The 72089-nt window shown below is 37.7% G+C and overlaps 1 long non-coding RNA gene across 1 annotated transcript; it reads left to right on the forward strand.

Annotated features, from left to right (window-relative positions):
• Window positions 1–7161: 7161 nt before the first annotated feature.
• LOC136790535 (uncharacterized) lies at window positions 7162–58915 on the forward strand. The gene is made up of 6 exons (XR_010830648.1): window positions 7162–7288; window positions 33675–33787; window positions 37043–37182; window positions 40744–40890; window positions 53991–54259; window positions 55749–58915. It is a non-coding gene; the product is annotated as an uncharacterized lncRNA (long non-coding RNA).
• The last annotated feature ends 13174 nt before the right edge of the window (window positions 58916–72089 follow it).

Genomic DNA, 72089 nt, shown 5'->3' on the forward strand with positions numbered 1-72089 from the left:
GGAATTGAAAAGGGAACATTTCCCAAAAATTCATCTCAATTTAAAGATGTGGAGCCTCCTTGACATATGAATAGCATCAGGAATGAAGTGCTATTTTAGCAAATTCCGGATGGTGAAGTCTGTCATAATGGTCAGTGATATTTTCTAAGCTGAATTTCTCAAAAGTGCCCAGCACTGAACACGTGTCCATACTCCTGTACAAAGCAACAAGAATATTTGGCCAACTGAACTGTGTGATTGGCAAAACATTCAGACATTTCATTTTGGAAAACAAATGTCACTTTGTGGAATGGAACTTCCAACAGATTATTCCACTGCCACAGCTGAAAGGGAAAGAATCTCTAATTTTTCCTTTATTTAAAAAAAGAATAAATTATTTTTAAAACATAAGCATATGAATACAGGCTTCTGATATCTAAAATATTATCTTGTTGTCAGATTACAGGAAAAACAATGAAACAACCAAACCAAACCAAAACAAAACAAAACAAAAACACTTTCTGTGGGTCTATGGAGTTTTCCAGATTGTTCCAATGACATCACTATGGTATTTAGGACAATTAATTTTATATCAACAACTGCTGGTTAATACTTAAAATATTCTTATTGTTTTACCACTTGTAGATTGAAAAATGCTTTCACTAAAGTTGCTAAGGAAAATTGCCTTAATTTTATATGAAGTGTCTTCAAAGCACAGGATTTAATACATTTAGATGGCCATCAATATGATTCAGCACAAAACTACAAGATAAAACAAAAGTAGGCTTGTCTACTTGTGTTTTAAAGGAAACACTGTTATTAGGTTGTGCTGTGAAAAAGAAGCAGCAGCAATAGGTACATGTTCCATCTCTTTCACATTGTAAGTTGCAAAAAGTGATAGGAACAGAGGAAGAGAAAGCATACAGGAGCAAATTTTCTTTTTCAAAAAAGAGGAACCAAGAATAAGTTGTCCAGAGCTACTGATCCTCTCTTTTACCTGTCAAAGTGCTGCCGGATTGTTTAGAGAATTTGTGTTTCTTGGTGAATACTCTTAACAAACTATTTGACTAAAGGAAACAGATACTGGTACAGACAGAAAGTGGAGGAGAAGGGGTGTCTACAAGAAAACCATCAGGCGTTTTTGTTGTTGTTGTTTGTTTGTTTTTGGTCACAAGACTAGCTCAGGTTCTAACCATAATCCTGTCATATTCCAGAAAACTGAAAGACAGGACAAGATCAGTTTTGCTCAGTGACAACCTGGAATATTTTAGTTGAAAGTATAGAATGTTTTACATTTTGTGGACTGAGTAAATCAAAACAACAACAAAAAAGTAAAAAAGTTTACTTCATGGGAAAGTAAAGACTCAGTTGCCCTAATCTTAGTCTTCTCTTGGTACAAGAGGGAATGAAGAGGAAAGTTGGAAGACTATGCTTCTCTTCCTGAAAAAGTGCCCTCTGACAATTCTATTCTAGGCGAGAATTTCTTGACATGCAGCCATCTAGAAATGTATGAGCTGTTTAAGGGGCAGCTTTTGGACAATCACCAGTGTATTATCTATGGAATTCATCCAGGATAGGAGCACAAATGAAAAACTCTTGTAAGAGACCTCCTTTCAGCTTATGGCTGGACTTATATGCTCCTTTAGTTAATTAGTAAATCGGTTAAAAATAAAGCAGAATGTTACATCAAAGGGCTTAACTCATCAAAATTCTGAGCATTTTAAATATAAACACAGGCTGAACTTTTCATTTCTTTGAAGTCTTCCAAGGTTTCAAATGAACTTGAATAAATTAGTGATAATTAACCTGTGCATCTCTTCCCACACCTATCTGAGATTAAGTTCAACCTTTTCTTCACAGAATGTCTTGGCAATTTCTGTAAACTCAATTTTCTTCTTACAGTGTAAACACTCAATAAGATAAGAGAAAATGTTCCTAGTATTTCCCCATTAAAATTTCTCATTGTTAACTTTCTGGATTGAGCAAACACAGACCTTAAAGAGGATGTCCAAAAACTTTTTTGGTGTGTTTTAGGTTCTTTATCACTGATCCATCAGAAATCCCTGTGGCTTTACTGAATGCATACCATCTGTAGATGTCCTTCAGGCAACAGCTTCTTCAATGAAAAAAAAAAAAATCTATTCTCTCCAGGTCTCCATTCCAGACCTGTTTGCCCTTAACATCACCTTCAGAACCACTTTGGTCTCTTTGGCTGATACAGCTCCTCTTCAGCTTTTCTCTTTTGTGCATGTGCAGGAGCTTGTATTTATGAATCCAATGAGGTGTTCCAAGGAAGTGTGACTGGACACATTAACACGTCTTGCAGTACATTCAAAGGCATAGCACGTTGCACTGTCAGTGGCAAAGGAGAACAGTTCATCACTCAGCATGACACAATGTTCTTCACTTATGTGAAGTGGGAAACACTTCATTCTTCACAAATAGACTAGCTGTGTATGAAAATCTCTTTATTCACCTCTGAAATAATGTTTTTTAAATTGTGATGAAGAAATGGAAAGAAGGGAAGGTAAGACATTGTCTCCATGTTAATTCAGATATATCTATTTTATTTATTTATTTATTTTTATTGCACTGAAATACTTGGTTCATTCCCAATGATACAGCTGGTATGAATATTGTTTATAACTTGTTTTCTACATTAAAAGTCTGAAAATATCCCATTAGAGTTATCATATGACTAAAAGCTGGATTAAAGTATGAAAGGAATCTGGCAGTAACAAGATATATATATTGTTTTAATTTTAAAATGTATAGAATTACCTTATTGTTCCAAATATTCACTTGCTTTAACTAAAACATATATTTTTAAGCAGCATAACAAATATGTAACATTACACATGCATTCATGTTATAACCTCCTGAGAAATTATGACCCCATATAAATGCATACATTTCCTTAATTTTCCTACTTTCCTTTCCAGTTTAAAACTGAGCTCTGTCCAATTAAAAATAAAAAATTAAAAAATAGCCATATACTTGAAAAAATTTCACAAATTATTTTTTACTGGAATTTTATACAGCAAATTACTTATCAAATGGTTGTGAAATAATATTTATATTTTATAGAGATCAGAAAAATCAATACATAGAAAAGAAATATAATTTACAGCAGAGAAACAGGTGAAAAGAAAAGGAACGTTTTTGCCAACATCCCTTTGCAAATGAGAGGAAAAGCTATAAATAGAACTCTGGTTTTGCTTCCAGTCTAATATTCTGTTTATTAAAATATGCTGTTCATAATAACAATAAACATTAAAACATTGAAGATCTTTTGCTGATCTCTTTTTTTCAGTTGATTTCAATGGTCTTTATATACAACCTTTAGTAACTGAATCCTGCAAGTGGCAGATAGTAGAGCACTGAGCAATCTTGGAAGATGGAGGTTGAAGTTCCATTTTTGTGATCTGTGGATGGAGAGCACATTCTGTTTCACAACAAAGAACACAGACACAGTCATAATTATATCTGCTCCTTTCCTGGAGGAGTATTAGATGTGTTCAGGACTCTGACAATAGTCAATAGATGAGACGTATTGTATGGAAGAGAAAATGAGGCAGGAAAGACAGTTGCACATTGTCATTATTTTAGCTTGAACAAAGTACCCTAGAAGTGCTAACAATTTTTATATATTCCTATTTCTTCTGTGAGGAAGATTTCAGTGGGAGAGTATTTCAGTGGGAGAAGGGTGTTCATGGTGAGAAGTAGTGCTGCTTCTAGAAAACAACTGGTTGGGCATGGTTGTAGAGCGGCATATCAATTTTTCATGTCTCATAGTTTACCTTTCCCTCAGTTAGGACTTTCTAGTCACAGCTCACATTGTTAACCTTTCCCTAAGAATTTCTTATTCTATGTGGCCAAGGAGAAAAGCATGCAGGGGTCTCTTTGTGAATAGAAATAAGTCTTGTGATCAAGACGGGAACAATGTTTTGCTGAGAGAAAAAAAAAATGCTTTGTCTCTATAGATGCATTTGTACTCTTGGCCCACTGTGGAAAAGACTTCTTTTTCTTACACTAAGGGGAGGTGTTTCTATTGTAACTGTGATAATTCTGAAAGAGTTGAGTCTATAATGCCTAGGCATTTCTCAGCCTCACTCTCACCATCCCAGTCATAGACAATTAGTTTCTGTTCACCGGTATTGGACTGGTATCTTGCAAGGGATATGTCAGATACCTGTGCAGTAGCAAGCTTCAACTAAGGCACAAGCTCTGGTGGCAACATTTTGTTTGTTTGTTTTCTTTGGTTTATTTAGGCTAAGAGTTTGTGACAATGATGGCCATACCGGACACTCAAAGTTTTAGGCTAATATTTCAGTCACTGAGTATACAGAGTCTACAGAGACTCTACGCTTTGAATCTACATCACATCTCAAAATCCAAGGACTACATGTGATCTGTGCTGTTTTTGCAGAAGTTGTGTCACATCCTCCTCCACATTCAATCACCCCTCCATCCACCTTATCAACAGATTTCATGGATCTTTCCTTAAAGACTCTCTCTTAATCAATGAAATGACCCTAGGGACAGAACTGGAGCTTGTGTGCTGTCTTTATGTGTGAAAGGGGAGAGAAGTATTCAAGCAGAGATTTGGGGGCCAAGTATCTGAACTCGCTACCTGCTTTTAACTACCACAGCTGGAGAGGTCAAAATCATGTACTTTTCTCACTTCTTTCATGGGTCCATCATCTATTGTTGTTGAAAACATATAAAGAATTTTGTATTATGATGTAATTTATGTAACTTGTCCAAAACAATATTAGATTTATTCCATTTGCTATATATGAAAGATATCGTTAGAATGCAGCCCATTTGGCAAAACTTGTCTCATAGTTCCGGGCAAGGATTCAATCACCTGTTGCTAAGATACTTAAAAATATTGTCTGTTTTTAAATGTTCCTTTTTAATTGAATAAACTGTTAGTTTGAAATATTGCTGCTGAGGTTAAAAAGGTTTATAAAATCATATAACTTTTTTTTTTTTTTACTGGAAATCAAGTTTTAGAATGGCTTAAATGCAACAGCTGCAGCTTGTATTTATTCTATTCTTTAGTCAGACATTAAAAGTGCATTGAAATAATGACTGCTTGAATATTTTGGAACTGAGTTATTAGAACAATGTCACAGACCAGCTTAAAATTTTGAGTACCAATACATTAGATCTGCACTATCCACGTCAGCTCTGTAAAAATTTCCAGGAAATAAACTGTTCTTAGGGGCTCTGAGAATGCACAGGAATGTTACACTGATACTGGTACATCTTACCTCTATGTAATGGGGCTGAAAGCATAAAGCCGTATATTTCCTATAACTATATATTTAGAATTATGTAACACGGTCATCAAAGACTTTTTTTTTTTCAAAAAAAAAATTCTAACTAATATATCCCTCTTTTGTCAGAGGGAGATTCCCAAGAATTGGAATTACTTTGACATAATTGATCGCTAAAGTATGAATCTTTTGTATGTGAAATTCAGACAACACAGAACAGTAGAGTTCAGTTTCTGACTGGATTAATTTTTATCTCATTGCAGTAGAATTCACAAGCAGAAGGAGTATTTTGCTTGCCTAATAAAATTGCACTTAGTATATTAACACTTCTGAGCCCTGACACCCATAGGTAAATACTGAACAGGATTTTGGAGTCTTAAAAGGATTAAAGATCTCTCCTTTGAGAGACTACAGACTACAGAACACATCTTATGTAGTCTATAAAGAGCAGGGAGTGTTTTATACCACCAACCTGACTGCTGAGCTGGTGAACTGAGTGATACATAACACTTTAAGAATCTAATTTTTTTTTCACAATTCACTGAAGAACTGTGCCACAGAACAGTTTTGATGCAAGCAGGAGAGTGTAAAACTATGCTTTTAGATAAGTGAAATAAGGCAAATAATATTCCCAATATTTGACAAGTGTGAAATAATAATAATAATAATAATAATAATAAATGAATAGATCAGAACTAGTTGTTGTTATCTAGATTTTATTTATCACTCTATAGGGAAAAGAACTGGTGTAGAACTTGAATCTTAATCTTGGTTAAGCTGTCTCTCAGATACGATGCTTTTAAAGCATAATTTCAAACAAAGAGTAGATGAAATCCTTTTGATTTTTCTTCCTTCTTTTGTCTGGAATCTAAAGTAAATCAGGTAAAGAAAAGCTACAAAACAAGCATTCTAAGTGCTTGTTTTTTATTTTATTTCATTTTATTTATTTATTTATTTCCAGGGGGTTTATCCTTTGACTTTTTATTAGCTTCATGAGTAATGGCCTCATTAAGCCTGGAAGATACTGCTGGTGGGTCACAGAGTCCATCTCCCTGAATCACAGCAGGATTTATGGCTTTACTCCTGAGTCATTCCCAAAGAGATGGGTGGCCCAGCCCTCAATACTGAAGTGATGGTGGTTCCATGCCCCCTCTTGGCAGTGTCTACCACTTCCTGACTGCCCTTAGAGTTTATCTATATTTTTTCTAACATTTAACCTAAGTTTTCTCAACGGGGTTTCAGTTTCATCACATCGTGTTATCTCTTTGATGATGAATGTGAGCAATTGGTCTTCATCTGTTTTATCAAACAGATCTGTACAAAATAATTTATAAATTTAGGAATTCAATTTAGGGTTTTTAAAATGTTTACTAAGCTTTGCAAGACTTACAGACATGGACAGTGTATAAGTTGTAGATATACTTAAGTTTATTATCTAAATTTTAAGAGAGATATTTCATTCACTGAAAACTTACAGCTCTTACAGCTTAGAAATTTTTAAATTGCTAGAAGGATGATTCAAGAATTGAAACGTTACAAGTACTAAATTCTGAAAATTTGCAGGCCCATGAAATACGGGTAATGCAAAAAAAAAAAAAAAATCAAAACAGTAGAAAGACTTTCCTAGTAAAAGGTAGATAAATATATGTACTTTAAAAGCTGAGCAGCCTCATCTGAAAATCTCATCTGGACAAACTAATCTATGCAGTGAATCTGTTCCCTAACAATAACCTGTCTCGTGTCCAGAGGAAAAGGTTATTCTAACAAAACCTTGATGCCTTTATATGAGCTACTTGCCTGCACTTACTTTTCAGTGATTAAACAACATAGCTTCTTCCTCGCTGTGATTTGTCTCATCTTAAATTACCCATCTGAGATGGATCACATGAATCATGCCTTAAAAGTCCTTATTTTTCTTCCCTTGTTGTTAAAGTCTGGAGCAAGCAATCACCTTATCTGACAGTCGCAGCTGTAGACAACTTGGGTTAGATGAGATGAATGCCTTCTTGCTGTCACTTTAACTGGTGAGTACCTGCAAGTGAACTTTTCTTTCTTTTTAGATTAAGATGTGTCTAATAGACAATCTGATGAAGCTGATGAAGTTGATCATTGTACAGAAGCATACTCCAGACCTTAGCTGGAAGTTGTCATAAAATCTAATGCTTCCACTCATTTAGAAATTTATTATGTTTCAAATTGAAATCTCTCTTTCTCTGTTCTCATATGAAAGCTGTTTAGCGTCTCTTATCAGCTAAGAAGACGAGGCCACTCCAGCAGCCAGGAAGCTATTTCCAAGCACTATCCCTAGTCCATGAAGGAGTTAAGTTTCTCTTGATTCCTGGGGATGTGGAGGCTTTAAGCATGTTAGCTAAATTTATTCAGAGGGACTGACTCTGACAAAATCTGTGGAATGGAGGCTGTACAGGCTGTAGATGTATTTAAATGTGTTCTCCACCTGCACACATGCACGCAGTGTTGTCCAACTCTGATGCATTTCAAATTGCTTGAAACTATAAATAGTGCTGCTGGCAAAACTGCAAACAGTAACTTCTGGACTAAACTTCAGACTTTGCACAGTAAAGTCAGTCAGCTCAGTGAATAGTACAGTTTGCTGGGTATAAGGTATGTTGTTGAGTCCTCTACTTCTCATTATCATTGTCAGATGTACTTCTGCTTAATCTCACGCTAGCAGAGTTTAAATAAAAAATAAAAAAAAATATAAAAAATCCCAGTATTAAAAGCAAAAGTGATTATCCTGCAATCCCCAAAGGCCCAGCTATTGCCAGCAGTTAACCATTGATGTGTGAAGGTGACCTGGAGGTCAAAAGAGATTCCTCTAGCTAACAAGCTTGGTTTGTTCATGGGTCAGAGTTATGACTCATCAATTTCTACTTCTGGTAGGTGAGGGGTTATGACACTGGCAAAGTTTTGAGATTAAAAAGAAGGAAAAAGGAAGACAACAGCATTTTCTGCTGTGTAGCATTTGCCTTATGCCTAAAATCAGCTCTGTATAACCTGTCTATATTACCGTTATCAGAAAATTCATAGAAACTAGTCCTCACAAGATAGGTCCCTTAGTTTTACAACTATAGCTGAAGTTTTCATCCTGAATATGATTTTTCAATTAGAAAAGCATGACTAAGGCTCATGTTTTCCAGCCAGCTGTCCCAAAATTTCTAATCTTACATCAGCCACTGCCCTGCTGTGTGACTGCAGGCAATTTCTCAACTCATTTATTTTCATTTATGGTTATTTGTATTGCTGTATATCTAGGAGCCAGAGCCCTCTGTGCCAGGTGCTGTAAAAGAGAACAGAGAAAAAATCCTGCTGGAGAAAGCTGAGAATCTACAGCTAAGGGACTGGGATGAACACAGTCTAACAGTTGAAGAATATAAAAAATGAGTGACGTATCTCTAAGCATAACAAGCAGTTATCTTAACATGCTAGCAAGGTGACGGTGTTTTCTGTATCCACCATCCTAGAAAAGTGTCTTAAAGAAGGGGGGAAAAAATACAGTAATTTGGCTCCTATGGGAATCTCTTTCAAAAAGTAAGCGGTAGCATGTGAGCAAGAACAAAGGTGTTTAGAAGCCCACACGAGTCAGATACATGCAGACCAGCCGGGAACTGCCTTGCTGGTGAAGGTCTGTGGTTGTCCTGCTGATATGAGACAGGAGGAGGAGTGATGCCATGGGATGAGCTGTGTGGTCAGGGTGATGGCCTACAAAAACAGGCCATGTGGCAGGACTGCATTTGTCAAGGCCATGGAAGGACACAACGGTACTCAACACAAAATGTAATGATAGCTTCCTTGAGTAGCAGGCATGAGGGCTGAAGGAAAATGTATTTTAGAAACACTATGATGAAATAATACGTTTGAGATGCAGCCTGGATATGAATACCCACAGAAAAATGGTTCAGTGATTGCATGTAAATTATGAACTTAAATGGCAGGAATGATGGTAGCCTGGTGATGCTATTCTTTGACTTGTCAGTGCTATAATCTCTTTAGGGAAGGCACTGCATTTTCTATAACACTTAGCAGGATGTGTCCCCTCCTGCATCGTGGCAAATAGCTAATAGAAAATACAGTATGTAAATAGGTCCCTCAGCTCTGTTTAAAATCATTTTATGGATCTAGGTGTTGAAAAGCTCAATTTGAAGACTTAATTAAGAAAATAACAAACAAGGAAAAGGACCAAATAAATCCACAACACCTGCATATACTATGAATTCATTTTCCTTGGCAAAACAAACAAACAAACAAACAAACAGAAACCCTCATCTTCACATTTAAACTAACCCAACTGTTAAGCTGACCATCCAGATTTCATGTGATTAAATTTTATTGCTGCCACGTCCATACTCCTCCAGGATTTAATTCAAAATGTGAATCTTTCCTAAATCACAGCACTTAAACTTCTAATCTTGTTTGTTTGTTTTGATTAAACAAAGATGTTCTGCTTTTTTTGTAGAAGTGATGTCACCTAATTGACTGCATGTTGGTTTAGCCTCTAAAGCCATAAAATGTGATTCTGTTCTTTGTAGCTTTTAAGCTTGATTAAAGCAAGCTCCTCAAGTTGTTCTCTAATAGCAGGGCTCCCCAGAAATGGAGAGAGATTCTCAAGTGGTTTAATGTTTAGAAAATGAAGAAACATCTCCACCCCCTCATGTAACCACAGGAAACAAAGTATTAAAGTTGGGGAGGGGGAAAGAAGGGGGAGAAAGAAAAGTTCGTTCTCTGTCTTCCCCCCCAAAATGTGAACCACAAAGGACTGTCTTCCTTTCATGTTAAGAGATTTTCAGCATTTCATTTCCTTAGCTTTCTATATAGTATGAGCAAAACTCTTAAATCACTAGTTAGCGGTTTCGATCTAAATCTCATCATCTAATTATTTTTACAACGCATTCTTGGAAGGGTAGGAATGGTTCTGCCAGAAGATGTTTCACAATAATTAGAAGCCCCAATGGGTCTCTTAAGAATGTTTAAAGGGTTCCATATGCAGACTGCTATGGGGAACCATGCTGTACACAGCTCTTCATTTGAAGCAATAAGTCTTGACAGCCCTTGTTGTATTTTATTATAGCAAACAAAATCCATGCCAACCAATCAGGTTCCTGGATGCTTTGCCACTCTTTACTGGGAAAAATAACAACAGAGATCAGTTAACTACAAAGCTTTTCATGTTCATGCAAATATGGGCTGCTTGAAAGGCATTTCTCTCAAAGACAGTTCTTTGTGGCATAGAGATGGCACTGAAAGGTGATTCCTAGCAAATAAAACTGATTGAAAACTAATGCAAAAGTTTTTAGTTTCCATGTTTTCAATGAACATAGATAATTGCATTCTGATTTTAAAATGTATACACTGAAATATAATTTGATGATGTATGTAAGTGGCCAATTTGAGCATCATAGACCTCCTCCTATTGTATGTGTTAGCCAATGAATAGCTGCTATATGCTTTTAGGAGTATGTCTTGCTGGCATAGTCTCTTTGCATATGGTAAGAAGTACCTGAAGAACTGGGGCAAGACAAGAAGGATTATACCACATACTGTATGAATTTCTTTGTACATGCTAAATACATTTAAACAATGTGTAACTTCAGGGACAGAAAGCTAGAGTTCTTCCACAATGAGGGATTAATTTATAACAAGCACATAGAAAAAGTAGGTAATTGAGGCAGACAAGAAAAAATAAAACTATCAATTCAAATAATTGTTATTACTACGAGGGCTTAGAAAGAGAACACAACTTTCCAAAACATCCTTTTAGAAGTTCTCAGTCTCACATGTTGCTCTGACTTCTCAACTAGCTGTTGGGAAAACAGCTGAAGTTAACTCTTGGTCCCTGGGAGTAACAGAGCATTTTTGTAGATAAATAATAAAGTATGTTTTCAAAAAAGTGATTTGCCTGCATATGTTAAATATTTGTGGCTATATTAGGCGTGCTCAAATGTATGCACGCAACTGCATATGCCTACACTTTCAAACCTAGTCCATAATGTCTTGGTGTTAGGATACAAACACGTCTCCTGCGTCAACTCTAAAGTCAGTCATTGGCTTCACCCCTGCTTTTATTTTAAGTGAATGCTTTGGCAAAGACGCAGTTTGAGACATTATAGTATTGAACAGATATCTGCATTTTGTAACACCCTTCATTAGGAAGGTCAATTTTAAATATCATAGAATCATGGAGTCATAGAATGATTTGGGTTAAAGAGACCTTAAAGATCATCTAATTCCAACCCCCCTGACAAGTGCAGGGACACCTCCCACCAGAACAGGTTGCTCAAAGTCCCATTCGACCTGGCCTTAAACACTTCCAGGGACGGTGCATCCACAACTTCTCTGGGCAACCTGTTCCTCTGCCTCACCATCCTCAGAGTAAATAATTTCTTCCTTAGATCTAATCTAAACCTACCCTCTTTTAATCTAAAGCCATTACTCCTTGTCCTATCATTACCTCCTCTGACAAAGAGTCCCGCCGCAGCTTTCCTTTAGGTATTGGAAGGTCCCTGTAAGATCTCCCCGGAGCCTTTTCTTCTCCATGCTGAACAACCCCAACTCCCTCAGCCTGTCTTCATAGGAGAGGTGCTCCAGCCCCTTGATCATTTCATGGCCCTCCTCTAGACTCACTCTAATAAGTCCGTGTCCTTCTTGTGAGCTGAACACAGTACTCCACATGAGGTCTCATGAGAGCAGAGCTGAGAGGGAGAATTACCTCCCTTGACCTGCTGGCCACCCTTCTTTTCATGAAGCTCAGGTTGGCTTTCTGGGATGCAAGCACACATTGCTGGCTCTTGTTGATGTTCTTGTCCACCAACACCCCCAAGTTCTTCTCATCAGGGCTGCTCTCAATCTATTCTCTGCCTAACCTGTATTTGTACTTGGAATTGCCCTGGTCCAGATGCAGGACCTTGCACTTGGCCTTATTGAACCTCATGAGATAATATATATAATAAATTATGTTAAATAATAAAGTAGTTACTTCATTAATCACCTGGTAACCCCTACCTGTTGTTTCCTTTTAAATGATTTTTATATGAATGATCAGAAATATATCCTTTAAATGAGACCTTACCATTCTGTATTGATAACAATTCTCCCCTTCCCTATAAGTTCTCCTTATTTGTCTCCACTCTTACTTGTGATACAGTTTCAGATAGAGCTTTTTATTTTGTTAAATTCCTTAATCTTATCAATGTAATAAACTTTCTTGACTTGATCCCCCAGTTCCTTATTTTGTCTCTTAAAAATCCCAAACATTATTTGTTTCTATCTTATTCTAAAATCAGATTAATCAGCTCATGATCACTTAATTCAAGAATAATTTTTATATCCATCTCTTCTATGAAAACCTTACTCCTCCCACCTTATTCGCAACCCTTCTGTTACATTCCTAGGCTCAGGGATTCCTGAGGAGAGGGCTAGTCATCCCAGGCCCAAACTGTTCCAGCTGGAATTGGTAGAATCACTCAAGTGATTGTATCAACCGGCATTTTTTTATTAGTGTATGTAGTCCTTTTTTCCATCCCAAGCCAAGACACTCCACCTTCCCACTGTCATTGTACATTTTAACTTAACTATTTTCAAATTGACTGTTTGTTTATACTCAGACAATTCCAGGTACTCGTGAGATAGCACCTCTGTTTTGAGGAAGTCTAATCTATAAACATCCTAAAATTCCCTGAGAATTTATATTCAAAGGCTGTTTTTTGACCTCTGATATTTTGTCATGCATTCACTCTTCTTGTTTAAGGACTTGGAGGGTCTTTGTCTTTTCAGATCTTCCATAAGTTATCAGTCAGTTTTTATTTATTTCATCTAAAGACTGGTCGAGACATTCATTCCAGAAAAAAAAAAAAAAAGGCTAGTTTCCAACTCCCATCTAGATCCTCTTGAAACTCAGACATACATAAAATCCTGGAATAATTTTGTATTCTTTCTGAATCCTCACCCTTGAAGGCCTGTTGGGTGATGAATACCGGCTATCTTGAACAGTGTCTTATTAGTAACGATCCAGGTCTCTTGTCATGTCTTTTCCATTCTTCCACGTCTCAGAGAACACTTTAAAAGAAAATAAATTTTATTGGGAACACCCTCCAGAATATTCCACAACATCATATGTTCAATCAACTTCATAGAGGAGTGATCAATAAGCTGTATACAAACCATCACTTTGAAGTTGAAACATGAAACAGAAAAGCATAATACTTTAAAGCATACCTCTATGAAAATAAAAGACATCTCTTGAACTATAAGAATGTTAAATAATGTAGGTTGGAAAGAACTTTGGGAAACTGAACCCAAGCAAGCAAGGCTAGATTACAAATTAACTCAGGTTGCCTTTAAGATTAGGGTCTTGTCATCTCAGGTTCTGGGTAACTCCAAGGATGGAGATTCCATGGCATCTTTATGAAATCTATTGCACATGTAATTGTCATAGCTGTGATTCTTTTTTTCTGTTAAGCCAAAATCTAATTTTTTGCAATTTTGCGTATGTTGCCAGTTTTTCTTTCAGTGTCAACCTGTCAAAAGCATCTATCTTCTCCACATCTGCCCAATGTTTGGAGAGAGCACTTAGATTCCTCTTAAGTCTTCCCTTCTCCAGATTAAGCAAACCCAACTCCCTCAGCTTTTCTTCATGTCATGTGCTGCAGACCCCTTACAATCCTGTAAGTTCTCCACTGAGCTTGCTCCAATTTGCCAATGCCTTTTTTTTTGTTTGGAGGACCCAAACTGGACACTGTGTTCCAGCTGTAGCCTCATGAATGTAGAAACAAAGGAAATAATTATTTCCTTTGATCTATTAGCCATGCTCTTGCTGATATAGACCGGTATGCAGTTACGCTTTACTTCTGGAAGGGTGCAGAGTTCAGTCATCTGCAGCTGAGAAGGTAAAGAGCTCTTTCCAGTAATGGAGTAGGAGTTTTACACTGACCACTCTCATGATATTTTGTACCTGGGAGGTCTCTCAAATAGCTGGCTTGCACAGCTAACCAAGGTGTCACACAGAGATTCCATGAAGTTGTCATTTGTGGAATGAATTCTTTGCCCTAGAGATAGGGATAACATGCTGATTTGTTGGTGTCTGTTAAAAAAAAAAAAAGTCTCCCCACCACCAAAAAAATATTTTTTTTTATAAGAACCAAACTGTTTAAAAATATGTCTTGTTGTTCTTGAGAGTTTAATGACATTATTTTAAAATGGTGTGATTTTAAATTAAAATACCAAATATTTTATTTTAGAAAACATCAAAATAAAACATCAGTTTTACTTGTGGTTTTTCTTCTCTTTTCTTTGCTAAAATAGATACAAAAATTGATGCTTGCATGTATGATATTTTAGCTCACTTAGATATTCCTGTTCTGGGTGAAACGAGCTTAAAGTTAAGATCCATCTTGAGATCCATCAGTCAGTCTGCTATAAGTTTTATTCTTATGCTTTTTGTTAGATGTTGATTTGTCTAATAGAACCACGCAAATTTTGACACTCCTCAAATGCAGCTCGAAGTGAAAGTATGTGGAATAATGATCAGAATTTTTCTACACAGAAAAAATAAACTGTTTTATGGGTGGGTGTGATTTGCAGTTTTGACCAAATTTAGTTACAATCAAAATTGTTAAACTGAGTGGGATACAGGTTTGTGGCAGAGTTTGCTTGTGTCTTTCAGGGCAAAGCGGACAGACTCATTGCCCCATTATTCTGGAAATCAGTCTGGAGTCTCTAATAGCTCACTGAACCAAGCAACCCTCTGCTTGTTTCAGTACTAAGCTCTCAAGGACCAGTTTAGGACTGCCGTGATTATTTATGTGGAATGAACCTGTAGCATGGTCAGCCTTTGTTATGTTTACAGGGTTCAAGGTCTGATTTAATCCCTCATGGAGCTCTTCTGTGCTACCTGATTGTTTGTACTGACAGGAAGGAAGGAAGGAAGGAAGGAAGGAAGGAAGGAAGGAAGGAAGGAAGGATTGCGAGCAACTGGTAACATTGATTAGAATAAACAAGATTTTGTTTTCTTTATTTCATAAGAGGTTTGGATACATGAGAATATAATTCCCATTCTTTATACAGTGATCTCACATTGTCAGCAACAGTCCTCAGCTCCTCAGTGGAAAAAATCATCTCATTTTTAGGAGCAGCAGAGAAAGAACAGTATAGTAAAGGATAAAGGGAGTGTAAGAAAACATTGTACATCAGCAAAAACAACTAGAAGTGGGGACTGACAGACCCATTTCCATGACTTTTGTGTGGGAGCTAGACTAACAAAAATATAGTCTAATGGACTAACTCATGGCATCACACTAGTGTAAAAACTCAATAGTCTCCTTGCCACACATAGTACCTGATGATTTAATCATAATTAACTCCACAACCTTTACATCAAAGAGAATCTTGTTTTCATTGGTGTGTAATATTTCCAGTAAATACTAAAAGCAACATGCTGCTTGTAAAATTTGCATCACGTTTGGCCCTAGCTAAAGTATATACTCCAGACTGCTGTAACTGAAGATAATCTGAGCTACTTTAGAAAGCCCACCATAGTGACAACAAGTTCTAGGTGACTGTTTCACTCATTACCACATAAATCAGAACTTTTGGCCTCAAATTGGAGACCCCAGTGACTGCCATATCCCTGCATGTACCATTGCTGTTTTTTCAATTTTCATTTAAGGCAAGAAATTCAAATGATGGAAGTTACCTGAATTTATTTAACACAATAAAAATCTCGATGATTAACAAAATGCCACTGGGAGCAGCTTTTGTAACCAATTAATTGGCTTCCTGCCTGCAACTCTTGGGTAACTATTTGCAGATTAGAAGAGGGAACTAAATATGAATGGTGTCTTGAAAGTAAAAACGTGACCTTTCCCAAACAACATGACGCAAAAATACTAAGCGGGAGATAGCCCTGCAGTGTAACTTGAAAGAAAACCACAAGTTGTGTTTGCTTTTCAACATCCACAAACTATTATTCTGTAATAACAGAGGGAAAAGTTTTCTCCAGGCAACCCTTCCAGTGGTTGCAAACTGGAAATAACTTCCAACCACTAAATGATGTGTATTTTTTTTTAAATTTTATTTTATTCTTTTTTTTTTTTTTAATGCATATCCATGTTTGCACAGCAGAGCAAATGTACTTCGTACTTCTAAGGATGTATCACTCTGACTGCTGAGCAAACTACCTGACGAACAGAAATATGCCATGAGCTGCACCCCAACCCCTAAGGAAAAAAATCTCTAAATGTAATTCTTGTTAGACCAGAGACTTTATATGATTTTTCTGTTACTTGCTGTGTTATCACAGGCAAGTCACTTGTAGTATTTCTATATGCCAGCACTTTAAAATGTAATCCAACAAAGCTGGGAAAGATGGTGCAATGATTAGGGCTTGAGTTAGGTTTTATTTTCCACTTTCCCCAATCAGTGGATCTTATTATTGCATGAAAACAAGCAGGACAGTCAGAAGAAGGGAAAACCTGTTGCAATACTAAAATCTTCTTTAAAAGAGAATTTTAATATCAACGTTTATATTTTAATTTTATGAACCTAATCCTATATTTATTTATTTTTTTTCCTGAGAATAATATTTCTAATGAACTAGCTATTTTGGGTATTGGTTACTTACTTTTTCCTTCAGCTATATTACAGAAAAGGAGGTAATTAGGACCAAATCTTGGGATTTAGAAAGGAATTACCAGCTGTACCAATGTGCACTACCAACAGAAAATCATCCTTGAATAAAGGAGGATTAATTCTTTCTATCAGCAATATAGCAGACTTGCTGATTCAAAGGGTTTAGGGACAGAAAGGACTCTCTTATTATCTAGCCTGAACTTCCATAAAATACAGAATCATAAAGTCATAGAATATTCAAGTTGGAAGGGACCCACAAGGATCATCAAGTCCAACTCCTGGGTCTCCAGAGGACCACACAAAAAATCAGACCCTATGTCTGAGAGACCCTATGTCTGAGAGAGTTGTCCAAACGCTTCTTGAACTCGGGCAGACTCAGTGCTGTGACCACTGCCCTGGGAAGCCTGTTACAGTGCCCAACCACTGTCTATGGTGGTTTAACCCAGCTGGGCAGCTGAGCTCCACCACAATCACTCTCTCACTGTCCCTCTTCAAAGGGAGGTCCCCTCTGTCCCTCTTCAAAGGGACAGAGGGGCAAAAATAAGATGGAAAGGGCTCAAGGGCTGAGATAAGGATGGGGAGATCACTCAACAATTATTCTCACAGGCAAAACAGACTCAGAGTAAGGAAATTAATAAAATTTATTGCCTATTACTAACAAGCTAGAGCTGTGAGAAACAGAAAAACAAACTAAAAACCACCTTCCCCCCCATCCACCCTTTTCCACCTCCTCGCCCCGAGCGGCACAGGCGAACGGGAAATGGGGATAGCAGTCATTCCTTGATGCTTTGTCTCTGCCGCTCCTTCATGGTCACTCCCTGCCCCTGCTCCACTGTGGGTCCCTCCCACGGGATGCCGTCCTTCCTGAACTGAGCCTGCAGGGGCTGCCCACAGGCAGCAGCTCTTCAAGAACTGCTCCCACACGGCTCCGTACCACGGGGTCCATCCCCCAGGAGCAAACTGCTCCAGCACAGGTCCCCCACGGGCAGCAGCTCCCCCCAGACCCCTGCTCCTGAGTGGGCTCCTCTCCACGGGCTGCAGCTCCGGCCCGGGGCCTGCTCCTGCGGGGGCTCTCCATGGGCTGCAGCCTCCTCCAGGCCACATCCACCTGCTCCACCGGAGGCTCCTCCACGGGCTGCAGCATGGAGATCTGCTCCATGTGGGACCCGTGGGCTGCAGGGGGACAGCCTGCTCCACCAGGGGCCTCTCCACAGGCCGCAGGGGAACTGCTGCTCCGTGCCTGGAGCACCTCCTGCTGCACTGAGCTTGGGGGCTGCAGGGCTGTTTCTCACTCCTTGCTCTTCCAGCTGCTGTTGTGCAGCATTTTCCTCCCCTTAAATCTACTCTCACAGAGGTGCAAACAACATCTCTTAATGGCTCAGCTCTGGGCAGTGGTGGGTCCCTTTGAAGCAGGCTGAAACTGGCCCTTATCTAACATGGGACAGCTTCCGGATTCTTCACACAGAAGCCACCCCTTCAGCCCCCTGCTACCCAAACATTTCTATGTAAACCCACTACACCCTCTCGGTGAAGAACCATTTCCAAACACCCAGCCTGACCCTCCCCTGTCCCAGCTCCATGCTGTTCCCTCGGGTCCTGTTGCTGTCCCCAGAGAGCAGAGCTCAGCACCTGCTCCTCCGCATCCCTCGTGAGGAGGCTGCAGGCTGCCATGAGGCCTCCCTATAGCCTTCTCTTCTCTCAGCTTAACAATCCAAGTGACTTCAGCTGCTCCTCACATGCCTTGCCCTCCAGACCCTTCACCATCTCTGTAGCCCTCCTTTGGACGCTCTCTAACAGTTTGATATCTTTCTTTTACTGTGGTACCTGAAACTGCACATGGTTCTCGAGCAAAAGCAACTACATTTTGTACATTAAAAGCCTTGCATTTTGGTTTTTGACTTAAGTATCCAGTCTTGATTTGAAGTTACTGCAAGCTGGAGAAAACAACACTTCCCTTGCATAGAAGTATCGCATTTTACCCTTCTTTCCATCTTGTACCCTCCACCTTACTATTTATTTATTTATTTATTTATTTTTAATTTCAAGGATTGTATTAGATGCATGAAAGATAAAACCTCACATTGAGTTGGCTATCCTTACTATAGTAACAGCTTCTATCAGCTCGAGAAGAACCCAGAAAAAAAATAAAAATAAAAAATAAAAATACCCATAATACCCATAAGATCTGATTATGGTTCAGGCAGATTAATCATAGAATCATAGTCTCATAATCATAGAATGTCTTGGTTTGAAAGGGACCTTAGAGATCATCTAATTCCAACCCCCCTGACAAGTGCAGGGACACCTTCCACCAGAACAGGTTGCTCAAAGCCCCATTCGACCTGGCCTTAAACACTTCCAGGGACGGTGCATCCACAGCTTCTCTGGGCAACCTGTTCCTCTGCCTCACCATCCTCAGAGTAAATAATTTCTTCCTTAGATCTAATCTAAACCTACCCTCTTTTAATCTAAAGCCATTACTCCTTGTCCTATCGTTACCTCCTCTGACAAAGAGTCCCTCCCCAGTTTTCCTGTATGCCCACTTTAGGTATTAGAAGGCTGCTGTAAGGTCTCCCCAGAGTCTTTTCTTCTCCATGCTGAACAACCCCAACTCCCTCAGCCTGTCTTCATAGGAGAGGTGCTCCAGCCCCTTGATCATTTCATGGCCCTCCTCTGGACTCATTCTAATAAGTCCGTGTCCTTGTGCTGGGGGCCCCAGAGCTGAACACAGTACTCCACATGAGGTCTCATGAGAGCAGAGCTGAGAGGGAGAATTATCTCCCTTGACCTGCTGGCCACCCTTCTTTTCATGAAGCTCAGGATATGGTTGGCTTTCTGGGCTGCAAGTACACATTGCTGGTTCATGTTGAGCTTCTCATCCACCAACACCCCCAAGTTCTTCTCATCAGGGCTGCTTTCAGTCCATTCTCTGCCCAACCTGTATTTGTGCTTGGAATTGCCCTGATCCAGATGCAGGACCTTGCACTTTCATATTACTTAGTTCATTTTATGCTTCACAGTGGAGGTACAGAACAGCTTAAAATACTTAGGATTATTGACATTATCCAAGATAAGATATAACTGCATTTGTAAATAATTTGAAAATGCAGCTACAAGCTCATTTATAATCCACTCATCCATAGGAAGCCATCAAATAGTTGAAATTAACCTTTCTATTAATTTATTTATTTGCAAATTGTGTTAGTCAGAATGCACAAATGTTCCATATAGGATAGGAAGAACATTACCAACAACTTTTCCAGGTACAGTGTTCTTTTGGTATGTGACCTGGCAGAATGGCCTTCTGTTAGTGACATTCAATTGAGTTTTAATGGAAATTGCATGCCTTTGAGCTATCTTTGAATATGACAACTGAGATGTGTGTATTCCTTCCTCTCTTCTTCGTGTTCTTTCTTATGTATGTCTTTTGGGCCGTGGCCCTATAATAAATTACATATGCAGAGACCAGTATATTTGAAGCAGTCCATTGGCTATTTTAGAGCTCTAAATGAGGGTGGAGGTCCATCCAATAAAGTAATGATCAAGTCAGAGATGTTGGACAGTAAACTATTGGCAGAAGAGACGATCTTCATTTGTGTCATGTACAATACGGGGCATATTATGGGTTGCTTTGTCTTTTCCTCTTGTTATACAACAAAATTATATATAGAAACCACATGGGCACAGTGGGGTTCCAAACAAGCTTCTTTACTAAATATAGAGAGCATATGAGAGCAAGTTACTTATACATGGTATTGCTCAAACAAGCCTTTAATGAATGCCACAGCATAAAAAAGTGCAAAAGTGCTCACAGGCTACTTAGAGAAATTGTACTCTGTCCACTACCCATTCCAATGTCTTACATCACCACTTGAAAAAAGCAAAAAAGAGAGAGAGAGAGAAGAAATTGTCAGAAAATAAAAATGGGAATTGCTTCTGAGTAAATATAATTAAAAGAAACTGTCATGAAATGGGTAAGTGAAGATTGTTGTAGTCAGAAATCACATAGTTTTTCAATAATGCCAAACCACCAGCTTTAAATAGAATCTGATTTTCATTAATAATTCTGCTTTCCAGTGTTTTTTGTTTTGTTTTGTTTTGTTTTGTTTTTTATATATGTATAATTTTTTCAGCAGACCTTATGGATCATATGTAACAATAATATGAGACATGCCACAAAATATCCATTTTCAGATGAAATTCCAAGATTTTGCTTAGTTTTATGAGCACTGGATTCAAACTCTGTCTGGATTTGCCAAAATGCTAACCATTCATTAACTCAAGCTATCAACAAACTTGAAGAAAACAGCTATTTGCAAAATTATATGTGTATATATATGCATATATGCGTGTGCCTCTACACAAATATACACATATGTACACATGTATGTATGACTATATAAATATTATTACATCTCTGGAATAAAAGGCAAAAATATCAGCAATATACATAACATTGAAAGAGATAAAAGTCTGTTTGAAGGCCCAAGAATGAAAGACAAAATATCTGAGGAGCATTTAACATTCTAAAAATGTAAATATTCACACTGTCACAACCCCAATCTCTGTTGCTACCTACAAGACAAGCTCAAAACATAATGTAATTTAACTAAGCTAGCTACTTTGAGTTATGTTTTGCAGTCTTGATTAATTTCTTCATAGACTTATGGCCAATTTCAGACATATTGGACTCTGCTGACTTTTGGATATTGTAAGCATCCTTATCCCCTGAACAATAGATCTACTGAATTTTAAGCTGATATCTTTGGAAAGCTAAGAGTTATGGATACAACTCAGGCAGTCTAAGTCAGATACTTCCTTTTCATATCTGAATGAGTCATTCCAAAATTAAGTCATCTAAACTTGTTCTAAGTAAAGGAAAGTGGATAAAGGTGAAAGCATGAAGGAATTCTAAGTGCCTAAAGTCTTGTGAAGAACTCCTTTAGGACTTCAGACACCTCCTTTCATCTACCCATTTTATACGAAATGAAGGCAGTAGACTTAGGAAAAAACACATCAGGAAGCACCTACTGTTAATTTGTAAATTGGTTAGTCAAGTCACTCCAATAACTTAAGTACAAGAGATAGTCCAGTACAAGAGATACGTGGATATACTGGAAATAGACCAACAAAGAAACATCAAGATGATGTTTCCCTTCCCCCAGATGAAGGGACCGGAATCTCTCCTACGAGGAAAGGCTGTGAGAGCTGGGACTCTTCAGCGTGAAGAAGGGGAGGCTCAGGGTACATCTTGTCAATAAATATCAATATCTGAAGGGAGAGTGCAAAGAGGATGGAGCCAGGTTCTTTTCAGAGGTGCCTGTGACAGGACAAGAGACAATGTACACAAACTGCAGCACAAGCAGTTCCATCTGACCATCAGGAAGCAATTCTGAACTCTGGAAGCTGATGGAGCACTGGCACACGTTGCCCAGAGAGGTTGTGGAGTCTACCTCCAGGGAGATCCTCAAAGGCCCATGGTCCTGGGCAACCTGCTCTTGGTGGTGCTCGTTGAGCAAGGGGATTGGACCAGATGGCCTCCAACCACAGTCATTCTGTGATTTTATGTGTAAGTGCATACATATCCCATTTTATATTTTACAAGTAGAAGATATTGTGAGACTGTTCTGGTCCTATCTGTTGGCTGTTATGATGCTAAACAAAACTCCCATGTAGCTCACAATACGGTATTACTCTATTTTATTTTCTTTTTTTTTCACTGTGTATCTTGATTGTTCAGACTCATTGCAGATACCATGGACTGAAGAGAACCCAAGTGCCATACATGACCCACTCAGCTTTCAATTAAACATAGACAAAACCATTTTTTTTTGGTATGATTTCCAATATTACTCTTGGTCAGTATAACATTTAGCTAGGTATCTTGGTCTAGTAGACTCACAGTGAAGAGTTGGAAAGAGTAGTGTTACAGACTTTTCCTATATCCTATGAAAATGTCCTGCCTGTGAGACTGTAGCTAGCTGACAAGAGTTAGACAGGAAAAAGCCTGAATAACCATCTTCAGAGTTAACCAGGAGTAAAACAAACCTTGACTACTTCCTCTGCTCCTTGGCCTGTCTATAATGACACCCATAAACAATAGATCAACTCTCTGGCCTTGAGGCCAACTGGATTTATCTGTCTGTGTGCAATCCCATGGTCTCCGCAGAACAAGGTAGCCATGTCATAAATTCTGAACTATGTTTCGGAATTGTTTTGGAAAGTGCTAACTGGGCCCAAGCCAAAACTTTGTTAGCATCCATGCTATCAGTTTAAGGGCTTAAGTGATCAAATTTTATTGCCCACAGCCAACCCCCCCAATCCACCTTAATTTATTAAAATAATCTTGGTCTTTGTATCTTAGAATGCAGAACACAAACATTCATGGCCATGGAAGAAATACACCATGTTTCCTCCAGCCCACTAGCTGTACATTGTCATAGCTCCTACTGAAAGAGGGAAGTTTTTTTTCTTCTAAGATTGTCCTGTAACCTCATAGTTGGGGCATTAGGAAGCAGAAGATTCTGCTTCAAAGTTTTCTCTAAAATTAAATTATCTTTACTACATTAAGCATATTAGAATCCCCATTGTATTTTGGATCCAGGATGAATAGATTTGTGCCATAAACAAATACTTCATTGAAAAGGAGGAGTTCAGACACACAATGTATCCAGTCTTTCTTACTGGTTAGATTCAGCATCCTTGTTCTACTTTGACCATTGTTCATGTTTAGCCTGCAAACTTATCTTTGGAGACAATTAACAAGTCTCCTTTACTAGCTTCTGGAGCCTCGTTGCCTACTCTGGGCACTTAGGCTAAGTGGTAGTGATCTTGCCCTATACATTTATTCAATAATTATCCTTGTTAATGAAGTTATTTACTCCAGCCTAAAACAGTCTCCCAGATGTGTTTTAGATTTTAATACTCTCAAAGTAGAAACCTGAGACAAAATTCTGCTTTATATTTCACTAGTAAAAAATCTGGAACATTTCCATTGATGGATTTCATGGCTATGTTTGTGGGATGTATTCTGGACTATCTGTTCATTCTCTCAGCACAGTGTATTTGCAAGCAAGATAGACCCTCTTTACATCCACTAAAACATTAGCAGAATCAAACAGCCTCTGTAAAACATTTGTATTTTGACAAATCGGCAAATTTCCACAAAATATTTTTCCTTGGAATTTTTATGATCAGCTTACCCATAGTCTTTTTCACTCATGCATGAAAAATGCCAAAAAGCTATATAAATATTTAGCTTGATTTATGATTGTTTTCTGGGCTTGAGAAAGGCTGTGAAACAGCTAAGAAGAGCAAAGAAATCACAGTCCAAAGAGCATGTGGCAAGGCATCAACTGCTGTTCCTTATTAATCCCTAAAGTACATCCCAGCAAAATTAAATAAATTAGTTTAGCCTGTTCAACAGGCCTTACCGTTGTCTCCAAAAGGAATATCTCCTACTGCCTCAGAATCAACTGAAATGTAGATCATCAAATTGCTGCAATTGGGAAGATATGATTAGACTCTGCAATTGTTCCATGTTCTTTCATTTCTGCAGTGATCTATACAGATTAATTCCATGCAAAAGTTATGAAAATCTAAAAGAAAGGCTTTCCTCACAGAATTTCCATCCAATTTTACAACCCAACGTATTTGGAATTCTTTGAATAAGGTTTAGAAAAGCATCCAAGCTTTCTGATGTTCCTCCCTAAATTACATGGGATGCTGGGGACACATTAAAGGATTTTAAAGGGTAGGAAATGTACTATATCATTTTTTGAGTCCATAAGTGATTTTCTCTTCTTGCCAACTGTACTCATGAGACTCAAGGGCACAAACAGACAGCCAAAGAGCATTTTTAATGGATTCTTTCACATAAAAATATCATCTAGTTCTGCTGCCCATGCTTATGTATTTTTCCCCAAATATATGCTGTAGTAATTACTTCTTAAGGAAAAGAGAGAGAAAATGTTTAAGTACCAAGATGTGAGTTTATTTTTAATAATCCCTCATGTTCATTGTGTTATGTGTCCAATGGCCTTTTAAAAGTTTGGCAGCCAGCCTACAAGTATAACACTAATACTGTGGGCTCTTTGTGTTACTGGTAAAATTTTATTTTCAGGAATTTAAAAAGATATTAGTGACACAAGCCATTTCAACAATAAGCAGGTAGCTAACATGTTACGGGAAACAATGAGTTTGCTATTAATTTGTTCACTCAGCAGCACATGATAGAGTGAATTTTCAGCCTCATTTGGAGGAAATTTTTTAACACTTTCCTTCTATTATTTTGGATAATTAAATTTCAAATATAGCAAGTTTCCAGTAGCTTTCAGTCTGAAGCTCAGCAATACAATTATTATTATTATTATTATTATTATTATTATTATTATTATTATTTTAGGATCTGTGTTTCTGCTGGTTTTAGAGAACTCATTTTTTCAGGTTCATGCAAGGGTTTGTTGACTAAAGTTGCAAATATGATCTTTTTCATCAATTAACAAAAGAAAAGAAGCTGCACACTCAGGATATTTTCAGCAAAACTAAATATAATTCAAATGTTTCACATGAAAGATAACCTACAGATAGTGGCACACTTACTAATCTATAAAGTACAACATCAAATGCATGCATGTCACCATGTTTTGCTCTTATAGACAAGCCCATGTATCTGCCTTCACTTACTGATTCCATAGCTGTGGTTCAGTCCTGCTGCATTGGGGTAGCATAACATAGGAGACAGTGGCACAGCTAAACACTGGGTCTACTATCTCAAAAGTCTCTTCTAGATGACTCATTTGTGAAAAACTTTCAGCAGAAGTGTGGACAGAGATATGCTTTGACCAGATACTAACACTAGAAGTCTTTTAAAAACTCCTATGGATATTAAACCAATATAAGCAGAATGAATTAGAAGAACGAATGAAATCAGGGAATCACAGAATGTCTGAGGTTGGAAGGCACCTCTGGGGCACATCTGGTCCATCCCCTGCTCCAGCAGAGACACCCAGAGCAGGGTGCCCAGGACCACGTCCAGGTGGCTTTTGAAGGTCTCCAAGGAGGAGACTCCACAGCCTCTGGGCAACCTGTGGCAGGGCTCGGTCACCTGCTCAGCATAGAAGTACTGCCTGATGTTCAGACAGAACTTGTGTTCTTCTCCGCCCCAGTTCTTTCAGCCTTTGGGTTATCAGCCTTTCCTCCTCATTTTGTGTCGTTTACAAACTGCAAATTCTAAATATTAAACAAACATTCTAAACATGTAGCAGTTATTATATTTTAAAATTAGATAATAGTCTAAAGAATCATCTTGCTGTATTCTCAGGTGAATTTTATGAAACATTTTCTGTGGGAGAGAATGACCTTAAAAATACATAAATATAATCTTCTCTTTAGCATTAATGATACTCATAATGCAATTTACTAAAAAGAAGGACCAGAAGAGTAGAGAGGTGCAGTGTGAGAGGTCTGCCTGCAAATGTGGGGACAGGTGGACCAAAGTTCAGTTCAGCTGCTCTTTGTCAGTCACCTGTAGACAAAGGAGTTCATGTGTGACCACAATTGGACCTACTTTAGGGCTTTCTTCTAGCAAGGATCTGTTTATCCAGGACAAGGTGTAAAAGGAAGACATTAATGGTCCAGTGATGAAATGTGCAGTCATGTTTGTAAGCTGAAAAACACCACTGACATGGCTAAGTGCTGTTAACTACCTGAATTAATGGGCATCATTGCTTGGCATAGCTCTCTAGTTTCACACAAGCTACTGAATGCATACAGAATGATAGTTTCTGTCAGTGTAGTTCTTAATTTGATTTAAAATTGTGACCATGAGGTAAGAAGTTCTGAGTCTTAATACCAACCCTCTGGGTTAGACACATTCCTGCAAAATTCTGATTCAAAGTTTTTTGTGGGCTTTTTTTTTTTTTTTTAGTTTAAGATTTTATATTGAATTTAAATGGCTCAAGACTGCAGAACTTAAAGAAAACCAGATCCTACCACTTTATGGCCTCCTTTCTTGTTTGGTTTTACGGAAGTTAGAAGCTGTGCATGCTCAGCATTTCAAAAGGCAGCCTTTTACTGCATTTTAGTAGTAATTGCAGTGAACCATACCAGAAGGGTTGAACAAGTCACTGCATGACAACTCTATCTCCTGCTTCAGTTGTAATAATCAGTGAGCTGTTTCTTGATTCATGACACTGTCTAAATGTCCTCTGCTTCTCACAGTTTAAACTCCTAAATCACATTGTTGGGAAGATGCTTCTTCCCACCTCCCTCCCATGGTCACATAGGTATTGTTTTTTGGTTGGTTGGTTGGTTGGTTTGGTTTGGCTTGTTTTTTTTTTTTTTTTTAAGAATACTAGAAGTTGAATATGATGAAGCTGTTCCTAAGCAGAGAAAGACAAGTTGGTAGAAATTTGGAGACGAGTCTCTTCTTGGACTAAAGGAGGAAAAATAATTTTCTTCACATTTGTGTTATTCAGTAGTTTTCTTATCTCCTGTCGAACCTGAGCAATTGCACAACAAACAGGATGCCTATGATACATGGAGTAATAATTCGTGTCAAGAAGATAGCTGATGTTAATAAAGAAGGGGGAGATGTGGGAGTGTGGCCATGGGGGTCGACAAGCCCCATGGTTGGTGATAACATCAGACTCTTAACGATGAGGCCATCAGGAATGTAAAGAGTTTAGAGGGAACAAAGAAGGGTGATTCAGGAGACCTTGCCGTCTCGGGTTGCTTGTGCTCCCGCTGTTAAGGCATGGAAGTTGCTGGGGCTTTGCTGGTTGCCGGGCAAAGCTGTTTGACCAATGAAGAGTTAGGGGAAAAGGACTGCTGTGGGGCGAATAGTATAAGAAGGGAGCCTGTCCTCAATATGGGATGTAACACATATATAATGACGAAACGCGGAAAAAGACGGCCTCGCATAAGTTAGTGTCAATCACATTTTGTTACTTTCGGGAACCTTGTGGAGGGCACAGCATGCGCAGAAGAAGAGGGAGCCGGTCGACACCGCCCCTGCGGTCTGGACGAGATAATTATAATAGGAAGCGGGGATAATCATACATATGTATAGGCGTACTCGGGTTTCTTATGAATATGTAAAAGCAATGTTCTATATATTTAGAAAGTTCGACGGTTGTCCGTGCGTGTTGGTAGAGCGCAGACTTCCCACAGGGCCAGTGCTGTTTACTTGTGTTTTATAAATACTACTAAATTTAGATTGAGTTGTATCACATTTATAACAATGCCTATGGGACTGGAACGGAGTTTACAAGGAAACACCTAACTTCCAAAACTTTGTTTTTCCTTTTTTTTCCTTTGTATATTTTTACCATATATGTTAAACATATAAATAATCCACGGAAATCAGTCGTCTCCAATTCAACCCAGGAACATTGCTGTATTTATGGTACAACACTACAGCTCCAAACAGTGTAGTAAGTACTATAACGCACCATTATGTGATCAATAGACAAATCCATAGGATGTAAGGAGCTGGGGCTGAAGGAACATGACCCAGGTTAAAGAATCTCCTCGGTAAATCCACTAACAATCTGACTATTTTGTAAAAGCCAGTGAACACCACATTCTTATCAAATAAACAGAACAAAACAAAAACTGTTTTGAAAGATAACAAAAATGATTATAGCTTGTGAGAAGCCTTGTCCTGCTAGAACACATGAACTGGGCTTCAGGCATGTTTATGGGTTTAAACCCTTTAGGGAACTTTGGCATCATGCAGCTGAGTTTCTGGATCCCATTAAGACCTGGGTAGATCTGGGCATGCAGACAATGCAGAACTGCAGGTGCCTAGATAACATCCAGGTCCAAATGTGGTGAGCCTGATGAGTCCAGATGCTTTCAGAGTTACTCAAATGTTGGGTGGGGATTGACATGGGAGGAGGGAAGAGAGTGAATTTCAGTCTGGGGCATAGATGTCTAAGGAATATATAAAATTATATGTCATATGAATACATTTCTCCTTTTGTTAAGTCTTTCAAATTCAAATATAAGAGTAGACAAGATAGCCCAAATTCTACGTATATAGATGGAAAATATTTTGATTTATGCTGATGCAAATAATAGAGGAAGTTATTCCAATAACATGAAAAAAGAGTGATTCAACACTTTCCCAAGAAATAAATGATTCTTCCTCCCTCCCCCCATGGAAGAGTTAAGAATAAGCTAAGTAGATACCAAGTTTGGGGGCTAAAATTCTTTGTTTGAGAAAGCAAATAAATCAATGAACATCAGAGAATAATGAGAACCAGATTTCCCTAAGTTAATTTCTGGAATATATCATGGTTTTGGCTAAAGTCTGGTATAAAATATTCATGATGCAAAAATACTATCACCCATGGTAAAATGTATTTGTGAACAAAGAAAAGGAAAAATCCTATACTGTATATGGGGCCAATTTTTTTTTTCCCCTACTACAATGTTGTCAATCTGGAATATTTCACTTACATATATATATATATACATTCATATATATATATATGCACACACCTATAAATATACATACACCTATAAATATACACACAATCATGAGCAACTTTGTTATTACTGCAATGCTATACTGTTTCCCAGAAGGCAGTAAATCAATGTGTTGTAATTAGAGCAATTATTTACTATCGATCTGCCTAGATACCCAAATTAAACCCAATTAAACCTTTTTATCACCGGTGAGTTTGTCTTTTTATGCAGTAAGGCAAGTACAGTCTGAGAACAGTGGAGATGCTGGGACAGCCCTTAACTAAACATGCTCTGACTGTTTTCTTGCATCATAGAATAGACTAGACATTTAATATAGTGATAAGAGGCTGCTGTGCTGCCTGTGGTCCTTGGAGCTAGGTGAGTTGTGAAAGTAAGAAAAGCCGGACACAACTCAAAAACTTGTGCCAATCCCTGGAAAAACAGGATATGAAAATGAAATTTTAGGTCCTTAATTTTTACTGGTGGAAGTCTGGTCCCAGGCAGCTGAGGGCTGCCCACATCTGTCAGTGCAGGCAGACCTGCACTAATTGCCCCTGTGCTGAGGGATTTCCAGTCCGGATTACACAGGATTGTTCGGCACAACCCTGTGCCTATGCTGCTCTGCCTGTGTTACCTCACTGGTCTGAAGCCCAGCCAGAAGAATCCCAGGTTTGCTCTTGTGCAACATAGCAGTGCAATATGTGATTCATTACGTTATGGACAAAGAGAATGTGCCACTTCTCTGAACACTTCTGGTCCTCTTTCTATTGATTTAGTAACATCATTATTGACAGATCAGTCCTTTGGAATATTACCATTGTTCTACCCTGTACTCCTGCTGCAGATACAAAATCAAGTATTTCCTCTGCTGGCTATGAAGAACAAGGTTCTACCATCTCTTCCACATTCTGTCCTACTTAGACTGGGGCTGCTCTCACAAACAAACAGCATAACTTCCATGCAGAATATCTTAACCATAGAGCACTAGGATTTCCATAAAAAAGGCACATGCCAAGATACTGCAGGGGAAACTAAGGCATGCAGAGTGAGACATGAATGGCCTTCGGTTACACAGCCGAACTAAGACAAGCAATGCTTTTTGAGGCAAATCAGAGAATCACAAAATGGCTGTGGTAGGAGACCGTCTGGTCTAATCCTCATGCTCAACTAGCACCACTAAGAACAGGTCACCCAGGACTGTCTCCAGACAGCGTTTGAAGATCTCCCAGAAGGCTTCACAACCTCTCTGGGCAACGTGTGCCAGTGCTCCATCAGCTTGCACAGTACAGAATTGCTTCCTGGTGGTGGTCAGACAGAACCTCTTGTGCTGCAGTTTGTGTACATTGCCTCTTGTCCTGTCACAGGGCACCACTGAAAAGAACCTGGCTCCATCCTCTTTGCACTCTCCCTTCAGGTATTTATAGGTAAGATCCCCTCCTGAGTCTCCTCTTCTCCAGGCTAAACAGCCTCAGTTCTCTCAGCCTGTCTGCGTGCAACAGACATTCTAGTCCTCCAGTTACTCTATGGCCCTACATTGGACTCTCTCCAGTATGTTCATGTCTCTCTTGTACTGGGAAGCCCATAACCAGACACACTACTCCACGTGTAGCCTCACCAGTGCTGAGTAGAGGGGAAGGATCACCTCCCTTGACCTGCTGACATTACTTTGCTTAATGTAGCCCCAAGAATACCTCTAGCCTTCTTAGCAGCAAAGGTACATTGCTGGATCATTTTCAGCTTGGTGTCCACCAGAACCCTCAGGTCCTTTTCTGCCAAGCTGCTTTCCAGATAGGTGGCTTTTCCAGCTGACATGTCCTGGTACCTGGGGTTGTTCATTCTCAGATGCAGGACTTTGCACTTCTCCTTGTTGAACGCCATGAGTTTGTTGTCAGCCTAACTCTCCAGCCTATCAAGGTCCCTCTGGATGGCAGCATGGCCCTCTGGTGAGTCCGTTGCTCCCCCTATGTTCGTGTCATCTGCGAATTTACTGAGGATGCATTCTACCCCATCGTCCAGATTGTTAATGAAAATGCTTTATCCCAAAGATGCTGCTGCCTCCTAAATGTTTATATATACTCAGGAATTAAAGAATCATTCCCTGTCTGAAAAGGTGGGAAAAAAAGCTTCTACACATCCTTCCATGGAGTTTATAACTCTAGCAAGCAGCTTAAACTCTTTTAGTAAAATACTGCTCATAAATAATTAATGATTGGCTTCCTAAAGCCAATATTTTGCAGTAATTTTGAAAAAGATTGCTAGATAGGGTGGGAGAAAAAATGTATCAGGTCACAGTCTATCTGACCTAGAACTACATAAAATTGGGTAGCATTCAATTATGTTAAATGTCACAAATTCTGTTTCTTTCAGCTAATTTGTCTTGTGGGAAAATATGCTTTCTAATGCATTCCAGAGTTCTTGCAATATTCATTTTACTGATTTTAGAATAGAGCTTTATATATATGACCACCTGAGCCTCCTTCTAAACCTCCTTGGGAATCTCACTGTCAGATGCTACAAAAGTAAGAGAACACATGGTCTTATACAGGTCTTGGAATATCAGGTACATTTCCCAAATCCATCTGTGACACTAAAGCCTAGTTTACCCAAACATCCTTAGGCTGGGTAGTGACTTGCTTAATATATAATCAAACTGAATTTAGTGTGGTTCCACATGAGCATGGAGGAGAGTGTCAAACCCTCAGGATAACTGCACGAACTGCAAAAAACACCTAGTGCTCCAGGCAGAATTTTATGAATCAAATATAGAAAGTTTTGAGAACATAAGTAATCTATGAGCATTTTCATCCTATTTGCAAATATGATGAAGAAATTATATCATTTGACTTTGTAGGATTCTTCTTAAGAATCATCTAGCTTGTGTGCCTCCTGTACAGATGCATTTTTTAAAGAACATATGAGGTGGAAAGTGCTCTTTACGTGTAAGATACACTGTCAAACATGCTCCAAACCACAAATGTCAGATCTTGAACCAGATATGCATCTCTAATTCCCCAAAGGACTGTTAGTGGGGGAGGGATTGGACAACACTGGGTCAGGAGTTCTGTCTTGGCCCAGCATGCAAATAAATTCAAGCCATAAAGTTTGGATCCAAATTTCCCTGAAGTTAATTGGAGTTTGGATCAAATGTTCCATCTCTAATTATGACTCATATTAATAACATTGTGGAGTGTGATTTTTTTTCCAAAGTGCTCAGCATTGCTCTTACTCTGATCCCATTGAATTCTAGAGTAAAATTCTTATTTTTTCTGTGGGGAAAAAAGTCCACATTGGGAATTTATGATAATCTCCTCTCTTTCCTGCCTTTTTCTCTCCCTCCTTGTTTCCCTGCACCACCTCTCCCCCCACCCAAGTCAATGTGTTTAGCTCATTGTCCGTAAAAATTTCAAGCCAGTGAAAATACCATCTGTTAAAAATTCCAGTTCTGTGTTTTTGATAAAAGGGAAAGCAGTTTCAGTACGCAGTTTCAGTGATGTTTCAGTGATGTTATGCTAGCTGAAAGGTGTAATGTTTGCAGCAACACTATTTGTATATAAATACATATAATGAGGAAGAGTCCTACTTACATAATACTAGGTAAGATCACATGCCTCAAAGTATTCAAACTGTTTCTCCAATAAATCTCATGAAATTACGAACGGGATTGGTTAAAAAAAAAAAAAAAGAAAAAGAAAATTCTTCAAAATTGCTCTTGACTGAAAACTGGAGAGAGGGACTTACTGACACTTTTTTTTTTTTCATAGAAAAGGACCCACAGAATTTTTTTGTTGTTGTTGTTGAAAAGGAAAGCAGAATAATTAGGCAAAGTTTTTTCATGTTTCACTTTTCAATGGAAAAGTCATGGCAGGGGTGGGGGTTTGTTCTTACTACCGTTGTGTTTGGGGAGGCTTGATTTTCTTTTTTTCCTTTTTTTCTTTTTTTTTCTTTTTTTCTTTTTTTTCTTTTTTTTCTTTTTTTTTCTTTTTTTCTTTTTTTCCTTTTTTCTTTTTTTTTTATGGAAAATATCCAATATTTCCAATCAGCTCAAGTTTCAAGTGCTGCCAGGAAATTTCATAGACTCTAAACCTATTAGATATTCCTTAGCTTATTTCTACATCTAAGTGAGTGTGAAGGTGTCTGTACACCTTCACCAAAAAACAAATGAAATTAAAAAAAAAAAAAGGTCCTGGTGGTTGTGAGCATGAGAAGAAATAATGTTGCTAAAGGCTGCATTTATGTTTCATAGGCATGTTGGCAGTGATTTTGAAGACAAGTATGTTGTGCTTTAACTGTTCCCAGGAGACCTCAGCTGATGTTCTCAGTGGCTTATATGGTATCATGGTGGAGGAAGGAACAAGCCGAACATGTAAGAAAATGGGATTTCTACAGTCTTCTTACATTCCTCTGATGCAGTGAGTGTATATGACTATACTTATATCTATCTGTATTTGTGTGTGTGCATGAAGGGGTAGTTGTTTAAAAGATGGCAAAGTGTAAGGAGGGGTGACCTTATCCTCCACCTCTGGGGTCTGTCTAGCAAACGTCTGAGGAAGGATGTGTAGGGAGGTGTACATGGGGTTTAATGCAATCCTTTTACACCCCCTTATCCTCCATCCTATCAATGGGAAAGCTGCACATGAGCTGAGGTAAACTCTTCGAGGCAAAATTTACGATGACATTTAAAATCAGTAAAGCTTGCTCTAGCCCTAAATGTTGAAGTATACATGCACACTTCATATAATCTGATCTCAAGCACCCACCGAATTGGAGGTTAAAAGTATTGTATACATTGCTACCAGTTACCACATCAACATTTCAGATATGTGCATGTGATTTAAGTGCAGATGACCTGGAGCTCGCTGATGCTATAACTTAAAAAGCAATTGCTGGCTAGAACAACAATGTGGGCATTATAACAATCTCACTTGAACTGCCATTAAGACATCTCCAGTGCACTGTTGTGCCACTAAAATGTAATTCCCGGTAGACAATAATCCTAGACCCCTAGACTGTGAATCACGGGCAGTAAACGACTGACAGGCAGGTTAACAATGGGCTCTGTGGGCAGTCTGACATTGTACAGGTGCGCATCATCACAGTAAAGTAATTAACAGGTACTTAAAGGAATGTACATTTAAGCTCAAAAAAACTGTTAAGAGACTTCCTAAGTGGGCTGCTATTCTTTTTTTTGTAAACCCCACTTGTATTTTATGACCAGGTAAAAGGACTGCAGAGCACAAAATCCAATCTAAAAGCAGATCTGCAATCATTAGCTCTCCTATCAGCGCTAGGCTGCTCCATCAACAGTACCATTTTATAACCCTGTGATATGCTCTTGACTAAGGATTTAAAGTGATTCAGCAATTGTCTGATTCCTATAAAGAAAGTAAGAAAGAAAAAATAAAAAGACATTTATCATTTTATCAAAAAAAAGCTAAGAAAAATAATTTTTCTTAGGAAAATACATTGTGTTGGTATTTATAGGAATGTGTTTATGTATAAATGCAAATATGCAAATATACATGTGTGTGCATATATATTCACACACATATGCAAGTCAGGAACTCCACCTGATATATATCTGCATGCCTTTTTTTTTTTTTTTGGGGGGGGGTAGTAATGGAGTTATTTGAGCAGTGAACTAAGACAAGTATGAAAGGAGACTCAAGAACTGAGGGTTGCAGGAGAGACTGCAATTTTATGTGCTGAACTAACTAGTAGTAATAGGAGCGGCTAGATTTCCCTCTGCATTTCCTCCTCCATTTCTTCCCTCTCCCCTCTAGTAAATCCATGTCTGGCATATATAGCAGATAAAGAGTTTTAAATGTACGACTTTATCCAAGGTTCTTTATAGGAGTAACAAGATCATCTGGTTAATAAATGCTTGATTCAATCCTCTGCCTACAAAACTCTGGCTAAAGACTTTCCAGGCATTAAAGAATTATTCCCAAAGCATTGGTTTTCTGCCTGCTTGGGTTGGCTAGTGCAGGTTAACAGCACTTTTCCTGGTGGATAGGTTTGGACCTGGTGGGAAAGTTTTGATGATCGAACTGGTAGCAAACCAGAAAGTCTTGATTAAAAACATGTTTCTCCACAAAATGACATTTGCATAATCATTTTAATATGTGGAAAAACAAAACAAGTTACAATGACATCACACTGTGGCTGGTTATAGGTCTTCATATTTTTGAGCAGTAAGGTGGGGTCATTTACCGGAAACAGTGCAGGTCCCTGGGTTTGGAGGATTACACTTTCACCCACAGTTCGTGTGTATGTTGGTAAATGTGATGAGGGCCCTGCTTTGCCCGTTGTACTTAAGGTGATACCTTTTGATTCAACACAGTGACATGCCCACAAAGGTCTTTCCACTGTTCACAGAATCACAGAATGGCAGAGGTGGGAAGGGACCTCGGGAGCTCACCTGGTCCAGCCCCTTCTCAGCTAGCATCCCCCAGAACAGGGTGCCCAGGACCATGCCTAGATGGCCTTTGAGGATCTCCAAGGAGGAGATTCCACAGCCTCTCTGGGTAATGTGTGCCAGTGCTCCATCACCCGCACAGCACAGAAGTGCTACCTGATGTTCAGAGACAATCTTTTGTGTTCCAATTTGTGCCCATTGCCTCTTGTCCTGGAACAGGGCACCACTGAAAAGTATTTGGCTCTGTCATCTTCGCACCCTTCCTTCAGGTATTTATAGACATTGATAAAATCTCCTCCTGAGTCTTCTCTTGTCCAGGCCGAAGAGTCCCAGCTCTCCCAGCCTCTCCTCAGGGAAGAGGTACTCCAATCCATTCATCATCTTTATGGCCCTACGTTGAATTCTTTCCAGTACATCCATGTCCCTCTTATACTGGTGAGCCCAGAAGTGAACACAGACTTAGAGGTTTAGTCTCTGCTTCCTTCTCATGGGTCTGTGGCTTTTCATGGTCTCTGCCCCTCTGACACTGAGAATACCTTTCCATACAGCAAAACCACATTGGTTCTCTTGCATCTGAGTATCCAAAGAGTATTCATCAAGTATCCAAAGAGAAGGATACTTGAACTCTTCCCCCTTTGGGACACAAAAGCACACTTGAAATACATATGCAGCAGAGGCTTCTGCGTTGCCACAACCTCACAGTGCTCCTGCTTTGATTTTTGGCATGGTAAAAATGCTTCTATGGAAAGTGTTTCAAACACTCTGGACTACTTCTTTTGCTGCTGTGGGAGTTAAACCCTGAGGAAATCTGGCACATTTATTTGGACATTTTTGCATTAATACATTTACTTCAAAACAGTATTAACAAGAGCATATGTTTGTTTTATAAAGTCTTAATATCATCCAAAAGAAAATGCTTTGGAACCATTACACAGATACATGTCACTGGTGTACTTTCCAAGCTCTCCGTGCACATTTCATGCTAAGCCTATGTATTCTATATGAGACTGTATTTTTGCCATCCATCTTGTACTATCTGATCTTTTCCCAACTGAGATTTTGATTTCATTTAATGTCATCTAACTCAGGAAATTTTTCGCTGAAGACAGAGTATTCCCTCTGCATATAAAAAAGCTAAACACTAATTTACCCTATTACATCCTCCTTAAGGGACTGAAAAACATTATTTGAAACCATTAAAATGTATTGCAATTTTTATTCAAAGTAGATACACTTATTTGTATTACAGGTCCAGATCTCCATCTGGAGTGGATTTCAATTCACCTACCTAAAGCTACCTAGAAGCTAAATATCTAAAGTAAACCTGGATTCCTTTCAGAGTCAGAGGAAAGATATTGTCTCTTACACTTTTTAGGATCCCATCTGAACGTAAGTATCAAAGATAGATGTGTATGTCATTCTGTAGAGGTGCCTGATTCCCCATAATATAACAGAAGCCTACATAATTAGTTTATACTAGTTGAACACTTTAGGCACCTAAAATCATGTCAAAAGAATTTCACCTTAAATATAAAGAGCTCCACTAAGGAGATTAATATAGCTGCTCTATATCAGCTAAGAATAGGATTCTAAGAAAAGTATTTTTTACTTCTTAATACATGTATGTGAACAAACTTTTTTTACTTCTTGATACTTGTATGTGAATAAGCAGTTTTACTGACTGATGACTAATCTTAAGAAATACACAGAAATGCAATATATACTATAATGTTATTATTTTATAGTCTAAACAACCTTTTGTTATCTTTTCCATTAAAGGAATTATATAAGTAATAAATTAAAATATTTCTGAATTGTCAGCATGCCTAACAGGTCCAAATTGAGCCTCATGGTTTGATGAGTTCAGGCCTTAGAGTCTTAATTTTTTTTGCTAATCAGGTAATTGATATCGTTTGAAATACTCTTTGAAGAGAAAAGGCATAGGGAAGGGGAAAGATAAAGGGAAGGGGAAGGGGAAAGGGAAAAGGAAAGGGAAAGGAGAAAAAGGAAAAGAAAAAAAGAAAAAGGAAAAGGAAAAAGAAAAAGAAAAAGAAAAAGAAAAAGAAAAAGAAAAAGAAAAAGAAAAGAAAAAGAAAAAGAAAAAGAAAAAGAAAAAGAAAAAGAAAAAGAAAAAGAAAAAGAAAAAGAAAAAGAAAAAGAAAAAGAAAAAGAAAAAGAAAAAGAAAAAGAAAAAGAAAAAGAAAAAGAAAAAGAAAAAAAGAAAGAAAGGAGAAAGAAAAAAAGCAAAAAGTAAAAGAAAAACTAAGGATGATACTAGTCACCACTAGTTTATTCGGAAGCAAAAAACGCTCAAAAAGGTGAAATCTGATCAAAATAAATAAATACTTGCAAACTTTCAGGGTATCACTTTCAGACAAAAATATTTCTAATGTGAATAAAGGACAAAGACCAAAGGCTTTAGAAGTTGCTATTCTTAAAAATAAATAAATAAATAAATCATGATTTATTTGATTTTTTTCCAACTTGAATGTCATGAACCAGACATACATAATTATATTATTTGTCTTATGCAAGTGAACAAGAATAAATTAAAACTGGACATGTTGCAACAGGGCTGTTGACATTATATACAAAGTCTGCTTATTGTCATAAGATACTCTTAACCTTTAAGCCAAAATCTTTCAAAACTATTAGTGTTAAATCTAGCAGCTGTTGTCAAATTTTTCCCTTTCTCTGCTTTATGCATTGTGCTTTATTTGAAATGTTTGTTATATTTGTGTATATAACTTTCTGCAAGCTGTCCCTTGAAAGCTCAAGGGATTAAATGAGTAGGTTGAGCCAGTTCAAAGGAACAAAAGTTAACAAATTAAAAGAAAACTTTCTAAAATGAATGTGTAAACCATTAAAATATTTAGCTGTATTTGCGTTGGATAGTTTCCCCTATATAAAACAATATGGATTGTTTAAATAAATGGGGTTAAGGGAAACTTGTTTCTACTGTAAAGTTTATTAAAGCTTTAGGAATGATGGCCTTGGTCTTTCAAATGCTTACGTGTTTAATTTAGGCATGGAGTAATCTCATCCTGGCAGTGCTAGCTAATCCTCACAGCTTTGTCTTCTAGCAAGACAAAGACGACATACAAAGTGGAAAACAAGGTAAAGGCATCCCCCACTGGGATGACTTGTGGTGAGGTGAAGCAAGGGATTGGAGCATCACTTCTCACTATGATAAATTGGTTTAAATCTCACTGGCATGTCTAACAGCTGCTTTTTGTTCACGTTGAGTTTATAAATCAATCAGAGCCCCTTTCTGAAAGGGACAGCTGACGCTATTGGTGCCTCACCTAGAGGAAGCCACATGCAAGACAGTAGTTAGAATTAGCTTTATCACACAAAGGGGGTATGATTTTCTAAACTCAGGGTTGGGATTCAGTTACACTGACACAGATTTGTTTGTGAGAAGATTTCAAGAAGGAAGAAAAGCTACAACAACAAAAAGTGTCCAGAAGGGAAAGGTAAGCCAAAGGGAGTCCCAGAGACAGCAATAAGATTGTGTGCGCTCTGGTCACAGAGCTGGCTGAAGGATCCCCAGAAATGGGAGGAAAAGAAATGAAACATTTCTTTTTCTTTCTTTCTTTCCTTCTTTTCCTCTTTCCTTCCTTCTTTCTTTCTTTCTTTCTTTCTTTCTTTCTTTCTTTCTTTCTTTCTTTCTTTCTTTCTTTCTTTCTTTCTTTCTTTCTTTCTTTCTTTCTTTCTTAAAATCTTCACCTCATTTGCCCCATGATCTTTACTGTTCAGCTCAAGGGGACCAGATATTTCACTGCTTATGAATCCCACCTCAGGAACTGGACTCTATTCTTGTGGGTCCCTTCCAATCCAAGATCTAGAACCACAGAACACCTTGGGTTGGAAGGAACCTTAAAGATCATCCAGTTCCAACCCCCCTGCCATGGGCAGGGTTGCCACCCACTAGATCAGGTTGCACAGGGCCTCATCCAACCTGGTCTTGAACACCTCCAGGAATGGGGCATCCACAGCTTCTCTGGGCAACCTCCTCCAATGCCTCAACACCACCTGAGTGAAGAATTTCATCCTGAACTCTAATCTAAATCTCTTCTCTTTTAGTTTTAAACCATTCCTCCTTGTCCTATCATTATCTACCCCAGCAAAAAGTTGCTCTCCATCTTTTTTATAAGCCCCCTTTAAGTACTGGAAAGCTGCAGTGAGGTCACCACGGAGCTTTCTCTTCTCCAGGCTGAACATTCCCAGCTCTTTTAGCCTTTCTTCATAGAAAAAAAAGGCTTCTCTTCTTCATATCGTATGATTCTATTCTATGAATTTTTTTTTTTTTTTTTTTTTTTTTATCTAACTGGGCAAGTCTGTGCACCACAGCCAATGTAGCTGGACCAGTGTAGTGTACCACGGCCAGTGCAGGTGAATTAGCACAGTGTGCCACCCGGGAAGAAAGTCCTGCCTCTCAGTAAATCACTACAGCATGCGTTTCAGTGGTGCAATGACATTTGTAGCAATAGGCCTGGTTGTGTATAAGTATCCAGCACTGTGCTCTAGCAAAAAATCTTGTATAAGGAAGTAGTCAAGAGAACCTGGCCTAGCCAACCAGCAAAAGAAAGAATCACAGAATCACAGAATTGAAGGGGTTGGAAGGGACCTCAAGAGATCATTGGGTCCAATCCCCCTGCCAAAACAGGTTCCTTAGAGCAGGTTGGCGTCCAGACGGGCCTTGAATATCTCCAGAGAAGGAGATTCCACAACCTCTGTGAGCAGCCTGTTCCAGTGCTCCGTCACCCTCACCATGAGGAAGTTCTTTCACATGTTGGTGCAGAACTTCCTGTGATCCATTTTGTGGCCACTGCCCCTTGTTCTATCCCCACAGACCACTGAAAAGAAGTTGGCCAAATCCCTCTGTCTCCCACACTTAAGATATTTGTAAACATTAATAAGATCCCCTCTCAATCTTCTTTTTTCAAGGCACAACAGACTCAGGACTCTCAGCCTTTCCTCACAGGGAAGATGCTCCAGGCCCTGTATCATCTTTGTGGCCTTCTGCTGGACTCTTTCCAAGACATCCCTGTCTTTTTTGTACCGGGGAGCCCAGAACTGGACACAGTACTCCAGGTGAGGCCTGACCAGGGCAGAGTAGAGGGGGAGGATCACCTCCCTTGACCTGCTGGTCACTCTCTTTTTAATGCATGCCAGAATAGTGAGATGAGTTGCTGAAAATGATACACAGCACAGAGGGAGCAAAAATGATGTTACACTAGGATCAAGATTTTGTAACATTTTTATTTTGCCTGGGAAATTGTCTCACTCAACATGAAGTAGGCAAGAAGGACCACACAGGCCGGGGTGGGGAGGGTAAGGGGGTGGGTTTTGGAAGCCAGGTGAGATCAGGGCAGAGAACCTGCCAAAGATGCAATAGAGGACCCATTTGTCCCTCCAGCATGGAGGTGAAAATACATAGAACTCAAGACATGCACAGCACCCTGAGAGTGCTCAGAGTCCTGCACAGTGTCCACTGCAGCTGCTGAAGCTGCATAGCATCACTTTCATTCTTTTCTCATAGGTCGCCTCTCTTTGCTTTTCTGAGGGCTTAGCAGGCAGCCCCTTGCTGTTAACAGCACTTCATTTTAATGGCCCATGTGCATCAGATGGTGAATGCTGTTGAGAAGTCATCCTTCAGGAGAAAAGAAGAAAAATGTACCCAGAATAATTTTTCATGACTATGTCCCACTAGCTGGGTTGTGCTCTGCTACACCAAAGATCCACACATGGAGAGGACCTTGGTCCGCAGATAGTTTCCCTTCTGCACCACAGGAAGCCACAGGAAGCTAGTGGCTTGTATTTTATTGTAATGATTTCTGTAGTTTTTGGATAGCCTCCTATTTAGAGAATGTGATATACACAGAGCAACTTCCGCTTGCCGATGGAGGCTGGGGGAGGAGGAGGCTGGGGAGCCCAACCAGTAGAATTTTGTAATATTTATTTGTTCAGATAATTTACAAAAGATTTACTAGAATAATCCCATGGAAAGATTCACTGTTCTTTGTCATAACATGGGCTGGAAGCTTAAGTTTGTTTGTAAAGCTCTAAAATGACTGTGGTCTGATGGAAGATATGTTATTTAACAAGCTTGCTGTTTAAAATGAAGGCCTTGTTTAGTGGCAATGAACATTATCACTTTGTATTAACTGAAGTTCAAGTTCAGCTATCTGGACACAGGCAAGATGCCTGCTTTCTGGTGTTTGAGAGGCAAAACTGGGGGATGAAATGCAGATCTGAACAGGAGATATAAGGAAATTGTTTACCTGGGTCAGAAAACAAAAAAGATATATTACAGAAAACATATGGTTGCTATTTAATTTATGCTTTATCATTTTTCATTCTGACATTAACATTGTTATGAGTGGGGTGAGAGCACTGTACATTGTACGATGTAATATAAAATGAGGGTTACCACTCCTTGCCAGAGGAAACGTGATTCAGAAACAATTTGGGGGCAATTGCAAGGTGATGTGGCACAGAGAACCAGAAGCTATTGAAACTTTAAACATCATTTCTGGACAATATAAGAGTTGCTGCAAAACGACTTGTAAAAACATGAAAACATTTCTTTCCTGACCCCAGAGAATTAGAAATCTTTAAATATCAGTTCAAACAATGCCTCTTAAAGGGCACCACACTTTTTCATTGCCAGCTACCATTATTTTTAACAGTTTGTTTAACATACTGCAATAAAGAAAGATTAATGGCCAAGATTTAACCCAAAAATGCAGTGGGCCACATTGAGCTCTGTTACATGCAGGCAACTCAGTGGTGAGGCATAAAGAAGGTATTTAAGTGAAAAATTTAGCCCCAAAACATTAACTTTTGAAAAACAAAGTAGGTGAATAAAATAGAAATTAAGTGTTTTGGGAGAAGAGACTAAAAGGCAAGAAAAAAAGAAAGATAAAGCATAAACAGTGCCTTATTACAGAATAAAAAAACTATAATGATAAAATCTTTAAGAACTACAGAACTGGTGAAAATATGCAATTATTATACCAAGAATTTTTTATTAATTTTTTTAAAGGCAAAAATATTCTCACAAAAATATTCTTACAAAAATATACAAGTATATTAATTTTGTATTTAATTAGCACAGGAATCAAAAATCACCTATAAGTTGTCTTCTAAAGACCTCTAGAACCATACCTAATTAAAAAAAAAAATCAGAAGAAAAACTGCTATAAATAATGGGATTCATCTCATCTAATTGTTGTCATTTAAAATTGTATCACCTCTGTTAAGATATTTGTCTACTGAAAATGGAGAGTGCACAGGAACTTCCTAAAAGCAAAATTTCCCTATTTCTAAAGGATGAAAACTATTCTGGAGGATAATTACGTGAAGTCAGACACCTAATTGCAAATCTTCAGTGAGATTAAATTTTGACTTTTAGTAGTCCGACTTGAGATCAGACAGTGTCAAGGGTCTGTCTCCGTGTCATAATGATTAACCCTTGCCCTAAGCCATGTCCATACCAAAGCCATGAACAGAGCTTGAATGCTACATGCTCTGCCCAATATATTTATGGAAAGAAGTTCATACTGGACTGGTGATTTTTAAGAATATAAGTCTTGTCACCTGCAGATGCAGAATGAGAAATCCCACTCAGCTAAACCCAGGCACCTAGTTGTATAGGACCAGAAACCAAAGGTTCTTAAAGGTATACTAGGCATATGTGCAATTTGAAATCATATGTTTAAGTTGGGCAAACTTCTGCCCAGCTTTTTGGGGTATTTTTACTACATTTTTTTTTTCCTACCAAAATTCATTAAATCAGTCCCTAAAGTGTCATATTGTCAAAGTATGACAGATCTTTCTGTGACTTCTAGCGTTATAATTTTTAACATACACTGAAAATCATTGTTGGGAAGAAAAGAATTTTCTGATTTCTGAAAAAAAACAAAACAAAAAAAACCCAACAGACTGAGATTTGAAGATTTTCTGCTCTGCACCGGTGTAAAACCAAGACCTGGTGTTTATTGTCACAATGAATAAGAGGTCTTCATCAAAATACATCTCATGGCAGTAGACCTTCTGCATCCTAAGATAATATCCAAAATGTTAAATTGTAAGTTATTTTGATGTTTCATTTTGTTGCTGGACAACTGGGGGGAAAAAAAAAAAAAGAAAAAATCTTTTCAAATCTCTAATCCTATTCTTGTTGTGAAAAGTCCAGATTTTTTGTATCAACATTTTCTGATGGCAAAACTATGCAAAGCATTTCAGGATACCCTTCTGAGTTTTCTTTTTAATCCCTGTGGCTCAAAACATACTTCTAATATCAATGCTATGAGTTTTACAAAATAAGATGGAATTGGAACTCCAAGAAAAGCAAATTAAATTGTATTCAGCTAATGTTAGGATCATGAAAATATTAAAAACCAAGTAAGAGTCCTGATTACTTTTCAGTAAGCAAACAAAACCTTGTTTAATACAGTTGACAGCTTTAGTTTTCATTAATAGGACCATCAAATTTAAAGGGTAAAAAATATATTTTTTTATTTTTAAAATGAATGATTTTATTATTTTTTCATTTATAAACAGAAAATATTAGAGGTTATGTGACTGATAAATAGTGTGCATGTCCATCTATATATAGATATATAATCTACATATGTAGTAAGCACATTGTAAATACATATGTAAGTACATATGTATTAAGCACACAAACGCATGAAGTTACACACCAAAGTGGGTAGCTTTTCTACTGTGTTTTCTCATATTTTCTAGACTCCAGGCTATCAGAGTATTTTTGCTTTCAGAACTTCTGTTCACTATGAAAATACTGCAAGCTGAATTAGAGAGATGTATCTCGGTACTCTTGAAGTACGCTGGACATTTATGGGCTGTTAGCTTGATGCTCACAGTCATCGTGACCAGTTAGATCCACTGTGTACATCCTTTTGGGAACAAAGCTAGTGCAGAAAATGCAAAATTAGCTGCTTTTATTTATTATTTTTATTTTTTATTATTATTTTATTTTTATTTATTTTTATTATTATTTTTTTGTGTGTGCTTTTTTTTTTTATTTTCATTTGAAACTGAGCTAGCAATATGAGTTCCTGTCTGACTTAGTTTTTAGCTTAAGTAGTTTAACAATGAACACTGAAATTCTATTCTACTTGATTTCAGCATGTTTGAATATGAGTAACATTGTTGTTATTTTTATCTTCATATGGACATTATAAATTCAGATGATTACAAAGACCTTAAAGTTTTTTACAGATGAACTAATGAACTGATCTCAGTAAACCTAATGGCAGAAGTGACTACAGTATTGGTTTAGTAAACATGTTATAGTCATCACCCTTAACATTATGTAACAGCTATAAATAATGTCTGAAGAGTCTATACATGAGTAGTAACCCTTTTAGTAAATTGTAAATCATTTCGTAGTGGTTATTATAGAATGAATAGATCAATAACACCTACTAATGTGCTTGTAACCACCCATAACAAATGCTACTAAAGTATGTAATATGCTTCTAATATCTAGTATTCAATTACTAACCTCTGTAGAAACCATTTATATTGAAACATTAATATAATGTTTCATTACTATATTAAAGTAGTGATTTACTTTGTCATACTTACACAGTTAATTTACTATATAAATCTTGTGTCTGATCCTACAGTCCACATTATAAAATTATGCTCTGAGAAGTCATAAAAGAAGTTAGCTGGAGAAACAATTGTTGAGTTGTGTGTCCTATTTTTTACCAGAAATGTTTCACTCAAATTACTCAATAAGATGACATTTTACTCAGTAAGATGACATTTTACTCAGTAAGATGACATTTTTAGAGATTTAGTGGGAAAATATCCTAAAAGTTATGAACTCCTTCAGAAAAACAAACAAACAAAAAAACCCTCTCCTTCAGAAACAGATGAACCCAATGTCGTGGGTTTTTTTGTTTGTTTGTTTGTTTGTTTGCTTGTTTTTTGGGGGGTGAGGTGTGGGGGGGTTGGTTTTGTTGTTTGTTTGTTTGTTTTGTTTTGTTCTCCTTGTACACTGGAGAAGCTGGAGTCCTTGTTTTGTTTCATAGCCGATTTGAACTGCCATCAAGTCAATAGTATGCAACTGGACAATAGGTATTTAGAGGAGAATGTGACCTCTTTAGAGCGAGGGAGTCTGTAGACAGAGAAACTTGCAAAATCAGGCAAAACTGATGAATAATAACAAAATGGAAATAGGCTGGCAACTTCAAATACACCTGCAAATCCTTAATATATTCACCAGAGATCTAAACTGGCAATCTGAAAAGTGGCTGCATAAGTAAGAAATTACGTCTGTGACTGTGAAGTCACAATGTGCTTCTGGAGGCATATTTGATGCCCATTTTTCTTCACATCTTTAACTTAAACATTGGCATCTGGTGCCTTCCATGATGTTTCACAGTTAAGCAAATCAGTCCATTCTGGCAAAGCAATTCAGAAGTGGGTCATCTATTTCTTACTTCCCTCTCCTCCATATACCCAGCAAAACTGAAAGTTATAGAATTATCTAGCATATAAATTACTCTAATTCAGCTTTCCACTGAAGTATTTTGAAGCACATCCATAATCTTTTGTATCAACAGAAGCAGGGTCCTTAGCCTCCTCATGTGGCTCTGTAACCTCAGACTACTGAGTTGCTCTAGCCTTTTCTCTGTGACCCAGAGACTGACTAAAATCTTTGCATAGCAGGAAAATGCCACTTCAGAAGGGTCTATAACCCCTTGACTGAGGCGCCTCCACAGGAGATGAAGAAAACATGTAGTTCAAGTCCTGTTAGAACTCAAGAAAATGTCTGATTTTGGCTTCAATTCAAAAAATTCCCCCTAGGTCCCGGGAGAAGCTGGGAAGAGAAATGAAAGAAAGGAAAAACAGAGATTTATAATTTTAAAATTAGGACTCAAAAGGGACAATTATGAAGCATTTTTATCATTTGGAAATTCCCACTATTTAGAACTGTAGGAAATGTTGTCCACTATGTTATTTGTTTGATTTCTGCAATTGATTAAATACCATCCGGGGAAGATGACAACCAGAAGTACAGTAGCAAATAATAATGATATGATAAATTAAACACAATTTTTAGAAACTTAAAAAATGAAACCAAATAAAGTTTGTTTTCACTGTTGTGTAACTCTGATTTACCAAATTGTCAGTTTCTACATATCTTTCTTCTTGAAGACCAATAAAAAGCCCAACTGATTTAAACTAGGTTATTAAACATTTGTATGTTTTTGGATTTGAATACATTAACATAATAGAATAATGGATTGTAAGTAGTTCATCAGTAAATAATCCACAATTATGGAGTTTGCAGACTGATTGAAAATAAATAGCAGCATATTGTATAATTAAGACATAATCAAATGTCTTTCTATATACAAATGATAAAGTGTCCCCTTGGGCCATGGCCATGTGCTGAGGGTTTTATTTAGTTCAATAGCAAAAGCCTTTCTGTGCCAAGTTTACACAAAAGAAAAGTTAGTGAATTGCTAGGAATAAAGTTGACTATCTCTCCGTACAGTGTAATAATTAGAGCCAGCATTACTCCGTGCACATTTTGGATAGAAGCTTTTACAGCATCTAGCAAGATTAACCCCCAGTTGCATTCAGCAGTAGTGTTCCCTGGCTAAAGAAATACTATATTTTGATTTGTATGCAAAGCCATCAATCCTTCATTTTAATTTCAGTCTATATTCCATTATTAATACAATTTGACTTCAGCTTCAAGTAAAGAAAACTGAATTTTCTGTATTTTAATATCATCTCAAAAATGATGGGTTTCAGACTCTGAGCAGAACTCAGTGCAACTCCCAAATTCTGTCTGAACATTTCAAGTGATGGGTTTTGGACATGTAAGAGATATACAGCTCAGCTTCAGCTTTTCTGTTTACAAGGCTAGAAGATGGACAAGAATATTTTAAAACAGGAATCATTGTTTTCTAGCACAGCCTTCCAAAGTCATATGGTGGAAGGAAAGAGTTGATTACCTTTCTCCTGAAAGGAGATGATTTACATTTAAGAGGAAGAAAGATTTAGCAGAACATTTCAAAAGGCTAGCAAATTCTAAAATAGGGAAACAGTGTATTAGTGTGCAGGATATGGGTCTGAAAATATCTTGTTTCAAAAGGGCTTTAGATGCAATTAGGTGAATGTCATTTAATTCTGCAGTATCTGGAGTTTAACTTGAAGAGGGATAAACAAGGAGCTTGTTATTTATGTTGTTGCAGGCAGCACCACTACCTGGTATTGGATCTGTTTAATACCCTTTGGTTACTCTTTTCCATGCCATGTGTTCAGACCTTGGTATCTATCAGATATCAACAACACTGCTCAGAATTCAATACTACTTTCTAAATTATAAACAGCCCATAGCTCTAAAAAATTAGTCCTAGGAATTATGAAGCTGCAGGTGGGCTAGCAAGGATCTGACCTCCTGTATAATTTACAACCATTGATTGTTACTTTAAGAACTCAAAGAAGTGGATTGAGTTTGTTAATACCTTGAATGGTGCTGGGAATCATAGTCTCTCTGGGGTTGTTAGCTTCAATTGGAAAGCCACCATCTCAAGAAAGAGAAGCTCGGGACAACTCTTAGGGTCTTGAGTAGTACTCTTAATATAGCACTACATTATACTGCTTCACAGTCACTTCTCTGCTTAGATGCTGCTGCCTGTGGTCTCAACTTTTACAAATCACAGCACAATTCTGGAAACCATTTCAGTAAGGGAGAGGAGCCAAACTTATTCTCCCAAATTGACCCCTTTGCAAGAACAGCATGGTCCTGGTTTTTCATTCAACTCTCCTGCGTTGTGCTATGAATCTCTACAATCTCCCTGACTAATTAATGCATAGCATTGAACCCTATGGTCCTTATTGGCTTCTTGAAGTTCAACTACTTTCTCGCCTTTCAATAGCATAAAACTTATGTCTGGGATTTCAGCTCTAGTTTTGGACCAAAGGGAGCTGGTCGAAACTTTTTCAGTTCTCATAGTTCTTATACAGCTCTCTAGGGAAATGCATGTCCCATATAAAGTTGTTCTTTTATCAGACAGTTAATTTCACTGAAACAATTCATTTTAATGAAGTGACCCAGACCTCTATTTATGTCTGTCTTTAAATGGTTATAAAAAATTAAACATATTGAATCCTTCTGTTGAAGTCAAAACTTTGAAACAGGTAGCATCTCATCTTGTGTGCTATCATCTTGTGTGCTGTCAAGTAATGTTCATGACCACATGAATAAGTAACTTACTTGGAGGGAAGCCAGATCAGAGCTAGAAAATTAGGCATAGGCTACTCTGAGGTAAGTGACTATGTGGATTTTGTTCTGCTGCAGTTAAAGTGATCTCACTTGTCCCCTAATAAAAGTTCATGAGAGGTTGAAATATAAATATTACAGAGCAGCTGCTGTGAGTTTAATCCATGTTCCATTAATGAAGGTATTTTACTCTCAGTGCTGGATCAGAATCTGACGTATTGTTTTCTTGCATTTCATGCTGTACACCTGCAAGACTTTTGGTGATATGCATTAGATAAACTGTTTTCTGAAACTAATTTTGGAATATTTATACATTTGTAAAATAAGGGGAAATGTAGAAAAACAAACTACTAGATTGTGCTTTGCCTATACACTGGAAGGGAAAGGCTTTGCAAGCAGAGTATAAATATACTACCATGCTTAAAAGAAACAAAGCATAAGACACGGTACTATATGAGACAGGAAGGCACACAGTCTAAGAAACAACAACTTAGCCAAGACTTTCTTTCATCTCCTTTAAATGCTGCAAATACTTATCGTTCCAACTCAACTATTTACTTCCTAAGGTGCTGAGCAATACTTAGTCTAATTTGAATGAGTACTTGTAAGACCACCACAGAAATCTTTCTCTTAATACAAATCCTAAAAATAAAGTAAAGTAGAAGTTCTTCTTAATATTGGAAGAGGGAGTCCAGATAGGGGGAATCAGTTATCACAGTTTAATTTGCAGAATAAGCCAAAAAATAAATTAAAAAAAAAAAAAAGATAAATGAGAAATAGTCCCATTATGTTATTATTCTGTTACCTAAGAAACTATCTTCAAAACAGAAGCCCTCATAAATACTCTGGAGATGCATCAGACACTTTTCCCTGCTGTACGACATTGTGTATATGGTTTGGCAGGAGTTCATCGTGTAGAAGATAAACTAGCACATAGTGCCAGGATTCTATTACTCTTGACCCTGACCTTTGGCTGCATGCTGTTTCCAGTTGCACTCCATCTTTAAAAAAAAAAAAAAAAAAGAAGAAAAAGAAAAAGAAAGCGACCAATTTTTTTCCCTTTCTTTTAACTTCAGTTTTTAAACTTCACCGTAATCTACCCTTCGTCTGATATATATTTGAAAAACAAGTTTTCTGAACTTTCTTCTCTCTCTCTCCTTTTTTTTTTGTTTTGTTTTGGTAAAACTTCTGTTTTTCATTCCTTAAAACCAGCAGTAGTGCTTCTGCCAAAGTTGGCTTTCCCATTCAGATTTCTCCTCCTTATTTTTTTTTTTTTTTGTCTCTAAGCCCTAACTAGCTCAATAATGTGGAATAGGATAACGTATTCTAACCACAGAGAAAATACATTCTTGGAAATGGTTTGTTTTTCTATGCTATGTTTACTATTCTCTGAACCCAAGATATCCATTTATTGTAACCAACTGAAGCTGTTAGTAGTAAAGACATGGGAAAGGAGATGTTATTTTCATTCATATAGAACCATTGTTCAGAGCTGCCAACTCTGTACAGAAGGGTATGGAACCACCTAGGGCATGCTGCAGTTTTAAGATACGTTTGGTTCCTATAGACTAGCAATTTCTATGACAAACCCGAAAGTACTTCATATGGATGTGATAATTTGCAAAGCATTTCAATACACTGTTACAATGTAAGTACTTGGTAAACTACAGAGATTAGGTTAGTCCACAGGAAAGCAGAGGGATATTCTTGAGAGTTTATAGGGCCTTCTTCGGTTTTCGTTGTTCAGGCAAAACTCCCAGTGAAGTCACTGGGAATTCTGTTTGTATTAAGCAGGACAAAATTAGGTCTCTGTTTTCCCAGTAGGGATCAGGCTAACTGCCATGGATGAAAATGTTTTCAAATAGAAAGCAAAATAAACTTTTTTTTTTTTTTTTTTAACCATCTCTGCTGTGTGGAGTGAACTTAAAAAAAAATAAATTAATCCTGGTATATCCAATGACTTCATTTTGTGAACACTACAGTAATCTGAGCATACTCATCTGTTTGTGCAACATTAAATAAAAAATAAATAAATTAATACAATACTCAGACATTTTTTTAAAAGATACGTGAGGGATAATCAATGGAACTTCACAGAAATGCTATACTTACAGGAATGGAGAAATTAGAAACCCAGTGTATCACAGTCAGATAAAAATCTCAGATTCATTATAGACAATAAATATGTGATGCAATGCAGCTTTCCTAAACGTTTAGTTTACTTTAGAAACAGAAAATGTTAACACAGTAATTATAAACTGTTAATACTGAATTGTATTTAGGCCAGAACTGCAAATGATATAAACAAACTGTTGTTCCAACAAATTTCTTCTTTAATAAACTCTTCTATTTTACCTATATTTACTAGAAGTTGTGGTACATTAAAAAGGAATAAGTTGAAAGCACGAAGGAAATATAGCCCCAAAATACTGAGATTCACCAGAAGTCCTAAATATTGATTGACTGATTAGTTAAGCTGTAGGATTTCTACATATTATGCTTTATGACTCCAGAAGCCATGTTTGCCTGAAAGTTCTGCCTCCCTATAAGATGGGCTATAAAAATTATTACTAATCTTGTGATAAGAAGTAATTGAAATACAGAAAAGATGCAGAAAAGGATAGATATAAAAGCCTACAGAAGCAGTGCTTTGCAAAGCTGAAGTGAATGAATAACTTTATAGACAGACAACATCAACTGAAAGAGCTGTCCCACAGTAACCTTATTGACCTTAGATACTTGACAGTGGATTGCATACGAACCTAAATTTAAATTTGGTTTTAATAGAAAGTTAACAGAAGGCTTAAGAATCTGTATTAACAGCGACTTTCCTCTGAAAAATAAGAAGCTGAGAAACGTTGCCATGATTTTATTTAATGCTGACCCAAAATGTAGTTAATGGAAATATTTGTGTTTAAACCTCATATTTCATATTTATAAAGCTTATTCTGTAGGAAAGTTTTTTAAAGTGAAGACTTTGGGAAGCTACTTGATCCTCTCAGCTTGGTACCCATGACTAGGTAAATATATACAGAAGTAAGGTAAACAGTATCTAGGTGCATTTGTCGGCCTGGGAGCCAGATAACACAGTCTGACCCCATCCACACTAATAAAAGTGTGGCTGCTTACAACACCCCCCCGACACACATACACAGTCTGGTCCTTGGTATGTGCCAAACAGGTAGAGCTGTTGGACTCAGTGATCTTCATAGGTCCCTTCCAACTGGACTATTCTATTCTATTCTATTCTATTCTATTCTATTCTATTCTATTCTATTCTATTCTATTCTATTCTATTCTATTCTATTCCATTCCATTCCATTCCATTCCATTCCATTCCATTCCATTCCATTCCATTCCATTCCATTCAGCATGAGTGAAAAGTGTATCAGGGAATAAACTAACAGTTTAAACATTTGGATAATGTTGACCTTGTCCACTTTATTTTTTGCTTTTAGTCAAAGATTCTGGCTCCAAGCCATTTTACATACTCATTTTAAAAATGTGAAACCTCACAATTTCTACCTATAATTTTCTAGATATATACAAAATAACATTAGAGGACATAAACATAGGTATGTTTTACTGTGCATTTGGAGATACCTAAAAGAAACCCACTCTAGAGTAATTCTGAATTTTATGAATAAACTACTTTCCCAGAAAAAAAAAATATATATATATGTTATATATATAGACTATATATAGAGAGACTATTATATATTATATAGACTATATATATAATATATCTATAGTCTTGTTAAAATCTTATCTCAAAAACAAAAAGGCAAAGAATTTTAACCAAGGTTTTAGGTAGGCATCTTGAAACATATCGAATTTAGAATGAAGTAGGCTGAAGGCGCATATAATGTGTCAGTCTGTGTGGTCTTCCAGTGTTGAGCTCTTCAGGATTGTGGGGATTACCTAAAAGAATCCATTTTTATCAGTGTTTGAAGTAGCATTGAGAATGGACAGTAAAGTTCAAAGAAAAGCTCCAGAATGGAATAAGATTTTTCCTGACAGAAGACAGATCTACATATTCACACTAACTAGTATATTGTAATGTGGAAGGAAGTATGTGAAAACCCAATCTATTATTCTTTTAAATTAAAACCTGAGATTTCCTGTTGCTCCTGATAGCACTTTTTTTCCTCATTTAAGTCTCGTGACTGGTTAAATTAATTTAAATTTATACTGCTATGAAAGGACCTTTCTGTTTCTTCCCCAATGATGTGGTCCTGTCCTCTTCCTTCTGCTTTGCAGTATGTGATTACTAGGCTTAGACAGCTCATCCAGCAGTCTCTGTAGTCCCATGTATAACAGAACATTCAAAAGGAATCAGCACATCATAAAGCTAGAAAGTACGACCATTTCAGAAAAAAAAAAAAAATGACAACACTGGATTTGCATAATACAGAAAAGAGAAAATTAGGTTAGGAAGTATATTAACTGTATTCAAATCTAATATAGACTGTTACAAAGAAGAAATCTCTTCTGTGTGTCAATGGATAGGACAAGAAATAATGGTCTTATATTGCTGCAAAAGTTAAAGTTAAGAGTTAGGAAAAAAGATCCTGTGGTAGAGATAGTGAAGGACTAGAACACATTGCTTAAGGAGAGTGTAGAATTACCATCATTACAAGTCTTAAAAACAGCTGTTTTTCTAACAGCTGTCCACAATGTCCTTAGCAGAGCTGATTCTGCCTTGGGGCAATGAAATGTACCATATGACCTCTCAAAATCCCTTTTCAATTCCATTTTCTCTGATTGCATGACTGGATTCAACAAGTTGTTAATCCATGCCCTGTCACATTTCATCATAAGTAGAAGTTAAAGGAGAAAGAGTGACCATCCAAAAGAAATATTTTCTGTTTTCTATGCAATCTAAATCTGAATTTTTCTGATTTCTTCACCACAGTGCCTGAGTGGGAGAAGACAGACTGAGTCATCCTATGCAAGAGTGAGTTGTGCCCCTGGCAGGAACTGTGCCTTTCAGGGAGTTTCAGATTATTTTATGCTTCAGTTTCCTTCCTTCTAATGAGTATAATTATTTGTCAGTACTAATGATTGTGATTCTCTGGATGGAAGCCATTGCAGAAGTAGTACACCAGTACTGTTCTCACATATTGACAGAATTCTACCCCAGAAGCAGTAAGTGAAGATGGCAACTGAACTCAAATACTTAAGGTAGGCAAAAAATATCTTCCTTTAGAAGCTTTCCAAAGAACTTATCAAACAACTGTCTCCTCTGGCAAGGCAGGGAATTTAAGTTATTTCAGAAGCACTGTTTCCTGAGAACTTCAACTATAATAATAAATTAAGAATGCCAAGGACTGCTCTTTGGCCTCAGAGTCAAATGCCCAAACCTGGTTCCATTCATGCTATTAAACTACTTTGCCCACTAAAACACCATCGGGAAGAGTCCATACTAAGTCCTGAGTTGTGCCAGAAGTTGTTCAGGAATGTGTTGATTGACCGTGTGGGGAAACAAGAAAAATTTAAAAAATAAAATAAAATAATGATGATCAGAGAGAATTTAACAGTGTAGCTGCTGAATTCTGAGTGGCTGGAAATATCCCCTAATCCTAGTTAATTTACTAGTGTGGAGGTTACACAGTGGTTAAAAATGCAATGTAAATTGTATATCTAGATTGAATCTCACCAGAAAGTACGTTAAGTAGATAGAGAATTGCAGTATATATATTATATATATATATATATATAAAATACCTTTTCCTTCATTGTCATTCTTACTGGCACAAGAACTGCAGCTGCCTATGTTTGGACAAGTTTCACAGTTTTGGTGAAATAGAAGAAATTCCTTATAGCTTTCAAGGAGAGGCTCATAATCCTGCAGCTGAAGGAGAGTACACCTCAGTGATAAGTGATGTGGCTTTGCATGGGGAAGCTAAGTACATAGGGAGGAAGGTTGTAAGGAGGCTGATAAATTCCTGCAGATGCAGCTGTAAAGATAATCTTGGTCCAGTTAAAAAAATAAATTTCACAAGTACCTGAAATGTTCCTTTTCTCATGATAGTTTTATCTGCCCTATAGTGCATTCCTGGGGCATAATCCCTGAGTTTATCTGAGAAACATACTTCAGAAACCTTCCTCAGTATATCAGCAGGGCATGCGAACAAAGGAATTCACATAAAACCAGGCAGCCCTTCAGGAGATACCTGTTCTTCAGGTAAACACTGCAACGCAACTCATGTTCTCTAGGAGATGAGCCAAAGGAAAAACATCTAGGAAGCACCAATGTAGCAAGAATAATTAATTGATAAAGTATTTCAAGAACTCCATTAATTATTTAAAAGTACTACTTTAAAAGAAAAAAAAAAAACTAGAAAAGTACTCACTTATCAAAGATTGCTGGCAATGGAACAAAGAGGAGGGTAGCTAAGGTTTCAATTATGGTGCAAAGAAATTATAAAAACAGTAGTAAAATATGTAGGTGGTATAAAAGAAGCTAAAGCAACAAGATAGAAACACAGCAGGAGGTACCAGGTTGAGAACATGTTTTGAGTGTATAGCCAAGGTTCCTGGATCAATCATGAAGGAGAGGCTAAGGCCCCAGGAGAGCAATTACAGGGAATCTATCCATTTATAGAGACTGTTTTGTTTTAGAGGTGACTGTATGCTAATAATGACTGTTATTTATTTTATTTATTTACAGGAGTGCCATGGTTACTCAGGCAAATTTCAGTCTCTGTGTGCAGGGTGCTAAGTGCATACAAAGTTGTCCACACCTCAAACAGCAAACAAACCATCTAAATGGGGAAGCACATGTAGATCCAGCTGGAAAAGTGAGCTACAATGTGACAGCAAGCATCCAAAACTGCAGATATTCAGCAACCTGAGCTTGTCTTAGCCTCATGACAATGCAGTACCTCAAACCCAAATATACCCTTTCTTTCTTAGCCTTAGGAACATGGGATGCCAGAAATATTCTAGTCTATGTAAGAAGAACAAAGCCACAATTAATGGCTGGAAATTCATTAGTGGTTTGCATTGTGCTGTGCAGCACCTCTTGCTAGGATGTGTCATGGACATCCCAAGAAGAAAGAAGCAGTAAGCTTCAAAGTAAGCTTGTTCCTTATGCAGTGGTCAGTAGACCTATGAAGCATCTTCCCAAATGATGTTGTAGATGCAAAAACTTATGTGGCTTGAAATGGGCACTGTACAAGAGCATGGGAAAAAAAAACACTGAGGATTACTGACTAGATAAATCATGTCAAACTTAGGAAATCCCCTAAAATAGTTGAAAGCTGAGACAGTATTTGGGGAAGTATCATTTAGACTTCCCTGTTTTTGCTATTCTTTAGGTGTCCCTTACAGACAGTGTTGGAGATGGTATGTCTGTTTTTATGACCTTATGTACTAGAGCAGCAGCTGATTAGCATCCTGATTCATATATGGACTATTTCCAAGGTGCACATATCTTGGTCTTGTGTAACAAGGACCACATGGCACCACATGGAAAAAGAGTACAGCGTGTTAGTTTTCCTCTTTCACTTTTCTTCCACCCCTCCTCCTCAGCAATACTATGTAAGCAGCTGTTTTTGTTACTCCTCCTTGGGCCAAAGAATGAATGATGTCTGTGTTGCTTTGAAGGAATCCCTCTTTGAAGGAATTCCTCTTTGAACTCCTTTTTGAATTCCTTCATAAAGGTCATGCATCCTTGCATGGAAAGCAGAAAAGTTGAAGTTTATGAACATGAGGAGTATTCACATTAAAAGTGGGGATTGACATTTACTATATATTTAGAGTGTCAAGAAACAAGGCTGAGGCTCTGGGGACAAGTCCCCTAGGTATTGCGAAAATGGAAAAATGGAAAATGGAAAAATAAAGGAGTCATATTAAATTAAGTTGGCATGTACTTTTATTTTAGTACTGTTTCCTAAAATTTTCAAGATTATTCACATACAGCAAAGAGAAAAATAATAAAATAAATAAAATAAAATAAAAATAAAATAAAATAAATAAAAAACTGTCATGACGAAACTTGCAATGTTGCTTATAGGATAGTTAGTGATAAGAAGATCATTCAGTAGAAACAAACAGCAGCACATAGAACTGCCACTTCGGACAAACACCAGCTGTTCTGTTTATGTTTTAGCCAAGCACCAAAGGGAACTCTTCTCTTTATCTACTGTTAATATTTTTTTCTTATGGCAGAGCATAAAACAAAAACTTTTTTGCTGATTTTGCATCTGCATATATATACATACATACGTATTTATATTCCAATACACACATACACATATATATTTTCACAGCTATCTATCTATCTAAGAATAGCTACTGTGTATGTTATGCTTACTGATGTATGGGTTAAGTAGTTAGAAATCATTATTTTTTTAAATACATTAAATGCAGAATGTAAGTGTGCAACAAGACAGTGTAGATGTAGCAAAGGATTAAATAAAAAGCTGGGACAGACAAACTCAATCCCACCAGAAGCTAGCTAATTTATGAGGTTTCCATTGAGCTTAGAAGAGGTTATGTAGTATGCTACTTTTCATTTACTTTTATTTCACTTTTTGTTTTCCTGTAGTGAATACCTCATTTTTTTTCCAGAATATCATTAGTCTAATGAGCAGAATGGCTCTTGCATATATGAATGAAGTTTTAGATACTTATAGTAGAGAAGATTTGGAGCATTAGTAAAATTTCAATGTTAAGCCTAAAGTTTGATCCTAGCTTGGTCCCTGGGGGGCTTCAGGGGCAATAGTGGGGCCTCCTAGCACGGAGTAGGGTGCTCTGCGTAAGGAAGCGAGGGCTCCAGGGGAAGAGACCTTGCAGCAGGGCAGGCAGCCACAGGCTCAAGCAGCAAAATAAAATGGATAATCAGGTGAATAGTAAAGCGGTGCAATTAAAAGAAGAGGAAGAACCAATGGACACTTCCAGTGTAACTCACACAGAACGCTACAAGACACTGATAGAGGCAGGCCTCCCACAGAAGGTGGCAGAGAGACCTGATGAAATATTTCAGACGGGGTTGGTAGCTTATGATAATCTTCATGAACAAGCAATTGATGTTCTTAGGGAACTTAATGAAAAAAAAAGAGCCCTCTCTGTATTACAGTAGTTTAAAGTGACCTGTCGCACGTATAGAAAAAAAGTGCATTTTTATGTGGAGTTATGAAGACCTACAGGCAAAGAGAGAAACAAGGCAGCAAAGTACAGTAATCAACAAAGGGACCAGATGAAGCAAAGATCGTGGTTTTCCTAGAGAGGACTGCTTATATTTGGATGTCACTACAGAACTTTTCAATACTTAAAGGGGTCTTATAAAAAAGATGGAGAAGGACTCTTTACTTGGGTAGATAATGATAGGACAAGGGGGAATGGTCTTAAATTAAAAGAGGATAGATTTAGACTAGACATTAGGAGGAAATTCTTCACTGGGGTAGTGAGGCACTCGCACAGGTTGCCCAGAGAAATTGTGGATGCCCCATCCCTGGAGGTGGTCTAGGCCAGGCTGGATGGGGCCTTGGTCAACCTGATATGTGGGTAGCATCCCTGGCTATGGCAGGGGGGTTAGAGTTAGAAGATCTTTAAGATCCCTTCCAACCCAAGCCATTCCATGATTCTATGATTGGTTTCTCTGTCTTTGTGTGTATGTTTATACATATATGTATATATTATATTCACATACCTGCACAAATTTGTACATGTTAGATGTTTGGATAAAACTGAATGTTCTTGAAGGATATAATTAAATCATGTGGAAGTGTCTTTTATTTTTATTTTATTTATTTGCATTTTTTAAGGCTGCTGCTATTAATGAAATTCCAGATATATATATATATATATGTGTATGTGTGTATATATATTCTTACAATCTTTTAAATACTAGGGGGTTAACAGGTTCAATATAATTCATGTTCTGCTTCCAATTGGACTGGAATCCAGCTATAATCACTAGATCACAAAGGCTTTGTGTGTGTGTGTGTGTGTGTCTAAATGTACAAGTCAGTTTAAACACAGAACATATTTTTAAAATTAAGTCTTAATTTCCAGCTCCATATTTGCTAAAATAAATAAAGTTTACAGTATGAATGTATAGGTACAGCTTGAAATCATGGAAATAAGTTTGACTTAAATGAAAGCTCAAGTTCACATATTTTCCAGCTTATACCTGGAAAATATCAGCTTTTATTGCAACTTATCTGTAAGGGCTGTTTTATAAGAATTAATGCAAATAATAAGACTGAAATTGAGGTTAGAACACCAGGATTTCTCTCCACATGAAAATGTTCAAATTTTTCAGACCAATGTACTATTATTGTCCATGAGCCTGGAAACAAACCCTGATATAAACACAGAATCCAAACCACAGAACATGACTTGTTTAAAAAGTTAAATTCTGTGAAGTAAGGCAGGAAACGAGATTTATCCTTCTGGGATTTTTTTGGCATGAGCAAGGAACTAGGCATGCTCAGTGCATGTCATATCCTTCATCTATCACTGCTCTCTGAAGTAAATCAATTTTTTTTTTAAACTCAAACCAAGGGAAGGCAATGCAGTCACCATCTGAAATGTGTAGAAATCCTTCTGTTTGACATGGCATTAAACAGAAGAAGGCAAATTACAGTGTGTTGCCTTAAGGATTATTGTTGCACATTTTGTGCCTTCTGGCTGTGGCAGTGTTTGTTCCTCGGAGTGAAATTAGTTGGGTCCAAGCCATTTTGCAACATTGTAAAAATAAATTGCTGTACTTGATAAGTGAATGTTAAACTTGTCACTCTAAACTAACTGCAAATTGTTCTTAGTGTCTTCAGGGTAAATTGGCAATCTCCAATTTGCACTACTCAGGTCAGTTCTCTCACTTTGAAGCCAAGTTTAGGCTATAGCTAGGGAACCAGAGCAAACACTTGTCCAGGAGAAGAACTTTTCAAACACAGTTCAAATCTTCCAAATTATATCAGGTTAGAAACTTGGGATCACACTAATACTTATACCACATCATGTTACAAATGTAGGACAACAGTATTCAAAAATCGAGATAACCTGAAGTACTTTCATACGAGGTTGGAGAGGGTGAATGTCCTACAAGAACAAAAAATAAGAAGGAAAATGGTCTTTTATTGTCCAATTTTGTAGTATAGACAACAGTGCTTACCTCTCATGAATTCCCAATTTGAATGGTGTATCTTCATGCAATCACCAGCAGGGTGAAAAGAAGAAGTAAAAAGTGGAATGAAACCACATTTATGTGGGTGAAATTTGGGAATTAGGTCCCTTAGAAACACAGTCTGTTTGGCAGTCCACAGCTGAAATGCAATGCCCTTTTTTTCTCATTTAGCCCTGTAAATCTGGGAATCAGTCAGTCAGCCGGTCAATCAATCTTTCTGTTGGAAAGTCCCACTTCATAAAATCAACATGTCCCTTGGGGAAAATGGCATTTTGCTAAAATAACAAGTAATTTATTTTTTACATGGAAAAACTGAAATAGCATCTTCCTTATTACCCACCTCAGGATGCCTGCACAGAAACAGTTCAGATGATCACTGAGTCCACGCAGGCCTGCTGGAGGAAAGGTTCAGGGATAGAGAACTCAGTTCCAGCATCCCCGGGGTTGTGCTTCCAACCAGCCACTCCTGCAGGACCTGGCTTTGTCTAGAAATGGAGCAAGTGGCTGCTCACATGTCTGCAGAAGACCATTGACAGATCTACAAGTGCACCTGGAAATCTTTGCCCAAGTTTGGCATATAGGGGAAGAAAGAATTGCTTAAGTTCTACTTTTAAGGGAAGCTTAAAAGTAAAATCTTCTGAGGAAAATAATAGTTGCATTTTTGTCTAATTTATTATTAAAGAATCAATAAAATAATATCACACAGTAGTTTTGAGAGTGAGTGAAGAAAAGAGTCAAAAGTATGTTGTGTTTGGAATATCTCTCCTCTGTTTCAGTTTTGAAGGCAGGTTCTTGTTTTCTTGGTTGGTCTGTTCTCTGGCAGGAGCAGTGAGAAATCTGTATCTTCTTAGAGGGTGCAGAGGAAAGAAAAGTTTTCCAACACATGCTAATTATGGGGCAATGCAGCCTTTTTTGCACTGCTTACTACTAGTCTCATGTGACCCGAGTGGGTGAGACAGTAGTTTAGAAACAGCCTGTGCAATCTCTGGCCCCTCTCTTCCAAGACTGCAAATGCATATGCTTGTTCCAGCAGTGGCTTTTGAGATAATGGATACCTCCTCTGGGACCTGGATGAAGCCCAAGATTGAGTTACTATAGCAACAAGTTTCACGAACTCATTGCCAGTAAATATTATGGCGATTGGTTACTGAAATCTAGGATAAGTCATTATTCATGGCCTTTGTATCAAATATAATGAGGAAGGATATTTAATAATGACTTTTCTAGACTGGTTGTTGCAAGTTGCTTCAGGCAGTTCACAGCAGTTTAAAGTACATAATTAAACATAAACAACAGTGATCTGTAATACTGTGAAAATGTACACTGCAGTTCAGTTATTATGGCACTTTAAGACAAGTTCAGGGCTTAAAGTGGAAGCATTCCTTGTTCAGAAAGAAAGAAGGACAAAAGAGGTCTTAAGAGTTTAAAATAAATATCCATGAAGGCAAGAATAATAACAAATTGATTGTGGAAGCTTGATAAGTTTGTCCCTGAGGCACCACTACATTGTGAGTTATCTTACTCTCTGCTTTACCGCGCTTTGCTAAGAACTCATAAAATAAAGTCTCAGGCACACAAACTGCAATTGTAAAGGCAGTTTAACAGACCTTCTCACCCCTCTGAACATTTGCCTCCTTTTCTTTTCTCTCTCTCTCCTCTTTTTTTTTTTTTTTTTTCCTCCCTTGCTCTCATGAGATAATAAGAGATAGCATTAAGGTTAATTCCATTGCAAGTAACTGGAAGCAGGTGCATAATTTGCTGCAGCTTCCAGAGATTGAGCTGCATTCATGGTGGAAATGAATCATAGAATCATTAAGGTTGGAAAAGACCTTCAAGATCATCTGGTCCAACCATTCCCCTACCACCAATACCACCCACTAAGCCATGTCCCAAAGCATCATGTCCAACCTTTCCTTAAATACTCCCAGGGACAGTGACTCTGCTACCACCCCGGTCAACCCATTCCAATGCATAACCACTCTCTCTGAGAATAAATTTCTCCTAATTCCCAACCTGAATCTCCCCTGGTGCAACTTGAGGACATTCTCTGTTGTCCTATCACTAGTTATTTGCTAGAAGAGGCCAACCCCCAGCTCCCAGGCAATAAGGAGAAATAAGATCTCCCCTTAGCCTCCTTTTCTACAGACCAAACAACCCCAGTTCCCTCAGCTGCTCCCCATAGGACTTGTGTTCAAGGCCCTTCACCAGCTTTGTTGCCCATCTCTGGGCACACTCCAGGGCTTCGGTGTCCTTCTTGCAGTGAGGGGCCCAAAACTGAACACAGTACTCGAGGTGCGGCCTCACCAGAGCAGAGTACAGCAGGACCTTCCTGGTCCTGCTGGCTGATGCTGTTGCTGATACAAGCTAGGACACCATTGGATGAAGCACCTTGTAAAAATATTCTGGTACAACTAGAATTTCTGTTCTCACTACACCTCCAATTAACTGAACTTTCAACCAAGTACATAATTTCTTTCATCTCAAAAAAAAAATATTTCGGAAATATTTTGCAGAATTATCTCTGAATGGTTAGCAATAAATGTGAGGAAGCATGATTTGTCTCTTCATAGGTATTCTTTGCGAGTGAAATACTGTGTAATGCTTTATACTAACAACAAAAACAGCAACAAAAATTAATAATATAAGGTTATTTGGTTCACTGCCATGATGATAAAAATCTGAAACAAAAAACTAACAAACTGACAGATCAGGACAGTATAAGAAAGTCCCACAGAAACTATGAGTTGTAGAAAAACAAGATGTAAGTAAATAAATTAATACACTGGGAGTACTTTTGCTTTGCCTCCTAGTTTCTGAGCCACCACAATGCATGCAGGTTATCTAGTCAAAACTTTCTGTGCCATCAGAATATCTAAAAAGTTACTTTATTTTAAATCAAACTGGGATTCTCACATTATCATTCATTACCAAGGGACCACACTTTATGTAAAGCAAAAAATAACAAGATAATTTTTGGTAAGACCAGGGATCAAAGGCACAATGTGAAATTTAACACCTTTCACTCTTCACACACACACGCACACACGCACACACGCACACGCACACACACACACTAAATAAACAAATAAATAAATAAATAAAGGATCAATGCCTGAAAGGAAAACAAAACAAATTAAAATTTATTATTATGATGGGGAAAGCCATGTGGCCCACCTGGGCAGGTGGAAGCCCCCTTATTTTATTTTATTTTTTTCCTGCTCATCACAACAGCTTTGCTTTGCTGCTTTTCTGGGTATGGACAATAAAACTTGATTTTCTACTGCAAAATTTGAGGGCTAGGAATAAACTTCGATTTTTTTATTTCACATAGCCAACTCTGCTCACTTCCCATTGACATTTCCTCTGCCAAGGGTGTCATTGAAAAACAGGGTGCTCCTGTATGGGGCAAAGGGAACTGTTGCTTACTATAGCCTCATGCTTTAGAGGTAAGCTGCAAGAAATCCAGTTAAGTGAAGAACTGAATAACCTGGTTTACAGGAAATTTTCTTACTTTCTTCTAGTAGCTGAGGTCATCTTCATGTCTTCACAATGATACAGATGAGAAGAGGTATGCATGCTATGATTTTTTTTTAATTTAATTTTATTTTTTCCTCAATAGAAACAAAGTCATAGGTCAGAAAACAGAAAAGAGTGTGAGAAAAAAGGGCCTTCCTTCTTTTCACCATTTTTAAAATTCTGTGACTAAAATACTTTCTTTATCCCTTCTCACTTATGATCTCAGTTTTAAAAAAGAAATCATGTTTTTGAGAAGGGAAAGCGTCTCCTTTCTGGATTAAAATTGTTGGTCAAAGAATGAATATTGTCATAAATGATTGTGGAAGATATATTTTTTTTTTCTGAACAACTGTGTTTGCTGTTGATACAACCCCAGTTCAAATTGTATTTGTAGTTTTTCTTTGTGGGATTTACTAATACGGTCTTGTTTTCAGCAACAAAAGTTTTGAATAAAATGCATTTGTTTTTTATTTCAGTAAATGTTTGATCAATTAATACTTTAGCTTCAAACTCAATGTCTCTTTTTTTCCCCCTTTGGTTTGCACTGATAAAATTTGAAGTCTCATATTGGCTTAAGCAGAAAAATAGGTATTTTTCTTATGTAGTTTGCTAGTATATTTAAGACCTCTTCCTACTGTCTCAGTGTGCCAAAGTCTGTGCTTGTCTGGGGCATGAGAGCTTGGCCTACAGATGTTCATAGCATTCCTTGCTTGACTTAGCACGGGGCAGATCTGGAAAGGACAGAATATTAGAGTATGCAGGAGACTGAGCTAAAAGATACAGCTAATGCAGGCTACTCCTTAATCCCCTGTCCTGCTATCAGGAGGATGGTCTCTAAAGACCAAAAACCTGGAGAGCACCTGCACTGCATTTTAAGATGGCTTGACATAGTAAAAGAAATATCAGCAAGCTGTACTGACTTAATCTTCTTTTTGTCTCAGCGGAGGGAATGGAGGGAGCAGAGGCCAGAAAGAAGCAGATGAGAAATGGGGAGCTCATGCAGGGCTGCAAAAGACAAAAGCTACAGGGAAAAGCCACCATTTTGTGATCAGGGTGGACCTGTTCTGCTGTCTGCTTCCCTATGCCATGGATGTGGTGAAGGTATGAGTTACTGGGGGTGGAGCTGTGGTTGCAGATTATACCACAGCTCAGTTGATGCCTGATACTAGTTAAGTAGCAGCAGCTTGATCGCGTGTCTAAGCTGTAATTGGTGTGGCTTTGTCTACTGTGGTGCTATCTGATCTGGTAAAGGAGATGACAAATATATGGATTTATTTAATTTCTTCATTTACATTTACGATAATTTGAAAAGATGCCTTTCCCAGGCATCTAGCCTCCCCCCCGACATCGTTAATAATTCTATAAAATAAAAGCACCATTAAAATAATCATTTCCACATGCACTGAGCCAGCCAGCTGCCTTCTGAAACTCCATCCCACCACTTTATCATTGTGGGAAGCCTACAATCAGCCCTCTCCAAAAACTGTATCGAACAAATGTCTGGACAGAGTGATGCTACATAGTGAGGCTGTATAATGTCTCCATGGAAGGCACAATGCTTTTTCACACCAAAAATAGATAGCATGAAGTTATGTCATTTACAACCTGTAATCTATAGCTCTCTTTGAGCTAGGTGCCAAAACAAGTTCCCAGTACTACTGCTGTCTCTCCACCTCACTTAATAGTTGTTTCTACCAGCATTTTAACTACATTTATTACTTTAAATTCCCTCATAGCCAGATTCTCACTATCAACTGCCACTCTGCACTGAGGACGGGGCAGCTCACCACTGACGTGATATAACAAAACTCTTTGCTAGTGATCTCAGAGTAGAGATCTGTTTGCCCTGCTAGCATTTTGTTGCAGGGTCTCCAGTACCATGACTTTTTTTGCAAAGGGGTCACACGAGCTTTGTCTTATGTGAATTTGTTTCAAACTGTACCAAATGTAATATGATAGAATGATAAAATCACTGAGCCATCTCTCATTTTCTACCTCTGTCTACAGTCCTGTAGAAATGTCATCTCTGAAGCCAAATTGTATGGGGGATACCAGAGGAATGGTAGAGTCTATCAAGAGAAAATTATTATTAATGTAGCTTGATGAATTGAAGGCTGAAAAGAGAAATAAATATCTGCTCATAAACACATATGAGTGGGAAAAAAATAATAAAATAATATTGGTAAAAAAGTAAATGGATTAAAATTGGCAAAGAATTCAGTCTCACCACTTTATGAACATCAAATGGGTTAGTGAACAGTCTCTCAGGAACTAGAGTAAGGGCAAACCAACCAAACAAAGAAACAGCAACAACAACAACAAAATAAATAACTTGGAAAAACCATGTGCAACAGGAGGGATCTGTTTTTGATCCCCCAAATCAGACCTTCCTATATCATAATTGCAGGGGAAAAAAATGTTAAAATATAAATTGTGTTAAAGCATGTTTATATGTTGACTATATCACGTTAGCATTTAACATTTTTCCTTGCAATATTATATTGTACAATGTCAATAACCACTTATATACACTATAATAGACTTTCATGCACTGGAGAGTTTGTAATTGGATGTCCTCAGTCGGCTCTTGTATTGGTATGTCCCCTGGATTTCATGAGTATTATTCAGAGGCTCCTGTACCCAGCTGTAAATCTGTCCCAGAACACTGACAAAAGCTGCAGAGCCAGTATAGGGAAGGCATGATTGTACGCATTTGTTGAATGTGCAATGTAGATGTATGATAGCAGTAATTAAGCAAAAGCCCCACAGGTGGTTTAACTGGTTCCCTCAGAAATGCTAAAGTAAAACAGATCCTGCTCTCAGTCAGAGAGGAGGAGTAGGTGACTGGCAGAGATTTCTTCCCAGCTTGGTTACTCTGCTGTAGCCTTGTAAACACTAACATGTCTTTCCAGTTTTCTATTTCATCTTCTGCTTTGCTGTTCACCGATAAAGGACTTCAGTAAGTTATGATTTCACTCAGGTTTTATCAATCCTGCTGGGTCCGGGGACTAGCAGTGTATCAAGACCGAGAGATGACAATATATATATATATGTATATAATTTTATAAATATATAATTTTATAAATATATAATTTTATGAATACATATCTTTTTATAACTATAAAATTCAAATATAATTACATATATATAATTTACTAAGAATTTACTAAGTAGGAAATTATTTTTTCTTCTGAAAACCACTGTGCTAAAAAAGGAAAATATTTCCTTTTCTGCTAGTTTTGTGATTATCATGAATAGGGGTAGTAAACTCCCAATATGTAGAACAAAACCTCTCTTTTTCAAAAGGGGCAAATTGATGTAACCTAAAGTAATTCAAGAAACACAAGCATTTCCTTCATTTTTTTCCCCTCAGCAGGGAAGAGAGTTCCTAGGGGGGTTAATGAAGATCAGCTGAGCTTTGGAGATGGTCTATAGCTAAATGTCCCTGCACTGCACATTTCTAAAGATCTCATACTACTAGCTTGAAGAATAATTCTACCATGTAGACATCCACTCTGAGGAGACAAGCATGAAAAAGAAACACTCTTTCAAGTGATTCTCTCCTCTGGTTCCTCCAATATGGCTCTCACCTGTGCCGAGAAAGACTTCAACTTTTCTAATTTAAAAAAATGACACCTACTGAGAGACAGTAGGGAATCAGGCCTGTATTTATTAGCGTGTTGCGATTTCACACAAGAAAAACTTTTAATAATGGAGAGAAGCAAATGATATTTCTCCCAAATCCCCAGTTTTCCTTTGGCTCTATGTACTTCACTGCTGAGCCAAAGAATATTTTTCCCCTGATATCTCCTTCCTTCAAGCAGGATCCTCTTGGACTGATCCCTACATTTTCTGAAATTTTCTTATTATCTTTGCTAAATATCAAATACTAGTGTCAATTTGAAGTATCATGACTTTTGTATACTATTTCTTCTCTAATTTCTATAAAAACTGCACCCACTGATGAATAATATTAGTGGTAAAGGTTTCTCACAGCAATAGTAATACTTTGTCTATTCTTATGAGCCTTTCACCCCACTTCCAGCTGTATAATTACATTTATGAGAGAATCACACAGAACTAGATGTCACTCAATGCCTTAGCTCCTCTGTCCAGGTCATCATCTGCGATCTGTGTTTCGTTATGTTAATCTGCTCCCAGAGTTTCTTCAAAAGTAAAGCAGTTAATTCACCCGGAGATAAAACCAAGATGTTAATCTAGAATAGGATTGTGGCTTTTTGTTTGTTTTGTTGTTGTTTTGTTTGTTTGTTTCCCATGATTAAGACCCAATTAAACAATACGTATATCTCAGGACTAAAGAGGTGTCACACAGAGCCCAAGATGATAAGCCTTGCAGCGAGAGCATTGCCAGGAATGCTAAAGTGCGCTAGCCCTGATCATTATGCACACCAGACACTCTTCATTATTTGCATTTAGGGTAATAGCCATTCCCTAAAACAGAACCTTTTACTTATGCAGAGGTAATGAAACTGACCATATGATCATCTTATGTTCATAATTCACAGAAGTTTCAAAATTCTTTGAAAAGAAATACTTAAAATGAAAAACAATCTACATTTCTTTTTCTTTTCCTTTAACTAAAATCTTCTATGATAGTGATCCAAGTAAAAGTATTTCTTCCTAATTCTGTATGAGTTTCATTGTCATTATATACACAATTTGCACAGTTACACTGTTCATATGAAACAAGCTGGCATGTTGCATTTAACTTTCTGCTTCTTTGGCTTTCTTCCCCTTCACAGCTCCTGGAGACTCCACAAGAACTATCCTAAGGATCATGGCAAAGAAGAGTATATCTACAAATGAGAAAGGACTAGGAAAGAAGGTTGAGCAAGTGGTTTGCTAAAACAACAACAGTTCCAGAGAGTATTTGTTGCTAGATCAGTATAAGATAGTTGCCTAGTGTTGGCTTCAAAAGACCACCATCATTGTACGACGGAGAGAGAAACTCATCTCAGAACACAGACAGTATTTGGAGACATCACAGTAGAGATTTGATATAAAGACATAAATCTCAGGTCATTATTTTTCCTTTTTCACTTGATTTTTTTTTTTTTTTTTTGGTTTGGTTTTCTCTCTGCTGAATTCAACTCAATGCTGAGCTGAACCAATACAATTACCCACTCACCAGGCCCAGATATTGTGTTTTGACAGGGGTCTACCACAAAAAGTTGATTTCTTCCCCAAACACTTCTCTCTCTCTCTCCGCCTCCTTCCTCCCCCTCCATCCCAAGGGGGGATCCTCAGTGCCTAATTTAGATAAAGCATTCAGCTTTTACAGAATAAAGTCATGGGAGATGAATCCTACACATAGCAGCAGTTCCAAGTTTGTTGGGTGGCAAGCAAATGGTCACACAAGTGCCAAACGCATTGTTGAATGCTACACTGTGCACTCAGTTTACTGTCAACACTTTAGTCATTACATTGGCACTAATAGGGTCTTGAAGGAGTCAGTATGTTGTTACTAAGCTTTTATGCCCTAAATATTTGGAGTTAATTTGAAGAACTCTGCAATTTTCTTGATTTTCTCTGTATGTTTAAGATAGGGGTAACTCACTTAAAGGGAAAGAGGAAATCATCCAAAGTTATGAAAAGAAAAATATAGGCACTGGAGAAAAAGTCTTCACAAGAAGAGTTAAAGTCTGGAACGGGTTACTCAAAAAGGGTGTGGAATCTCCTTTTTTGGAGATTTTCAAAACCTTATGGAATAAGACCCTTAGAAATGTAATTTAATTTTGAAGTTAGCACACCTTTAAGCAAGAGGTTGGATTCATGGCTTCCAGAGGTCCTTTCCAACCTCAGTCTTTCTATGATTCTGTGAAGGAATTTCTCCACGCTTTTGAGATGGTGCCAGCATGATCTTGGGAAGAAGACTGGACTTTCAAGTTCCCTTCTTTCTTGTCCTCTCAGGGCCTAGGTTTGTAAACCTTCAGGTATGCTGCAATGACCATTTCTTCCCAGAGACTTTTAATGACCTTGTGGGTCTATAGACAGAGGTACTGTAGTCTGAAGGATTTAGATGAAGTTTTATGACATAGTCAGGTAGTACTTCTAAGAGAGGATATTCAAAAGCACGCAGTATTGGCCTAAATAGTTCCACTGACATCATCGGGTGTTTTACCATGGATGTGAATGGCAGCAGTGTTAGGTTAAAGCCTAGTGCTTTAGAAAATCCTGTCAATAGTTCTTCTGGGAAAGTCTATGGTTTGGAAAACCCATAATTAGAAACTTAATGAATCAAAGTGTCACAATGAACATTGTGGATTTCCTAACTAGGCATGTTAAATTTTAGGAGGTGCCTCTAACTTCCGACAGCCACCAGAGAAATCAAAATAATAAGTAAATTTCCAAAGTTCCCTTCCCAAAAACTATGGCAACAAGATGAAAGAGGCATAAACATGTTCTGCAATATTAGATCTAAAAAAAAACCAACCAACCAAACAAACAAAAAACCTACAAGCCTTCAAAAAGAATTCAATACTACTAATAAAAATACAGACTAATTTGAATAATTTTTCAAAATGACAGCTGTTTTACTAATGAACCACTAAAATATTTTTCATTCAGTCAAACAATATTTTAGAAATTGTGGTACATAAAAAGGATATCTCTTGCTGTGCAGAGTAACATAATATCTGCTCCATGGAGTAGGAAACTTTAATGATATATGCAGTTTTGTTATTAAAAGTGAGTTATATATTTTGCTGTACAGTGGAAAATTGTGACCCAGTATAACATATCTTCACATTGTTTATAACTTGAGGAAAATCAACATTCTGGGTTCTCAGTTCGCACAGTAGGAATTACATTTATTTTGGCCAAATGTAATTTATATAACTGCAAGGAACAATAAAACATGAACTTTATAGTGTTTTCTTACCTAAAAATAATATAGAGCTTGTAAAAGTGAAGAGATTATTATTGTAAAGAAAAAGACAGTAACTTAAAAGCTGAAGCTCATTTTACAGCTATGTAAAACTTATCCCAGCTCAAATATTAAGGCACCTGTGTCTGCATTTTCATTTGAACCCAGAAATCTCTGATAGTAAACTGTTTTCTCAGTAGCAGCAATCACTGCTGCAGTAAAAACTTGCTTTATACACCATGCACCTTTTCTTACTTATCAGGAAGCAGGATTCACTGAAGTCCTGAGGAACTCTGTAGAGATTTGTGCCCTCCAGCAGTATGGTTATGGGTAAACAATGAGTCATTCACAGGTCTCCTATCCCATCCCATCCCATTCTGTCCCATTCCATCCTTTCTTAATTTGTTCAGCTATACTAACACATTGCAAAGCATCAACGCACAAGTGTAAACAGTGGAGCTGGATCTTGATCATCTCTACAGTAGAGTGGTTTGAACAGCCCCAAAAAAAAACTATCTTGAATAATTCTTGGGGAATTTACAGTCTAGACTGGTTACATCGGATGGCGACCTGTCACTAGTCGGGTTCCCCAGGGCTCCATTTTAGGAGCAGTCCTCTTCAATGTTTTCATAAACAATTTGGATGTAGGATTTGAAGGTTTTTTGATCAAGTTCACAGACAATAGCAAATTGGGTGGAGCCGTTGACTCCGTCGAGGGTGGTGAGGCCTTGCAGAGAGATCTGGACAAATTAGAGAGCTGGGCAATCACCAACAATATGAAGTTTAACAAGAGCAAGTGCTGGATTCTACACCTGGGAAGAGGCAACCCTGGCTATACGTACAGGCTGGGGGATGAGATGCTGGAGAACAGACCCACAGAAAAGGATCCGAGGGTTCTAGTCAACAGCAAGCTGAACATGAGCCAGCAGCATGCTTTGGCAACCAGGAGGCCAACCATACCCTGGGGTGCACCAGGCACAGCATTGCCAGCTGGTTGAGGGAAGAGATTGTCCCACTCTGCTCTGCGCTAGTGTGGCCTCAGCTCTAGCACTCTATGAAGTTTTGAGTGCCATAGTACAAGAAATACATAAAACTGTTAGAGAGTATCCAAAGGAGGGCTATGAAGATGATAAGGGCCTGGAGGACAAAACTTATGAGGAGTAGCTGAAATCATTTGGTTTGTTCAGCCCAGAGAAGAGGAGACTGAGGGGAGGCTTCATCACAGCCTGGAACTTCTTCACAAGACGAGTGGAGGAGCTTGTGCTGAGCTCTCTGGAGACAGTGATAGAACCAGAGGAAATGGCATGAAGCTGCAACAGGAGAAGGTTAGGCTGGATGTTAGGAAAAGGTTCTTCACTGTGAGGGTTGCTGGACACCGGAACAGGCTCCCCAGGGAGCAGTGGTCATGGCACCGAGTCTGTCGGAGTTCCAGAAGCATTTGGACAATGCTCTCAGACACATGGTCTGATTTTTTG

The sequence above is a fragment of the Anser cygnoides genome, chromosome 3 (assembly GCF_040182565.1).
Source record: "Anser cygnoides isolate HZ-2024a breed goose chromosome 3, Taihu_goose_T2T_genome, whole genome shotgun sequence".
Classification (NCBI taxonomy): domain Eukaryota; kingdom Metazoa; phylum Chordata; class Aves; order Anseriformes; family Anatidae; genus Anser; species Anser cygnoides.